The sequence below is a fragment of the Thermobia domestica genome, chromosome 3, assembly GCF_964235325.1.
Source record: "Thermobia domestica chromosome 3, izTheDome1.hap1.1, whole genome shotgun sequence".
NCBI classification, from domain to species: Eukaryota; Metazoa; Arthropoda; class Insecta; order Zygentoma; family Lepismatidae; genus Thermobia; species Thermobia domestica.
Window position 1 is genome coordinate 246,105,115 of NC_137456.1, and position 72,089 is coordinate 246,177,203.

A 72,089-nucleotide genomic window follows, 5' to 3' on the forward strand; every position below is an offset into this window, starting at 1 on the left:
CATTTTGAACATACGCGATATTTATATTTACATCTAAAATAGAAAAAAATAAAACTTTGCTTTATATAATACGATGTTTTTAATACTTTTTGGATAACATAAAGAAATTCATTTCTCAAAATATTATTTCCATTTTAACAAAAAAAAACTTTTCTTAACCTTTGCGTGTTTAGCAAACGTGTGAAAAATGACGCCATGGTAGTATAATAGAAAGGTTTCAAATTAAAATATAAACATTATATTAATGCGCATAGTCATAAATATCGATACTTTTAAACACTCATATCATATATATATGGCTAAAAATGAAAAAGACCGACAGTCGTAAAAATTACGAATAGCCTACTTAGTACCTACGTGATTCTCAAGAAACTTGAAATCAGTAGACATAACTACAAAACATAACTAGTCTCTTCTAATATTATTTCCTCAGATATTTGGCAGTTTACAGTTAAGAAAATCTCCCTTGCAGGCCGGTAGCCAGCGCAAAAATGTAGGGGGGAGGGGCCGGCTGAAGTCAGAGGGCGCTCGATCCAACCACACTGTAGTTTATTATCGTATTATAGTTCATTTGCAAGCCTACCGTGAAAAGTTTACGGGAAACAACGGAAATTTAGAGGAGACCGGCCCCCTAGACCCTCTGGATACGGGCCTGTTCTCTTGTACTGCAATTTCATCATGAAAGAATAATTTAAAATGTTTGGGTCTTTGTAGCATATTTTATTGTGTTTAGAATATCTGCAAAAGCAACATTTAAAAATGGAAGTATATATATACTCTAGAATTCCGCATTAATTCCTGCATTAATTGCTTAAATTTGGCATTTGTCCTTTCATTACAAAATTTCAATTTGTTTACATTTTAACATTTAATACCTCCATCAAACTAATTATCGCTTTATATATGAAAGTGGCAGAAGTCGAGTTATCAGCAAACGACGTATATTATTTCCATGTATTCCTTTCACCTTATCTATTTAAAAATTTTTGACAGTTCCACATGTTGTAGTTCTTCTTTATAAAATATCCCATCCACTGATTGCTTATTAAAATATTTTAACTTAGGAGGAGATGAATAGATACAACGTCATGTTTTACTATTATTTTTTATACAAATGTAAGATCCATATATTAATTATCAAATTTATGATTATTGAAATAAACAAAAAGAATTAATTGGTTTATTAAACTCAGTATTTTGGTTCTCTCTTATGAGAAAGATGCTGTATTATAACAGTCATATTAGAAAATGGCGGCCACAATAGTTACGTATACAAAGATCTACGTGGGTTTCTATTCATTGGAGACATTCTTTCATTCTGTTTGAATACATACAGAAAAAAGCTTTAAAATTCTGATATAAATTAGGGTATATGAATAAATGTGTGAAAAAGATCTGGAAGAAGAGTTCATTTTGGAGTGGCGGCTCTATTGGACTTCTAGTGAGAAATTCGGTTTGCTCATTTTCAATTTTGACTTGCATATGTATAGGTACTTCTATGCAAATGAATTTACTTGTTTCACTAAATGCAGTATTTTGATCATGTTGTACGGAAATGCCGCTGTACTAATGTGCACTGTCCTTCAATTGCTACAGTGTGAAAATGGTAGAGAAGTAAGACAGAACTTATAAATAAGAAAGAAGTAGGAGTAGGTGCTTCTTGGCCAAGTATAGAGAGAACTTTTTCGTGTAGTTTTTAAGGTTTCATTTGGTTCAACAAATTACGAAAAAGAAGACATTATACGTAAGAAAACTGTTTATTTCACCTTCTTTAATTTTGCGAGAGCATAATGTGTCATAACAAGGTCGGAGAATGCAAGAAGTCAGGGCAATGGAATGGACAGCTTCACGTTGCCATTGTCACGGCAACCATCACTCAAACAATCATCGGAAGGGCTGAGATGGCTTAGTGATAGAGCATTTACCTCTGGTGCATGGGGCACTTGGTTCGATCCCAGCTTCCGCCAAGTGAACTTTGTGGTGTACAAATAACATGTACGTGGTTTTTCTCGGGGTTCTTCCATTTCTTCCCACTTTCTTCATTCCACCATATCATTCGTTTCCCATCATCTTCGCCTCCTTTAGCCTAGCAGGCATAACTTTAGGACTTTAAACTTAAAGATTTCGTTTCATTTTATTTCAACCAGTTATCGGCTCCCAAGCGGGTTCTGTTCGAAAAATGAGTCGGACTCACTGCGATCGCCGCCATAGCTGGCATCATAAACTGTACGTGGCCATATGTAGAGACTCGCCGTCATCACCCGTACTTTTGCTCATGGGGTTCTTGACAAGATACTATCATATGTAGTATTCATAATTTCACTTATAAGCATTTGAGGTGAGGGTGGTTTATGTCCGGAGATAATGATCGGATATATTACATAAAAATTTTCCGGAATTTCTTACATGAAGACACTTTCAGATTCACGTAGGGGGCGGACGGGAAACCCCGAAAGTATATTTTTTAACTTCCAGTATTTATCGTTGGGAAATACAAATATGGTCTTTTCCCAACCGATCCAATCTGTGTGACAAGCCTAGTGAAGTCTAATAAATCAGTGGTACTTAAGAGTACTCAATAAGACATATTTCAATTGTGATACTTCTCTCCCTAGTTCCTGAAGATGGCCACCATAAGCCTCAAGGGAGCGAGGATATGATATATTTTGAACTAACAGCTGTAGGAAGGAGGATAAGCCGGTTCACTCTTTGAACTAAAAATGTATAAGTTAAAATTGTATCCTAGAAAATGAATATATAAATGGAAATCAAAATCAAAAACGACGAACGAACTCAAAAAAGTTTTTTGAAATTGCTTTTCTAAAGTTATGTACTGTATTATACATGTGATATTTGATTTGTTTGTATAACGTCACACGATTGTGCTAGGATGTCTAAAGGAGACGTAGACCTACACATTATGATGGAATCTGTACCACCTTTTTTGTTCAACTGTACCCCCACCGGGAATCGAACACGGGACAACGCGCATAAAAATCAACTGTGTTAACCAGTAGGTCAAGCAGGGGTCTATATTATATCCGAGATGAAAATAAAACAAGTTATAAGTACATTTTTTTCTATTGGTAATTTCGTTCAAGGATAAGAGTTTTTCAAAATTAAGTTTTAATTTGCATTTTTTCAAACATCTGATATTGCCAAACAGTATTACCAGTCGGTATATTAAAGGAAATATGGTTTCTGTGCAATAATGAACGGAAACATCACTTTGGTTTCACATTTCTTATCTTTGGTTCATTTTATTCACGCTTTGCGAATCTTTCACTGGATTTCATTTTTTGTAATTCTTAATGAATTATAATTGGTTATATTTGATTCTATATAATTTTAATTCGTGTAAAAATTTATGCACATTTCGTGCTGGACCTGCCAAAATTTCTGTTGACTTTATGTAACAGAAAGTTTGGTATTGATATTTTTGTTGTTACATTTTTTGCAGTATTTTATTGAATAAGTTGTGCATTTACCTTCGCAGTGACTAGTGACTTATATGGTTAAGGTGTACTGCTTTAAATTATATCTATATAGGATTTATATTCACAATTCATTTCTTTATATGTTACTGTTGTAGGTTATCTTCAAACTGTCCGCCGCTCTGGGTTCCTGTTAGTAGTACAGTACAATGTTTACATTCAGTGATGATTAGTATTATCCTTTAGAAAGTGTATTCATTTCATTCTTCTGTACAAGATGTATAATCTTGAGTGAGGAGCCAGTGTTTTTAAGGGAAAAATCACAACATTCTTGTTTCGGAGGAAAGCCACGAAATCCGTTTTCTGGCAATCACTACATCGGCGAATAACCACGTAGCCACTAAAACATCTTTAGATATCAGTTTCAATATTATATTTTTTCTTTTCAATTTTCAATTTGCTAAATTATATCCTCATATAAACAGAAATTAAAGCAATATTCTTTATGCATGTATACTTTTGATATCTGTTTTTGCATAGACCGAGCCTGTCTTTTCTTCAACCATTGTCCCGCAATTGCTACTCAAAATATAAATGATTAGAGCAAATTATACACTTTCTCATTAAGATGAACGCCATCGTCAATATAATATTTTCCTTTGTGCAAGTACTGTAGAAAACAGCGCATCTGGTATATCGCGGTGACTATGTGTGGAATGAATCGTGATACCACCACGGCTCTGAAACGAAATTGCGTATTAAATTTAAATGTAGACATCAGATTAACACTTCCCTGCAGTCCCAGGTTCAAATGCGTCCCAGTTCTGCAAATTAAAATTCAGGTTACCTTAAGTCTAAGTTTATCTTCCAGGAAACGAAACGCCTCCTTTCTCCCGTCAAACGATCCTTCTGGACCCACTAATGCATGAAGGTCTCTTTAATAAATAGCCTTTTTAAAACAATCTATAGTACCTTAAAATGTGCATTTTATATTCACTACGACGATCATCTGCGTCTTCTTTCTTATCTCCGTGATTGACTGTTCTGCTGAGGTAGCTGGCAGAAGTAGTTTAATTGTTTGTGTTTGGTCTGTGCGTGAAGGGACGTCAGCGTAGGCAACATACAGCCATGGACTTTGGCTCCACTGTTCTCCCACTTCTTTCCCGCTCGATGACTTAGTTCAAGAAACGTGCTTCACTAGCAGCAAATATTTTTTGTATAATTTGAATGGAACTATACCTGTATATAAGCCTAGTGTTTGATAGAGTTTTCCAACACTTTCCGTACTGCAAAATCATGAGAATTAAAATTAAAGTTTTTAGAATAACTCCACATAAAAAATCAAAATTTGTAGTTCATTTCGAGAGAGAGAGAGACAGAGACAGAGAGTGGAGAGGTTGTGTTGTTAATAAGCGTTGGTGTATTTTATTTTATCATGCATTGAAATAAAGGATGATAATTAATTATGGAGTAAGTTATATTTTACTGCCCATTTTATGCCTTTATTTTCTCCCGTAGTGCATGCAGGCCCTTCAAACTAACATTAAATGAGAGATCGTTTGTAAAACATTCAAATACTGCCAAGACAAATAGTGTAACATATGTAATACTTCACGAGGGATCAACTTCAGAGTTTCAGATGATAAATGATGCATAAACATGTATTTCTTTGGACACGACAAGAGTTACAAAAATATTAATGCCGAAAGAATTTAGAGTCCTTTGTTACACTTATATTACGCAGGAAAGGACTTACACTCTTAGTTCACGTAAGAAAGCATTTATTAATGTCATTTCAGTTTATCTACAGACAAAACGTATTATGTCCCAGCATAACTCTGGAACTCCTCGAGCAATTTCAACCAAATTCAATACACATATACATTACACCTCGCAAAAAGCCTATGGGGGCATCTGTACCAATAGTTTCGGGGGAGGAACATGTAAAATAATCGAAAACCGATATTGATGTCGAATTCATAGTTAATGGGAACACTGAGATCAATAGTGACTACCCGATGACATTTAATTTCAAAGTGAGCCTCATATGAATAAGAGTAAAGGCGGGGATGGAAGTGGATGGCATGTAATAATCGAAAGGATCAACATTGCCGCCAAATCGTGGTTAAATGTCGCTAAGATAAGTAGTGACCTTCCCGATGTTATGATTTAGGTCGTATCAGCATTGGAAGTAAGAGTAAAAAGAGAGTAACGAATAAAATGATCGAAAAGGACCGATATTACTTTTAAATTCATAGTTTTCGAGCTTACTAAGATCAATAGTGACACTCTCAATGCCACTTAAGTCCAGGTTCGACACGTCCACAATGATCGAATTAGTGTAGAATTCCGTAGTTTTCAACGAGGTTAATCTTATTAGTGTCAGTTCCATTGGCGTAAATATTCGAAGAAAAGACAACCAGCTAATGTAACCTTAACAATTAATTATCTCCAACACAAAGGGATCCATACAAAATCCTTTCTAAGATCGACAGTAAACAAATAGGGATGTCCACTTTTTAGGTTGTGGTTACATCTTTTGCACAGGCAGAACGTATTAGTAGAATGCATTATACAGCACTGCGTACTGGGTGATTGACTCATTCATTCTAATCAACATGTGGGAATGCAATGATTGAGAACTGCGTCTTTTGTATTTTAAATGAACATGGAATATAAAGAAGATGCTGGCAAATTTCTGGTCAAGGTTCCTTGAGGGTTAATTATTATTATTATTTTATGGAAATCGGGGACTGACATACACATGGGACATAAAAAACCCACTGCGAAAGTGTTCTTTCTGAGACAATGACCAAAAATAGGAACGAATGGTCAACTTACTACTACTACTTCATTGTATTATAATATTCCAAGACATTTCTGAGATAATGTGGAGTATCCACTTTTTAAGATGGGACCGCAAAGTAACCTTATGCTCAAAAAACATGAAAAAAGTCACTATAAGTCCAACATCGATATGAACCGAATTGTGTTTTAGTTTAGTTAAAACATTCCAAAAAATACCGAGATATATTGGAATATCCTTTGTTCAATATAGCAACCGGAAATATCGAGAATTCATGCAAAATATTTATTTATATTGATTTAAGTTAAATAAAGTTTATTTGTTTATAGGTTAAAAATTCATCTATGGAAAATACTGAACCCTATATCTCAGGAACGGCGACATTTAAGGAGGATTTAAATTGCTATGGATTTCTGGATTACCGTTGTCCTAAATTCATCTCTATATCTTTCTGAGACTAAATGCTTTCACGTACAGCAGTGCATTATAATGATACTGTATAATGTCTATTAAAACTTCTTTCACGACTTATAATCAGCTCAACTAGCCCAAATCTGATATAAAAATACCATTTTTGGCCATTGATTTATATCAGATCCTGGCGTCAGAGTGGATAACGGGGGGTCGTGTGTTAGAGAGGGTCACCCTCAATTAAGGGGATTTCAGAGTAGGTCTATTTGGGTTGGTGGGTTAGAATGGATCAAGGTGAATTGTGAGTGAGTGGGGTCAAGATGGGACGGTTGCCGTGGATCCGAGCCGTTGGTAGGTCAGATGATGGTGGGTCACGTTTTCCTTGGCTTACGTCATCTCTGGACCCGTCATTATGTTAAGGTGTGGATTCGGTACTAAATAATTATCCCAAAAATTGCAGTAGGATTTACTGGCAAAAATTCCGGGGGATGATGGACACATATTCCCAATCTTGAAACTAGGGGACTGTCACCCCAACAATCCGATTTTAATTCTTTGGGGGAGAAATGTGATGATTTGCGTCCGACTGCCACAAAGGAAAGTGAGATGAAATTGATGTGTCCCCAGAATGTTTTAAATCTGTCTGCCTCCTAATGTAGAAGAAAACTCTGCTCCCCTGATCCTCCACAGCATTGTTGTACACTTCATAAATATTTTGAACATCGGTTAGAAAAATGTTATAGGCAGAACGGTCTTACCTGTAACCCCTTCCAAAGTTAAAGACAGATTTTAGCCGTTGTTACTTAGCTACAACGACAAAATTGTACGCATTTCACACTCGCTAATTAGCATACTGTTGAGGAAAATATCGCTTAAAATTTCTGTAACCATAAAAATTAATGCAGGTAATAGCGACACTTCTCTCTGCATAATACTATGTACACACAAAACATATTTATTCTCATTCGCATTTCTTGTTTCAACTTTCTCAAATAATCTTCGTTGTCAAATTGAGTTTTCCTCATAGATCACCCAGTTGTTGTAGATCCCTGGTATTTGGAAAACACAGCTCTTGAAAAACAGTGGCGAATTGGAGAAGCGGAAATTAAATCGAATAATTCCCCCTGTAATGCGTAACTCTTCATATTGTTGGAACTGAGGCAACTGGGCCTCACAAATTAAACCCTTTATGCTTTATCCAAGGGCGATACCGTGATCTGCCCTAATCCCCGGGGCCTACTCGAAAGCCTAGTTTGGAGAATAGCTCTTTCTTTCAATCTTATACTGAGACTTGGCTTCATATTCCTATTCGTATTTAATTCGATTGTTTCTTTTATATTCCTTAACGTCTTCGTGGAACGTACGTGTGGAACCCGGAGCAGAGCAAATTGGGGGACTAGACGATGATTTTTAAGCGGGAACTACAACTACGACGTCCATCTGGTGGATCGGCAGCCTATTTCGAACCCGAAACCTTCTCTGGATGAGACTACTACCAATCCAGTGAAAAATTTCCTTCTGTGGTAGTCCATAATACCCATACGGTCCGGAGGAGAATAAGGAGTCTGGACTCACTCCATACTTCTGTGAGAGACTAAGGAGTGTGATGTTACTCCATACAGTCTGGAGGAAATCAGGTCAACTCAAAAGACCAAGAACTTTGCATATTCGTCCTTTTCATATCACCCTGTTCCAACTATTTTTCTTTAGCTTGTGAAAAGGGAAAGGAGGGAGAGAAATCGAAATCCGGGCATGTTCCAAACTTTCCTTCATTGCCTTCATCACTTCTCTTTTGCTTGTCTTCGCTTTGCACGAGTGTTGCTAACTTTATTTATACTTCATACAGATATACAAAAATGAATAAAAATCAAAAGAAAAAGAAAATCGATAGTACGGTAATGATTTTCTTAATCATTATAGTTTATTATAAGTCTCGGTACAGACGAGGTTGATACCGATCTCGTATCAGTTCAAGAATTTCAAATGTATCTTAAGCTTCATTCCCAGATTGTTTTCCGCTCTTCTCTTATTTATTTTTCAACTTAATCTCGGTTCATTGTTGAGCAAAGAATTAGAAACTCCGATTTTATGTACTCCAAAACTGTTTCAAAATCTGGTTCGATCTTTTCCCGCAACATTCAAAATAAGGAACATAAATAATTCGTGGAGTTCTTTAGTATTTGTAGCGGTTTTGTAAACGGTTTTCCCCGAATTTGTAGCTCATCAGCACGTTTATTAGTATGTGTGTAATAATAAGATTCACTTTTCAAAAGTTATAAAAAAAGTTTAGAATATTCTATAGCGCTATGAATGTCCTCATGATGTGCCAAACCACAAGCAACAAGAACAACGTATAGATCGAATTGTCTTTTAAGAACAGGAGTTATTAAGGATATTTTATCTACTGGATATTTCCGTTTCAACTAAAAACTGTTCTGACATCTTCCATTGCTTCAAGCTTCATTTTATCTGATTCGGACCTAACATCATCTCCCAGTTCGTCTGCATACTACGTTATCATCTGCTTCACTTACATTACAGTCATCATGACAATCCTCCTATGTGTTACTAAAAAATTGTGTATATGAATTCCTGTAGGTCACGAACTCAATGGTTGCACTCTTTGCCTGTAACTTATAAAAGTTTAGAAATTACTGTAATTTCTAGCCTTGGAAATACGAATCAATCATTTAATTTATTTAAATATAATTTGTCCTATCTTAATTCATGGTTAAGAAAACTGCCAATGATTCAGCATTGATTCTGCTAATTTAAAAAAGACATTTTCTGTAGACATGCGAATGAACGAACCAACGTTTTCGACCGTACATTTGGAAAATGTCTAATTTATAATTTTGCGCCCCTGACTACTAACTTTATACTCAAATTAGGCAAAAATAAATATTAGGTTCATAATTAGCGTCCTTTTAATCTATAAGAAAAGCTTAATTTCAGTTTCTTCAAGAATGTTCTGTAGAAAGGAAGTTTTAAACAATGGTAATTACAGTAATTTATCATTTTGTTTACCCCTTCCTCCGAAAAGTGAATTTATAGTCACGATACCGAAATTTCAGAATTGTAACAACGCTTTTAAATCTATAAGATCAGCTTGGTTTTAATTTCAATATACCCTTCCCCCGAAAAAAAAAATCTCTTTAGTCACGCTACTGAAAAATATAGATAGGTCATATTCGAGATCATCGCCTTTGAAACTATGAGACCTATTCGGTTTCATCCTCGCACTAAATGGTTTGTAGACAGAGGTGTTCTAAAATAATGAAAATTACTTTATTAATAACTTTGCCCCCATAAAACTTAACTTTCTAATCAGGCTACTCAAAACCAAAGGTTTAATTCCTGATGAGCGCCTGCGCATTGTTTCAATCTCTCCAAACTTTTGTAGACAGAGAGCTCTAAAACAATATTAGTTATCGTAAATTTCTCTGACCCGCCCTCCCAGAAAAAGTCACTTTCTAGACAAAGTTAAGGAAAACAACGTTCATACTTGTAATCAGAGCACTGCAAAACGAAACATAAGATAATTTACGTTCCAGTTGCTAGAAAATTGTTTCATCGACTTAAAATTTATCATAACTTTCCACTTCCCCTCTCTCAAAATTGTGTTTCTGGTGACTCCAATGAAACATAAAATGTTATATTTCTGATCAGCACCTGAACTCGTTCGTGGATAAGATGATGGTTACGCGCCTTTGACGTAGGAGACCTGGTTCGGTTCCCGGCAGGAGCTCATATGGTTCGGTTTCCACGTTAATCACTAGGTCCTGTCTCATATAGCCTCTCTGTTGAAAGTGACGTTAAACTCAAACTCAACTCAGCTCGTGATCAGCACATTCAATACTGTAACACCTTTCTAGCTTCATGTTTTCTAGTTTCATGATTCATGTTCTGTAGATAGGGAGCTCTAAAACAATGGCAATTACAAAAATTTACCACTTTGTCCCCTCGAAAAGAGTTTTCTACAGGGTGTCCGAGAAGTCCTTCCCTGATTACAGAAATTGATAACTCAGGCTAGAAATAAGATAGAAATATGAAACTGGTGTTGAATTGTTTACAAACTATAAAAGTTTTTGTCTGTGTTAGGTTTGTTATGTTTTACCAAGTCTCAATTTTGTTTGTTTTAGGTTTGTAGTACGTAAGTAAGAAGCCCAAGAAGCCATGCCAACCAACCAGGAGAAGGCACAGTGTGTCCTGTGGTACCATGAGACACGATCACCAACCACGGTGCAGAGACAGTTCCAGACAAGGATGAGGTCTACCGAACACGTGTACCAGATCGTGAAACCCTGCAGCAACGAATAACCACAGTCATTGCATCGATCCCTCCAGTGATGTTGGCTAATGTGTGGATGGAAATTGAATATCGCCTAGTTGTGCTACGTGCTACCAAGGGTGCTCATGTGGAAGTGTACTGATGTGACCAAAACTTTTATAGTTTGTAAACAATTCAACACCAGTTTCATATTTCTATCTTATTTCTAGCCTGAGTTATCAATTTCTGTAATCAGGGTAGGACTTCTCGGACACCCTGTATTATGACACTGAACAATACAGGTCATATTCATAACCAACGACTCTGAATCTATAAAATCAGCTATTTTCGTTCTCCCCGAAAGTTATTTGTGTACAGGAGAGCTCTAAAACTCTGTTAGTTATCATGTATTTCCGCTTTGGTCCCCCCAAAAGCGACTTTTCCTAATATGAAAAATAAATTTCATATTTGTAACCAGAGCTCTCGTAAATTTAATATAAATTGCATTTACGTTGGTAGAAATGTGTTTTGTGGACTACGTTATTTTGTCGCTACGTCCCACCCAATAATGACTTTCTTTAGACACCACTGAAAAATAAAGACCAGATTCGTGTTCAGCACTTTCAAAATTAGAAGATCCATCCGGTTTCATCCTCCCCAAAAATAATTTCTTGACACCCAGCCAAACGCAATAACTTGTCCCTTTACAAGGAGGGCTAATAAAGTGTATCTTCGCTGTATCCTATTGCAAACATAAAATTTTCTATTCCAGAAACTGGATTTCAATCGTTTCGGTATTAAATTTAAGCTCGCATTCCATAAAGAACCAGCGCACGAACATAGTGTATAGCAGAAGACAGAAAATCAGAAAATACAGCAAACTTTACTGGCTTACAGTTAGCATGATCGGAAAACCTACCTTTCTATTTCGAGCTCGAAACCAAGGCAGTGTTCAGCCCAACTGTCCTGTAAGACCAGAGACTGCCACGCAGCTATTTAAGAGGTGCTATTCCCGTTGTTACCTGTGCATTATTTTGCCTTCTAGATAGGAATTAGTCTCACGGATGCCCAAAGGGACAAAACTACTTACTTTTAGAATCTGTCAATATCTGAGAGATACTTGCATAAGCTAAAATTTTCTTCTACACCCACCGGGTATTTTACCCGGGTCGCTCAATTAGAAATCAGTCCGTCAGCGCACTGGATTTCATGTCCAACACTTATGTATAGTCCAAATAGATGGTTGAGCAACCTTTCTGAGAGTTCGTGCCAAGATTTACCAAATCTCTGATACAAATTTGTCCCGCCCCTGAAAGAGATTTTCTCTTTTACTTGGATGTTTCGAACCAATTTTTGCATTCATTTTGTGTCAAGGTCTACTAAGTAGATTTCATATTGACATTACCGAACCAAAAAAATGAATATATGTTACTAATTTCAAAATATTTGTGTTTAAGTTTTAGTGGAGCCTGTGCGTTTGATGTAATGGATAGTTGTTAATTTCGATTTAAATAACGCTAAAACAAACAACATTACCTTCTATTGAATTTTGTTTGCTTCCGGTTTTGAAGGGACAAAGCAACTTTCAGCAAACTATATTTTTTTATCTTTTCTAATAGTATGTATGTATCTATCTATGTATGTGTATGTCATGTTTGATCTTCAATACTAATGATTTCCTTGGATTTTTTACCGACAACAATCTAGAAATCTAGGTACAGCTTATTTGTCAAATCTACCCACAATAACCAGGTCATGAAACTCTCCTTGTTTCTTCTAAGTTAAAATTTTGGACTGAGTTATATTCAAAAATTGTAAATAATTTGATCAAGAACTTCTTTGTGATCCAATATTTACAATGCGTATCAAGAGTTCTTCACCTCTGCCCTATGGAAATAAAAAGTGCAAAATTTTAGATGTGCAAAGTTTGCTTGGGGTCTTTTTGACTAACTCTCAAATGGTTCGGGTTGACCCTACGCAACCCGAACAACTCGGGTACTGAGATATCAATCCGTAGTAGAAGTTTGCATTATATCTGACATACTCTCTGATAAATTAAACTTTGTGGAATAGAGAAAGGGGAGAATAAGAAGGAATACCAACAAAAGACCAGAAAAGAATTAAAAATAAACAAAAATATTTGTTCCTCTTTTTTGATTGCTCTGTGTCGTTTTACATAACTAAAATATTTGGCAAGGAATATTTAAATTCAAAGGTTGGTACTCCTGTGCATCTTAACTTCGTCAGACACAGTAAAATCCAAGAGTAGACTCTTAATATAATGAAATCGCTGAGATTGCATTCAACGTTGATTTGCTAATCAGAATGAACTGGCGCAATCAGTGTTTGAGTTGAAAAACTAAAAACTATTACCTACGAAACCCATCTCTTCCTCTGATTCGATAGGCTCTTGCTTGGTAATAAATGCAGTATATTTCAAACATGCTGCGGAGAACTCAATTTAGCAAATTCTATTGAGCCACTGATTCCAGAAACATGTAAAACAAAATATTGTGTCGTAGTCCTCAATAGTTCGTATGTGAAGGGTTCCATATATTTTAACAAAGATTAACAAACTATTGTAAATAAATAAATTAAATTTATCTAGAATTTAAGATCTGTCCAATAGCTAAAACTATTTTAGAACTACTTTAATATTAAGTCAATGAAACAACAATTTAGAAATTTTATTAAGAATAAATCACATAGTAAATTATTACATTCCACTCAACTCTAATTAAACCAAAGAATTGTGAATTTTAATGTTGGATGGAAACAAGTACAAATCCTACAATGTTAAACTGTATTCGTAAGCCCATTACCCTAATATTTACTGACATAAATATATAAAACTATTGTTGTATAATATAAGTTTGAATGTATAATTTTCAGACAAGACGGTAATAGAATGTCGAAGGCTACAGCAATGAATATAAGGAACATATTCTCCCTAGCTATCAGACAATGTTTAGCAGATTCTACATTGCATGGATTGAAATACATACTTACAGTTCCACATGCTGCAATAAAGTAAGTAACACATACTCTGCATTAACATGTAAACACAAAGAGCACAAATCGAAAGAAAATAGTGAACAAATAGATACCATTTAATACGGGTTATTCCATATCAACTCAACACACCGTTTTATAATGACCGTCTCAGATTTTGATAATTTTAATGCCACATGAAGATATTATAGCAAGATTGAAAAATGCCAAGACCGAAGCTTTTAGGTTGATTAGTTTTCGAAACGTTATGGTTTCGAAATTTCCAATTTGGTCAAAAAATGGACGTAATAGCTTTTTAATTTGATATATCTCGACACCTAATTACCGTACCGAACTACGACTTACGTCATTGTAGAGCCATTGTATTAAGCACTTCTACATATATAAGTCAATGGGGTGTACAGACAAAAATTTTCAAAAATCCGAAATCGAATTTTCAAATTCGAATTTCTCGGAAGTGACTATTTAAATTTGTAGAAACAATCTTATATGTAGGTTAGGTCATTATAAAGATACGGACAAAATATAATTTTGGAATCGGTATAGGTCGAGGAATACAGACCTCGAAGAAAATTGTGTGAATAAAGCAAAATGTCTTACCTAATTTTCATAGCCTACACTGAATTTTCCTTGTGTTGTAACATTTGGTAATCATACAAACTACTCAGCTGTAGCACATCTATATGCAGAGAGTAACATCTACGTAATGACTTTTGAACAAATATATTTCTGGAAAGCTCTGCCGGTTCTTTTGACGTCATCTTTAGTAATACGGTAAACATGTCCAGTAGGCGCCACTGGGCTAACTCTGCATAGAATATGTCGTGGCTTAACCCAAAATACGTCCAACGTACTTGGATAAGATGCGGAGGTGATGATCTAGTAGGGTGTAAAAGTGTTATTTACACTTAGCCATCTTCTTGATTAGTAATGAAAACGTGTCCGAGCCACCAGTTTTCTTCGTAAACTGTAGTCACGTATCAATTAATTTCACTTAACGGAAGCGTCCTGGATATCAGTAGCTGGTTTATCCTGAATGTTAAAAGATCGGTAGAAGGATTTAGCCAATATATGCGTTCTATCACGGGGAACAAAGGCATGTAATCTTACTGTCCCTTTTATGTCGTGAATATATTCGAAACGTTCTTAAGGAGTTCATAAGTCATAGCATATTCCGAGTGAGTAACGAATATGAAATCGATCCTTGAGATACTCCTTTTTACCCAATCAAGTTGTAATGGTTCCAATGTTTGATCTGCGAATGGGGATTGGAGGCTTTCTTTCCTTCCCAGCCTCTTCACAGTGCCTCGTATACCATCGCATAGCCCTTTATCATAGAGTGTAGAGATGCAAAAAGCCAGCTTTTTTGAATCGATAATTTTTTCACATAAAAAGCCGGCTTTTTTGGGGGAAAAAACGAAAACTTTGCAAATTTTGGCTTTTTTTTTCATTTTCATGATTTTTCTATCTAAATAGCTTTATTATAGTATATTCCACAATTAGATAAGCATTTCATGACCTAAATGCCACATTTCGCTCTGAAATTCACCATCGAGATGGATGGAGCACATGTTTTACGAATTAAAGCTAACATGAAGAATGTAGTATTTGAGAGTAATTTTGCATGCTATTTAACTTTATTTTAACTTTTGAGTTATCGATATTTTTTTCTTCTCTAGATCATTTTTGTTTGTCATCCGTGTATCATTTCTAAGAGGTTAGTAGTCTAGCTTCTAGCACAAAAGCTAACTTACGTTTTTCTACATACCCGTCAAAGTGTACGTTTTTCAATATGTCCGTCAAACCGTATTTCCACATTTCTGTTATATTGTAGTACTGCAATGATTTAGCAATAATATTCCTGATACAACCTTGAATACCAATTTATACAAATAATCAGTAGCGGATTTAGAAAAGTACTTTGGGATGGTTTTCTCTGATTGTTTTGTTTTCAAAAAAGTCCTAATTTTATTTGGGAGGTGCTTGAAGTTTATGAGTGCAGGCGTAACTAATATTTCGTTTAGTTTATATGTTTAGCAATAATCTTCTGGATATAACCTTCAAGATCATTTTACGCTGACAAGGAACCCTAGGTATCTATCAGAGCCCGATTTTTATGAAAATTTGTATATAAATAGAGTACCTCGGGAAACACACACAGCCAAAATTGTAGCTGCAGAGTCCAAGACGTTGGGACACTAGGGCTCGAGAAAGATCAAATGCGGAACGTCAGTACATTAAGGACATGGTGAGAAAATGCAAGTTTTTCTTTAAAACTCGTCATTGTAACCACATGAAATGAGCACACATGGATACTACGTGGTAGATATGATCTGTTAAAAGTAATGAAAAGAATATACGCCATCTTGAAAGAGGCCATGTTGAAACTGGTGCGATTGGTATAAATGAGAAGAGGGTCATGCGATGCGTCAATTTGAACATAAATAATGGGTGAAGTTTGTTGTGGGATTACATTATTTCTGTGTTTCTGGCAGAGTGGTTTATGTACAAAATGAGCAAAGGTATCTCATGACACTCGAGCAGATGCAGGTTGTGGTGCGCTATGAGTGGGATCAGTGCAACTAGAAAAACAGAGCGAAATATAATTTTAGCACTACATGATTTGTGTCAGAGTCAACATATAATTGGTGTGGATGTGCTGATACAACGGGTTCTTTATAATAATGCCATGGTTAGCATTAATTTGTAACTGTTTATTATATTTCCATTAATTCGAACAGAAATCGTAACGCATATCAGTTCACTCATAGCGCTCCATACTCTCCATCTGTTCGAGTGTCATGAGATACCTTTGCTCATTTTGTACATAAACCACTCTACCAGAAGCACAGAAATAATGTAATCCCACAACAGACTTCACCAACGGGTTTTTGCGTCCATTTACGTTCAAATTGATGCATCGCATGACCCTCTTCTCACTTACAGCAATCGCACCAGTTTCAACATAGCCTCTTTCAAGATGGCAGATATTCTTTTCATCACTTTTAACAGATCATATGTACATATGTACCATCTCGTATCCATGTATGTTCATTTCGTGTGGACACAATGACGAGTTTTAAAGAAAAACTTGCATTTTCTCACCATGTCCTTAATGTACTGACGTTCCACTTTTGATCTTTCTCGAGCCCTAGTGATCCAACGTCTTGGACTCTGCAGCTACAATTTTGGCTGTGAGTGTCTCCCGAGGTACTTTATTTATATACAAAGTTTCATGAAAATCGGGCTCTGATAGATACCTAGGGTTCCTTGTGAGAATCAGTGGCGAGTTTAAAAAACTATTTTGGGAGGGGTTTTTCTTGCTAATGTTTAGTTTTCTAAACATTCGTACTTTTTATTTGGCGGGAGCTTAAAGTTTATGAGTAAAGGCATAACTAATAAATATTTCGTTTGTTTTAGACATTCCCCAACTTTGGGTAACAGGTTTCAGTCCGAAAGGCCGACCCCCTAACCTTCGCAAAACCGTCACTGCTGGTAATTAGTAATAACAACTATTTAAAAACAAATAAGAAAGGAAGTAGGCCAACTAACAGTACACGCACTATTTCTACATTCACAGATGAAATGAAGGAAGGCTTTGTCAGAATGGTCGAATGCTGGGTTGAATCCCGGACTTCCCGATAGAAGCGCAAAAGCTAAGCACTCAGTCATGTTTGTTGTGCAGTTGTATTTAGCTTAACTTAAATATATTCCGTTGTCCTTTTTTGGGGAAGGAGGGCGTGATGATATGTTGAATCCCTCTTGTTAAAAATTCAGAAAACTTGAGGATTGGGTAAACCGTGATTTATAAAAAACTTTACTGTAGAATTTCAAGAATATACATAACCAAAAGTTCTAGATGACTGTGCAGCCTTTAAGTGTATCATATAAATCTAAGTATTTCTCTTACGTTTATTTTAATTTTATTTTGTTTCGAAACGAGGGAATGGAATATTTTGAAGTAAAATACTGCATACAATTTTGCTAGTTATATATATATATATATATATATATATATATATATATATATATATATATATAAAAGAAGTGTTTACTTTTAGGGTTAGATCGTTTACACCAGCTTTTTTTCTAAAAAAAAATTACTGGTTTAAACCAAAAAATTAAAAAGAACGAAAAATGTGTATCGTGTGAACTTCATGGTGACGTTTCCACATATCAGACCATCTGAATTAGTTTTATTTCCTTTCCACCTTTTAATCAAAGTGTCCCATGTACAATTTTCGGTCGAACCACAACCCTTCTTTCATGTGCAAACAAGTAGCGGTTTGGATGTCACTTTAATCGAGTCTTCTCCTTGATAACCTCGGTATTAAGTAAGGATGTTCAGCCTAAACATACGAAACTAAACCAAATTGTATATTTCTGCATGCCTGAATGCCTGTTGTTTTATAAAGAAGCCAAGGTTGCTTAAATATATTGATAGAAATTGGCAAAATTTATCGATTGCCTACGTAGCTTCCAACGTCAGCTTGGATTGGACTTTCAATATCTACATACTAAATTTGTAATTTAATACCTCAGTTTTAGCGTACTGATTATGATACGTTGACCTTTAAATTTTACATGCAAAGCAATAACAGGATTTTCCCGTTATTGTTTTACATTTAAAGTAATGACGGGATTTTCCCGATGGCTAGGGCTGGAGTATCTCAATTTAAGAAATTTACTGACAGGACTTCTTTAAGTTTATGGGACCTATTCCAGCATAACTCCGTTGTTGCATAGTAACACCAACGCAAAACAAACTTATTTCTGTGAATATGTAATATAAATACATAAAGCAAAATATCTAAGTCAAAAAAAACTGGTTTAAACTTCCCCCCCAAAAAAACGGGTTTTAGGCATTTTCAAAAACAACCATGTTTCTTGCCAAATTCTGCATACTTTTGTATATATTAGGTTAAAAAATTGTGTTATATACATTGGTTAATCCTTTGGAATGCATAATGTAAATATGTTGAAATAAAATTGTTTGAAATATCTTCTCGAAATTCATGGTTTATTTTCGAGGCTTTATATTATTATCGGCATCAACCACTAATTAAATGACTTTTTGTGTTATAGAGAAGCGAAACAAAGTCTGCTTTATCAACTTAAAGCAGAATTTTGAAAAAAGCTCAAAATTTCCCAAGCAAAAAAGCGAAGCTGAAAAAAACGTTTTTTTTTTTTAAAAAAAAAGCCTTCTTTTTCGAGCCCTTGCATCTCTAATAAACTGTGAAGAAAAAGTGCCACTCAGTTTGTATTCCGAAGTCTTGTTTGTGAAAACATAAGGTTAGAAAGCTTTTATGATCTTTATACTGTGCAGTTGCACCATCCGAGAAGTAGTAATTTTCTCAGTGCAGTACTACATTTGCTTCGAACGAATTCCACAAGCTTCTTCTTAAAAGAGTATAATGCCACAGTATTGTGCTTGAGGCATTTATAATTATGACCAAATTATAGCTGTCATTTTTTTTACTTTTTTTTTTGACAAATGAAAGAGTGGACTGTAGATTGGTTGGTATTCCAGTTAAATTATTGTTTCTCATCTTGTAGAACCGAGTCATAATTTACCGCGATATCGCAAACAACAACAAATTCACTTTCAGAACTTTTTCCTTTAACATAGTTGAAAAATAAACTTTGCTGCTTTGGTATGGAGTCATAATAAAGATTATGTAATTGTTGAAAAAATAGCCCAACAAATTTTGAGGACGGCTCCTGGAGTTTGAAATGTACAGAGCGCGAGATATAGCATGAGCTATGAGAAGCGGGAGGTAGGAAGAACACTAATCGCTGCGAGGGTGACAGAGGAGAGAGAGGGAAGGTTTTTTTGTTGTGTTTCTAACCCATGCCGATATTAACTTCCAACATAAGTAACAACAATGGATAATAAGTACTTTATGCAACTTATATATATTATGATAGGCTTACCTGTAGCTTCAGGTATTTATAAAGACTCAATACGTCCATGCAATCCATCTCATCATCATCGTCTTCTTGTCTCGTCGTCACTTTCTTCAGAAGAGCCACTATTACTGTCACTGTCCTCGGCTAAGTTTATTGTAACGTTTTCAGTAAGAACGTCTAACTGAGGTTCCATTTGCAAATATGCTTGTTCACATCTTCGTACTTTATCACACCTAGCCTTCCCCTCTTCCGCTGTTATCATTGTAAATTTCTCTTCGGCGAGTTTCATCGCATCGATAATGGAAAAGTGGTATTTCTTGCTGCTACATATCCTTTGACTGCAGCCCAAATCAACACTATCGGGCTTAGATCAAAATGATACGAGGGCAAAGGAAGAACTGTATGTCCATATTCAGCAAGGAGCGAATCTACTTTAAGTGTCTGAAAACGAGCTTTATTGGCTTCGATTAAATTATAAAGTTCTGGTTTGGACATATTTTTCCTTAAAGGAATATTGTGTCTTACAAGCCCATCGATCATTACAGCTTTACGAGATGATGATGTCGGTGAAGGATCTAAACAGACATTGTGATATGGTGCATTGTCTATCACAAGAACTGAATTACTTGGCAAGTTAGGAATTAGCCGGGACTTCAAACACTTTTCATAGTTTCCATAATTCATGTCGTGATGAACGTCAGATTTCGTTCCATATTTGAACATGACTAACGCGTGTGGATTGAAACCTTTTTCTCCGCCAGCATGCATGATTATTACGCGTTGTTCTTTAGAAATTGGTGTGAGTAAACCTGTATTCTTCTTATCGCTCCATGCGTGCTGTTTTGTTTGCGATGAATGCAAGTACGTCTCATCCATGTAAATTATGGGGCAGTTCTGGGTTCTATAGTGATCTATAGCTCGCAAATAATCCAACTTCTTTGACCGAAATTCATCTAAAAATAAAAACATACGGGACATGTATAAGGGAATCAACGAATTTAAGAAAGACTATCAACCTCGTGCTTATATATTGAAGAAATCTGACGGTACAGTTCTCACTGACACGGATAGCATCTTAAATAGATGGAAAGATTTCTTTGACGATTTGCTTAACACGCAACCAAAAACTAGTGTTCGTGGAGAAAAGGAGATACACACCGCAGAACCGTATATTCCAGAACCCAACCGAATAGAAGTAGAAACCGCTATAAAGAAATTAAAGAAACACAAATCTCCGGGTGTAGATAAAATTCCGGCTGAGTTAATTTTAGCTGGAGGCGAAAAATTGTGGAACAAGATACACAAACTCATTCTCCTTATCTGGAACAAGGAAGAATTGCCACAAGAGTGGAAAGAATCAATCATTGTTCCAATCCACAAGAAAGGCGACAAAACTGACTGTAATAATTATCGAGGCATTTCTCTTCTGTCAACATCCTATAAAATCCTTTCAAATATTCTGTTAGCAAGACTGACCCCATATGCAGATGAAATTATTGGAGATTATCAGTGCGGATTTAGACGAAATCGATCAACTATCGACCAAATATTTACCATTCGCCAAATACTCGAAAAAAAGTGGGAATACAATACCCCGGTACATCAACTATTTATTGATTTTAGAAAGGCGTACGACTCGATTAGGAGAGAAACATTATACAACGTTCTTGCAGAACTTGGAATACCGAGAAAGCTAATTAGATTAATTAAGATATGTTTAAATGAATCCCAAAGTAAAGTCCGGCTAGGAAATTTTTTGTCCACGAGGTTTCACGTCGAAAATGGCCTGAAACAAGGAGATGCGTTGTCGCCATTATTATTTAACTTCGTTTCGGAATACGCTATAAGGAAAATCAAAGATAGCAACCAGGGCTTACAGTTGAACGGTATTCACCAGGTTATGGCATATGCTGATGATGTAAATTTAATAGGAGATGATAGGAGAACAATAGAAAGAAATGCAGAGATCTTATTAAACGCTTGCAGGGACATTGTTTAGAAGTAAATGCAGAGAAAACTAAATACATGGAAGTGCGTCGGGACCGGAATACAGCAAATTATGGATGCGTTAAAATACTAAATAATACTTTTGATAAAGTGGATACTTTCAAATATCTAGGATCAATATTAACAGAGGAAAATCATATTCACGGAGAAATTAAATGTCGAATAAAAGCAGGGAATTCGTGTTACTATTCGGTTCAAAATCTCTTGTCGTCGCGAATTCTGTCGAGGAATTTGAAACTTAAAATATACAAAACGATAATCATGCCTGTTGTTCTGTATGGCTGCGAAACATGGTCACTTACTCTGAGGGAAGAACATAGACTGAAAGTATTTGAGAACAAGATCCTGAGACGAATATTCGGACCCAAGAGGAACGGGAATGGGCAAGTGCGGAAACTTCATAACGAGGAACTACATAATTTATATGGTTTACCCAACATTGTTAGGATCGTCAAGTCTAGGAGGCTTAGATGGGCGGGTCATGTAGCTAGAATGGAAGAAAGTAGAGACGCTTTCAAAGTTTTGATTGGAAGACCAGTCGGAAAACGACCATTAGGAAGACCTAGGCGCAGATGGGAGGACAATATTAAGATGGATCTCGCAGAGATTGGAATACAGAGTAGAAACTGGATGCAGTTAGCTAAGGATAGAAGTCAGTGGAGAGCTTTTGTGAACGCGGCATTGAACCTCCGGGTTAAATAGGCCATAGAGTTAGTTAGTTAGTTAGTTAGTTAGTCGTCTATTGTTTTCAGCCTTAATCCATCTAAGTCCTAAGGAACGGATTATTTTCCGTAAAGACCAAGTGCTTCCATTAAAATTAATATTTTCTCGAAGAACTTTCAACAGTGATTTTACTTAAGGTCATTGACCGTGAACAATATGAAAGTCATTAATTGTTCGACGAATAACGCATTTGCCAAAACCATCCACTGAGATTTTTGTTTTTCGTTGTGCTCGCTTCTTATTCGGAGTAGAAAAGCTCGTTCCCGTGATTTTGTTTTTTCTCCCGCTCACTCAAAGCACGTTTTAGTGTACTTACTGAAACACCAGTAGCTTCAGATACTCGTTTTTGCACTTGTTTTACATTACTTGGGTTTACACTGTCAGCCTCTCTCTTCATAAATCATAAACATTATCCTAAATCTCTCAGCTTTGGCTGTGAATTACTTTTTCCGCTCTTCTTACCCTCCATTATGATCTTTTTTAAAATAAGTAACAAACCAGCACACAACACAAACTAAAACAACACAGAACTATGCACAAAGAATCATTCTTCACTGAACACAAGAACACTGTGTCCAGTTCGGCTTCTGCATGTGTCTCATAAGACGCCCCCATCTGTGTCATAAATAACCAGCCCGAGAGGAAGAGTACCGATAGGACCAATTTGTTTTACCAGAGAAAATGACAAACTTCCCTGTATGAGAGGGGAAAGAGTTGACAGGTCTGTAGCCACGATTTCCCTAAGGGTAGGACATGAGTCGTGGTCCGCAGAATGAATGGATTGCAAATATAGACGGTGTTATGTGATATAATGTTTAGTTATTTTAGCTTACTTTACGATCATCATGTATTAAAAAAATAAACAAGTAAGGAAACCTTTAACGAAACGAGTGCACTTTTACATAATATTAAATTAATATGCTACTTTATTGTTCAGATTTTTCTAAATGAACACGAGAAATGAAGGCTGCAGATTGATTCAAAATGTCTTTGTCATCATTTCCCAGAAATGCTTCAAATCGCCAGATTCTAGTTCACCGCTGTGGCAGTTAGCCACACTATTACGATTACCTGATTCTTTCAAGTGTGTTGGTGGAGGATTTAAGGTCATAGCTCATGCTATCCCTCGCGCCCTGTGCATCTATCAACAAACAAAAATTGACAGAAGGTCACAGTTTTAATTAAGTTTTACTGTAAGGTGTCTTCAAGCAGAGTTTTAGTGTCTTCAGTTTCTTGGCAAGAAAAGCAAGTTCCTATACAACAGTTCTCGGGCACAGGTTCACACGTACTGAGGTTTAGGCAGTCCTTGTAGGTTGTTACGGAACCATTGATGACAATTTGTGACTTGGCGTTATCTATCATTAATGTCACGTTTAAGTGTGTCGTACGAACGCAAACAATATGCGTTTCAGTCGTTTCAGCTAACAACGTTTTTGGACGGAGTTCTAGAATTTGGAAAACACTATGTTCATGTAAGCAAACTCCCTTTAAGCAACTAATATATATCTTGCAAATTCCACAAAAGAAGACGTGTAGGAATTTTAACTTTCTTCCCACTTCTGTCTCGTACTGTAAGGCAGTCTTCTATGTCTGGTATACTTCTAGAAATGTCATCACTTTGCTAGACTTTCTTGGCCCCCTGGGGCGTTTTCCAGTCGAAGAACTTTACCGGTTCTTTTCATATATTTGTATCTCGCGATCCCATCATGATCCCAACATTATACGTAGTTTGATAGTATTTTACAAAGACCTAACTCGCATGTGAGTTTAAATAATTATTTTTCTGTTCAGGGTATACATTTCTTTATAAAAAATAAATTACTTCGTAAGTGTTTCCATAAAATAACGTTATTTTCCTCATACATTAATATGTATCTTTAAAATAAATTATTTCATAACAGTTTCCATACCGTAATGTTATATTCCGCATACGTAAATATGTATCTTAAAAATAAATTATTTTATAACAGTTTCCATAATTATTTAAATGATAATTCCAGTGAACGTGGAGGAAGTTACACGTTAGATGTTTTCACAATTTAAAATGTGTCTTTTTCGAGAGATTCAAATTTGAAATTTCAAATTCGAATTTTCGAAAAAAGTAATACACCTACAATGATTTATATATCTAAAAAGTTTAAAAAAACTTTACAATGAAGAATATAAATTCAGTAGATTAATCGTGATATATCGATTAAAAGATGCTAATATGTGCAACTTTTTGACAAGAAGTAGACATTTCAAATCGCAAACGTTCGAATAACAATCCACGTAGAACGTTGCAATTTGGTATTTCTCAATCTTGCTATGATATATTTGTGACGTAAAAAATGAAATTTCAAAAATGAGAGAAAAATGTGCTTTTTTGCGTTAATTTCTTGTGGAATGACCCATTCAAAAAGTATGAAGAAATCTTTTCATCATAGCCATAGTCGTCTCATTCTTGATTGGTTAAGATGAAATAGTTTTAAACTACAGGACCTTCAGAAAAAAATATTTTTCTGTTTTTCTTTAATTTTACATCTAGCAGTACAAGTGAAGGGTCATTATTTTAGTTTATAGAAGAATTTATTTATATCCGAATTTAGTAAAATTACGTCATTTTCCTTCAAATATTGTGTACATGCTTTAATTGATGATTGTGGAAAAGAGTGTATCCGCGTCGCACATATAGATTATAAAATCTCAATTTATAGCAGCGAAGAGATTATTGGATGCGTTTTTTTCATATTTTTTATTTCTGTTGATAATTAGAAACTACATCTTTGTAATTAAGAATCATATTTGTAGGATCATTTCATATGATTTCTGAAAAGGAAAGGATTTAATATTGGCTTCGTTCTTAACTGAGTTCAGCTAATCATAGTAAAATCTATCAGCGACATATCGTTTTGTTTTTGAACTTTTGCCTTTGTATTTAATAAACTCTATACCCCTCGATACGACAAGGTAATTTTATAGCAAACCATGACAAAGCGAACTCATGAGACTCATACGTTTTTCCTTTTACTATACACACTGATGCTTACAGGTAAATGTTTCAGTTTTATTATTATTTTGCATACATTCTTGCCAATAACATCATTCCTTATTAATACTGTTATAAAATAATGTGTGCACGTCTCTTTGACTAAAATTTACTTTTAATTTTAAATTATAAAAGTTATCAATATATCACATATAATAATGGATAATGTTTTATATAGACTGAGTATTTTTTTATAAATGGTTTAGATGAACCTAAACATAAACACTCACATACAACGTTTATCTTTGTTTAACAACCTACAGAAATTCTATTCATCTTGCTATGCTGATTGCAGACATTTTTTGTACGTATCGCATATTTCTTTCTGAATTCCTTATTTATATAGATTAAACACATGACCCTGTCTACGCTTTTCTGACCTCCTCTTGATTATCACATATATCTGGGCACTCCTGTGAACCACGGCAAAGCTCCATAGCCAGTTTTGTATTCTTATGTAAGCTAGTAATGCTACGTCGATTGATTTGATGTTTGTTGAATGCTTCTGCTACTGAAATTAAGAAAACAGACGGCTTTGGTCGGTGGTAGTTACACTCTATGATGGTCCAAATCATGTACGCAGCTATTCCACAAATATCATAAAATATGTAAAATGTCATCTATTTGATCTTCTCTTGCATGTATACTTGTGAACAATCTGATATATATAATCAATCCCCAGGAAAGTAAGGGAACGAAAGCAACATTTCGGAGTATGTAAGGAGAATGTGTGTAATGAATATTCTGTCGTAAGTCGTCTGCATGTTTGGTATAAGTAAAATATTCAGTGGTGTGATTTTCTCCGTAACCTAAACATCATACGAGATCTTAATTCTTAGGTTTAAAATGAAACAAAACATTGTAAAGCGCGAAAATTCTGTAACCAAGCTCTTTATAATAAGTAAATATCATGTATTGATAAGTGTAGGTTCCAGAACCAAACTCGGACATTTGTGTATGTAAAATGAAATATTGCTTCTACGGCTAACACAACTACTTTAAATAGACCAACATTATAATTACAGTTATGGCTGTTGTGTTATTCATAAATAAATTAACAAACCTAATGTAACACTTTAAGTACATTGCATAGAATACACTTTGTAAAGAAAAAATAGCGACAGTTGCTCAGGTATGGTTTTTGCGACATACTTTAATCTATATGATTTTTTACATGAATTTCTGATAATATTACAATGCATATTCCTAATGAGCAGTTCATTCTTAATACTTGGCGCCAGAGTTTCAGGCTTTTGACATGAATTTAATGAATTTATATGCATATACACCTATATGTAGCTATGTGTGTTTTGAGCAAAATCGTTTATATTAAGAGTTATACATAAAACTGAAAAAGATCAACAACAATAGCAGAAAATAAGAAATTGGTAAGACATATTGTGTGCAAACATCTGGTAGTGCCATACACCAAACTTGTATTTTGTATGTGCACCATGGGCTTTCTGCAGTCAGCCCTTTGGTGACAAGGCTATTGCAAAATGCAACCTCGATTTCACGGAATAACACCCGGATAATCTGTTCCTTGAATTTCATTCTATTTGAGATAGTTGTCTATTGAATCTTCTGCTCATATTGATCCATAAAGTTTCAACTGGATTCATGTCAGGTGAGTTTGTAGGCCACATGAATCTCTAAATAGTCATATTCTTGAACCACGGATTAACGATTTTCGCTCGGTGACATGAAGCATTATCGTTCTGAAGAAGGAAGTAGTCCAAATTTTCTTCAGAAAAGTCATCTTTAGTTGTTGTAAGAACTTTACGTACCAGAATTTGAAGATATTTTCGTGCATCAAACGATCCTTCACGTATGTCCGTCGTTCTGACGTCTTTAATGGTGAACCAATCCCATACTATCACTAAGTAACTGAATATTTGCATCTCGTTGTCAAGTTCCTGGCTTGTTCGTATCAACAACTTCATACCATCATCGTTTCCCACTATTTTAAACTTCTTTTCAAAGAAGAAAACGACGTGCTTGCAGTTGTCGTAAGTCCAAGTTGTATATCGTCTCACAAAACTACATGTTGAAGTCCTGTGTGTTTTGTCAGTTTCGACTTTCTACGCGGTTTCTTCTTTGTAATATCCTCTTCATACAGTCAAGACAATACAGTTGTACGAGTAACTCCAGTTCCAAGATCATGTCAAACTACAGAAGCTATTTTTGGGCAAAATCACTCCTTAAATCTGCAGTGTAATTGATGTCATTTAGCACTCTGCTCTGGGTGATGCTTTCTTTTTTCTTTCACACTGTTGACGATTTGTTATGCTGTTTCCACTTGTGAATTACTCTTCCTGCCGTAGAATGATGGATTTTCAGTATTCCATCTATTCCTTTAGAGATTTGCCTTAGCTGAGTAAAGGAAGAATTATTTCTTGTTCACATAACAACAAGTCACATTTCTTACCCATCTTATTTGTTTACAGTGCACATGTAGCAACAATATCACACACAAACAACGCTGCACAACAACAATTTTGCCACTTGACACTGTCCAAACAATGCGAAAGCAAAGAACAATCATAAAATACTATTTAACTCAGCCTACACATCACAAATGCAATGCAGAATTCTCACTACAATAATTTACGATATCCACTCAATGCCATCTAGCGACAATATTACTGATACACAAACAATTGGCAAGCGATGTCGTACACCACAGGTTTCAGAGATAACGCAAATGAACTATCCCACACTTCATTTCCTTCTATTCCTCTTCTAACGGGCTGGAACTATGATTTTCTGTGTAAGTTAGCTTGAGAATTGAGGTGTCGCTATTTTTTCTTTACAGAGTGTAATAAAGAATATCAAAGTACTAACATTGTTGAATGGTAGAGTTTCTTCGTTGTTGGTTTTAATGGGTACCTGCCTATATTTTTTTTTAAAAAGAAATATTCGCATCTGTTGTAAAGACAACCACCACATTCCTTAGTCGACTAATTCCATTTTCCTTCTCATATGCATCAGCCTCACGGAAAAAGCTCTCAAGAAAATTTTTGTTACTTTTGTGAGAATTGCTAGCCAGCCACTCCTCTCGTAAAATTCATTGGAGTGTAATTGTTTATCTTGTGCATGCCTGATCATAGTTCTCCATTTCAGGTCGCTTTTTCCGCATCGTTGACAACGTTTCCTATAGTCATTTTTCCAATCCAATCTGTAGCTCATGCTTCCGCAGACCCATGATTTTCTTCATATAATTTAAATACTACACAGGTATCAACTCGAAAAAAAAATAATTGTTGATTTCTCCTGACATTTTTGTTTCGGGTATACGAAATATTTTGCATTTCTTTTTGTACTACCCTTCGGAAGCCTCTGCTTCCAATTTTTTTCCACAATGATGAAGTATCAGGTGTAAGTAATTCGAATTGATTTGGACGGATTTTAGTACATTTTCTTCTCGAATTATGATAATTATTTTCCATTGACAGATATTTTCTGTAGTTTCTATCTACAAATGGACACACTTTCAGTCATATGTACCTTTGTAAACTTCATTCTTTTCTTATCGTCTACCATCACTAAATTTGCCCCAGGTCAAGAGAAAATCATATAAATACGTTAAACATTTGGGGTTGTCTTGTCTTTTTGAAAATAAATGTTTGATGCCTATACTAAGTACGAGGTACGATCAAAAAGGACGGAAATACTTTTTATTGTGAGAAAAAATATAAAGTTCCTCTTTGGTTTGCGATGCACTTATTCCAAAGTTGATATTACGATAGGAATTACACCCAACAGTCTTTTTTCCTCAGAATCTTCAATTGCACTTCCCTCACTCTCCTAATGTATGAAATAGCATCAAATGCTTTCATTTTGGCAGGGTTTTAATTTTAGGAGATCGTCCCTATCGTGTTCGACCGATTCATTCCTGCCTTTGAATCACACATACCACTTGTAAACTATGTTTAATTTCGATCTTTAATAGTAGTACAGTGGTGTCTATATTTTGTTTGCTTCTTTGGCAGTTTTTTTGAAGTGAAACAAAACTCAATGTTGACGAAATTCATGTTATGTGACACATACCTTATCATGTCTTCATTACTCTGCCTCATGAAACAATGTGACTTGTCACCACATTTTCGAACTCGACACTGAGGTTAGAAAAGCGGAGGTTATTGAGACAGAAAGAGACAAATGGATAGATAGAGAAAAAACTACGAGTAGAAAGCTAGGCACAAAAAAAAAAAAAGAGAGAGAGAGAGAGAGAGAGAGAGAGAGAAGGTGAGTGAGTATAATTTAAATGTAAAAATAACAATTATTTTAGTTTTTAATACTTTAGTGGAGGCAGCAGCAGCAAGAGAACTCTCTGACAGTTTGCAGCGATGTGCGACTACTCACGTTCAAGGCTTTTCTCAGTGCATCCATAATGAGAATTTAATTAACGAAGTAAGACAGAGTGACCGTAGTTGGAAACACTAGCAACAAAGTAGGAGCTGCATTTTCCCTCCGCATGTGGTAAGAAACTTCAGAGACCATCTCTTGCTGACTGAGTTAGACGGCTAAATATAGCAATAACTTCTAATGGGTATATGTTGTCCATGTCCTTCCTAATGCGGTCGTTAAGTAAGTACTTATATACTACTTACTATTGCATGAACGGGAATCGTTTTTACAGAAACAACTATATTAGAAACTGCGGAGTAACGGATTCCATGTTAAGTGTAATAATTTTTTTTGAATATTTCTTAAATTTATGATGCGGTCAAACAAGTTAATTGCTAAGAATTTGTTGAGACAACTTGCATACGTTATTTCTTCATAACATAAAGTTCTTCTTACAAGTTGTGTATTTAGTTTTTCTTTTATTTCTTTTAACATAATAAAACAAATACGGAATATGTATATAACGATATTTTACTAACGTTTTGATGTGTATACATTTTAGTTTGCATTTCTTACTTATATGTTAGGCTTTAAGGAAGAGTATGCTGAAAACAATAATATTTAGGATTAAGAAATTCAACCCACGCAGTACGTTTTTGAGCTTATAGAAAAAATTATGGATATAACAGGTGTGATCTCTAAATACTAGGTTATATGTCTTACATACATCTGTTTTTTTTTTAAATAAACATTTTCTTTGCAGGGTTATATTTTCAGTCATTTGGATCGCGTTCATGGCATGTGCTTTTCTTGCTTCGATTAAGTTGTGGAACACATACCTGTATGATTCAATAGCGTATGACATCAAACAGGAACCAGCCATATCTGCAAATATATCACTACCAGTTACTGTAGAAATAGATTTGCTTAAATACGAGAACGAATCCACGTAAGTCACTTCCATATATTAAATTAGCAAGGAAAAGATTAAGTCGTATATATGTGACACTATTTCAACTTACACCCATGGATAAATTAACCCATAGTTATTTGTTTATATGTGCAACTTGATCTAACAGTGCTGTTTGATTACCATGAAACAACTGCGATGCAAATATTTGTGTTACTATATCGTACAACTAGATGTATTCATCACTGATACGAAATAAACAAGCTTTTCTTAAGGGCATATATTTTGTACTTTTCTATGAAGTTATCTGTGTTTAAAATAATCTTTAAAAAGCGTGCAAACAGCATGAATATTTCATAGCATCTACTACTATTAGAAATATTATTAATAGTAATTAAAATGGGAAGTACGATGTTCTAGAGTTTATGTCGATAGTAACTCTGAAGTGTAGTAATTTTATTTGTAATTCGGATGGAATTCTTGGTAATTCTCAAACACAAATGTCATAGGCTGTGTCCTCATATATGTCATAATAGTAAATATGACTTTCCGGAATAAAATTAACTGCTAAAATGAATACAAGTACAAGAAATATAATTAAAGTGAGACTGTTCTTGCTATAAAAGAAAAATGAAACAATGCGTAATTTAATCAAGTGAAAGTACGATACTGTCCTGGATAAAACTTGGATCTATTTCTCCGGCTTTGAAAAACTTCGCAAAGTAACTTACTCTTACATCGATCAAAAATGTAGTCGAATAAGTGATACGATATTACATTTTAACATCCCTAAAGAACTTCTGCCGTGATACTGTCATAAAGGACAAATCTCCAGGTCTGTAAAATATTGAATATAGCTCTGAATCTTATCGTCGAAAGATACTGCCACTATTTTGTACTGAGAAATTAAGTTTTCTGAATTAATATTCCAAATATAAAGTTCATTAGCGCTAAGACAAAATCTTAACACCTAAACTGATCTATTTACTTTAGTACGCCGTTGTAACTTTTAACAAATATATAATCAATCTGTAATTCTCTATCATGAAAATATTGTTTTGCATACTCTGTAATTCTTCGGGATAACAGCGCTGTAGTCAAAATATACATTTATTTTTTTCTTTAAATGACGTTACATCAAAATATTACACATTTAAAATCCAAATAATAAATGGCAATTTTGAAAATCATATTTGCTGTTCATTTTTTCATACTAAGAATGCAAGCATCACAAGTGTCCAGGTCTTAGAGGCCTCTATATTAGTATTAACAAAATTTAAAAAAGGTGGAGCAATGTACATCCAGCGTACTTTAGTAACTAATAATATGACCATAATATGGCTATTTAGAAGTAGAACAATGTAGCCTAAAATTGGTAGTTTGACTTTTTTCAAAAGGTTTTATGTCCCAAAGGGGAAACTGCTTACATAAATAATCCTTTCAATTGTATCGATGCCTTTTAATAGATGTAAGGTCATAATGTCGCTTGCATGTACTTAATATATCAAGTCTGCAGATATCGTAAATGACACAGGTATTTAATTTAGCAATACATTTTGATATCATGAATACCGGGTACTTGGTGTCTTTGCATGTAGTAAAATTATTGATGTATTGCATATAAACAAAGTAACAGATGGTGATCAGAAAAATGGAAACACCTGAACGAAATTGCAATTACCAGATTAATATGGTATCGGGCCACCTTTCGCCTTCAGAACAGCCTTGATGCGAGTGGGATGGAGGCATAGAGGTCGTAAATGGTAGCAAGTGGAATTTTACACCATTCCTCGTGCAGGGCATCGGCCAGTTCTGTGAGAGAGGATGGAGAAGGAAATAGTCGCAGGAGTCGTGTTTCCAAGACGGATCACAGATGTTTAATTATGTCGAGATCTGGGGATTGGGCGGGCCAGGGGAGGTGTTGAACTTCATCTCGATGTTCCTCAAACCACGCTACAACAACACCAGCTGTGTGAATGGGTGCATTATCATCCTGGAAGAGGGCCTCATTACCAGGGAACAACATCCGGACCATAGGATGCAAGTGGTCTCCTAAAATTGCGACATAATCGTTGGCAGTGATTCGTCCGCTAAGTGTGACCACAGGACCCAATGAATACCATGGTTTGGCGGCCAACAGCATACGCCGCCATGTTTCACAGTTTGGCGGAGACCCTGCAGATCATAAGCTTCTTTGGGCGATCTCCACAGATAAACACGGCCCGTGGTTGGGAATAGGGTGAAGGATGACACGTTTCCAGTCCTCAACGGTCCAAGTTGCATGGTCGCGACACCATTTAGGCGTGCGACAGCGTTATGGTTCCTGATGAGCGGTTTGGCCCGTGCAACACGACCCTGTAAGTTCATGTCATGTAATTCGCGGCGGACTTTGATTGTCGAAACAGGGTGGGGGAGGTGCTGATTGAGTTCCTCCGTCACTTGCTCCGCAGTGGCACGACGGTTCTGCGTGACAATGCGCTTCAACACCCGGCGTGACCTATCACTCATGATTTTCTTCCGCCCACAGTTCCGCTTCCCCGATATGGTTTTCCCGCGTCTTGTGTAGGCCATCATCACCTTCGACACTGCCCCACGCGACACACCTAACACAGTAGCCACTGCCGTAACACTCACTCCACATAACCGCGCACCAACAATTTGCCCTCTTTGAAAATCTGAGAGGTCTCCTATTTTACACTACCTCCGTCTGCTGCATCCACTGGACACTGCTGTTCCACTGCACCTGACGTAGTAGGGAGACCGACCTAACACACCACCACCAGCGGTCCGGCCCTGCGGGTGCCACGACACCACTGCCAACCCATACATCTGACGTGTTGCCAACCACAGGTGTTTCCATTTTTCTGATCACCATCTGTAATTTAAATAATTTCTTTCAGACCACTGACATCAATTGAAATAACTCTTCACTAAAACGGGATTATCATACTTAAGGCTATTGAAAAATATCTATTTTATTTCATGTGAAACTTACCTTAGTTTTTTTTCGAAGTATGCGTCTTCGGGAAAAGTCCCATTTTCCTCATTGTAGCATTGTATTACTTACTTAAAATACGTCTTATGATACCAATATTATTCACCACTAAGTTTATTTTAATTTGAATAAAGTTGTCCTATCATGTCTGTAATTACTTCCATAGAAACCTCCAAAATTAAGTTATTTTTCAATGTTTGCGATATCACAGCGTCCTCTGTTTGAAATAGTGAACTATACGTTTGAAATCGTGAGTTTTCTTTTCAAACTTAATTTGCAAATTGTGATAACTTACCGTAGTGACTTTTGAAGTATAACTTTTTGTTTGTTTAGGAACAATGTTAGCTGCTTGGTATAGAAAAGTATGTGACAATGCTCCACTGTGGATGTTTCTAATTCTAGAAGCATATATATTCAGTTAATATAGAGTTGATATGAAACATATGATGTCATAAAATTCAAGTGTGTTTTTTTCTGTTTTTCCCGTCTTCTGTAATAGCTTCTTTATTTATGAAACACTTACGACTAGTGCAAAACAAGTAATAGTGCATATCTGCCTATCTCCTGTCTCTTTAATGAGAAAGGTTTCTAGAATGAAAGTGGCTTGTGTCTATTAGTATTACAGTTTCCATAAAACCACTTTAGTTTAACGCTGTCTTTTTCGTATCTTAATTTTCTTGTAGAGTGTTTGCTGCATATACACTACACAAACTTTATCTAGGTATTATATTGCTTTACGAACAATACTAAACTATTATTTATCAAAAAGAATATATATATATATATATATATATATATATATATATATATATATATATATATATATTTGTTAAGAGCAAACAGAATAATAACACCAAGGTTATTACAAAATCATTTATTCATGAAAAATATGTAATTGAAGGGCAACTTTTCTTACAAATAATCAATTTTAAAAAAAATGACACTTAAAATAATAGTCAAACTAAACTGTCCTGTATAAAAGGTAGTCTAAGACATTTTAGGTATATAACTTTGTTCTTTTTATATTTTCAAAGAAACATTCCACCTTACATTATGTACTCCTGTATTCTGCAAAGAAAGCATCCTATGTTTAACAGAAGTTCTAATTAACGTATCGACAAATGTTCCTAGGTATTAATAGGTAATCATAGTTCGTGCTAATCCACTTCAGCATATTATTCATTTAAGCTGCAGCACGAAGGCGTAGTGACCAATATCAGGACTGCAAGTATATTGTTTTAACACTTACATCCCAGTATGTTACAACTAATCGGCTCAAGGTTTTAAATAGCACGTTGAAACCGTTATTAGAATAAAGGTCCTTCCTAGCATCATTATATTTAACTACTTTTTATCGCCAGTCACTTATAGTGTAGGAAAATTACACTTTGAAATAGAAAAAATCTACCAAGCTGGAAATTGTGTCATTCGATTCTTTGTAAAGTGCAGAATAATACAGTAAAACCCCACCGAAACTTCTATAAGGTGTCTCAAAAGTCACCGATAATGACAAATCTGTTTTACACGGACGCTAAATGAAAATATTTTTACTGTCTATAGACGCATCATATAAAGCTGGAAATAGTGTTTAGTCATAGTGTCCTAGTCATAGTCATAGTGGCATAGTGTCATAAAGCTGGATATAGTGTCATTTTGTAATAGTGAATAATATAGTAAGACCCCAGCGAAATCCATCTTGGGGAAACATCTACAGAGCGGTTCAAAAATCACTAATATTAGAAAAATAACGTCAAACGAAGGAAGAATTCCAAAATCTTTAATCGTCAATTCACCAATTAGCTTATCACCGTTCCTTCATTTTGAACACACAGCAGATTACGATGCCTCATATATTAGCTTCCATTTCTTCATCACTGTGCTCACTGTCTCTAAGACACTCACTATTTTTGAAGGTACAATCTTGATTATGAAAGTTTCAGTTGCTGCAGTATCCACACGATGTAGTACATGGCAAGCCATGTTTTCCGTAGCTACACATCATTGTTGAGCATAGATTCTTTGATGTTGATTTACATTTGCATCGAACAATCTTTAGAAATTCATCGGGAACTGGATCAAGACCAGTTTGTATATGAACAGAAGTATCGTTATCCATCTGCCATCCAAATTCTTCTAGACTGAGGACATCGTACTAGAGAGTTTTCCACTGAATTAAGATCTGAGAAATGTGGAAACGTGCATCATTCTCGGTTGGAGGGAGTCTTTCCGGAGTCACAGTAGTTGATGATGAAGCTACCATTCTCATATACATTAGAAACCGCAGAGTAGTCAAGTAGACACTCCATACATTACAGATAGAAGACGCAACTCTGTTTCGATCACTTACTCATTGCTGATGTCAACTTGTTAGAATCTGGAGGATAAGTCTTTTGTTAATTTGGAATGGGTTATTTTTCGTAACGTACCAGACTTTCCAATACCAATTGGAGCGGGTGATCACAGGTACTGAGTGCATGAATTGTAAGCAAGTGAGCTTATACATCCTCAGTTAAAGACTCTCGAATATTGGTGCACACTAAAAAGTGAATGAATGTTATAATGAGCAGGATTTGCTTCTCTCATGATATATATATATATATATATATATATCAGACATACCGGGCTGATAATGCTAAAAAAAGTTACACTTAAATATCTGTACCCTCAGCAACTACCGTAACAAGAAATTATGTACCTAAAAAGCGTACTCGATAGTACGACATACTATAGTATAATCAGCCTCACTTTCATACTGATAAATATCATGTCCGTATTCTTTAAGATATTAGGACAAAATGGCAATAAATGCATGTTTATTCTTAGAAAGGAAAATGTCATGCTTCATTTTGATGCAGTTTTTAACATCGATTACGAGGTCTTTAGTGGATGCCTTAATGTACCCATCGAAGACAATCGAAATAGTTGCAGGATAGTAAGACAGTCTTGACAGTGTTAGTAAGACTGGTAGTGGTGGCTCACTTCTATGAATGTAGATTCTGTTTTCCATCCACTTTTGTGCATAAAGGTGCCTCCATCTAGAATGTAAACATTATCATTGTCAAGCATTTCGTTCATCGAGGTACGCCTTTAGCAATTGTTACTGCTAAGCTTGTGTTATTTGCCTTCCTCATGAAAGTATCTTTGAACAAGGATGTCGGAAAGGACGATAACGCATAGGAGAAGTAACGCCCAATGTTTTCCGCTCTTTCTATAACGGTTATCAGCCTACCGAAAAGAACAGTTGGGTTGAAGTGAATCGTTTTCGTAACAACTCTCACTGCATTTTGAGTATGTGCTAATGTGTTAGTGTTAATAATTTTGGACTTTAATATATTCTTTCAATGATACAAGTTTTTGAAAGACACTTGAGGCAAGGGAACGTTATGTAATTGTTGCTGTATCACGAGCCCAACTGATTCAGCATCATCAGAGTTCTTACATGACTCCTTATATTCTGATAATCCGAAGGCGATGCTTCTTAATTTTTGATTGTCCTCATCAAAGTAATCGTGACTTTCAAACCAGCTTATTACTTGTTTCATAACGTTATGATCACATTGCAAATGAGAGAGAACCATTTCCACATGCTGTTCAGACGACACATTATGTGCTAGGCTTATTAGTCATTTCGTCATACACAGCTCCGCACTTGTGCTTGCTGTGAGCACATGTACTACGTGTTCACTCCGTCATATCACGATCATGTGTTAGCCCACATCTTCCTTTCATGACCCTCATTAGGCATTGCTCAATGATGAGATCTGTCCATAGACCACCCCAAAACCGGTCAGATCGGCGAACTGCATGGTACGCATTGATTGTGAACTGATTATGAAGCCATGGATGTTCCTCCTGTAGCTGCATCATTGTTTGTAAATGCAGTCGACAGCATTTAGCATAGTTATTACGACCAGTGTCAGCGGAAAAATTTTGCATTGGCGATATCGCATAAAAAATGGAGGTTACGATCACTACTTCGTTCAACTCTGATAATCACATTCATGATTTGAACACAGTGAATATACTGGTGCCCAGTGGTGTATTTAATGGGCTACGGAGCCTACCGGAAGTATCTCTACAATATTACAAAATAAATTTATTATAATATAAATTAAATTTAAAAAATCAATTTTGCACTTTAATATCTTCTTTCAATGATACAAGTTTCTGAAAACTGTAAGCATTTAGAAACGCGGGGCCTTATGCAGAGTTGCTTTGACATACGATTAGCGTTATACTTAAGGCCTGACTACTGCAGGAAACATATGTTAGTCCAGCTCTTTAGTATGGCATTAATAACGCGTCAGAACGAGTCTGCTTAAGGCCCCCGGAGTATGTCTGCATGCAGTCTCGCTAACGTACGAGGTCTTTGAAACCACTCTATAGCTACTACAGCAAGAATCGTATCAGCTCATTCCCCTTCGCTCCACCTCTGCACACAACATACGAATAGACTGCCAGGTAACACTAGTTTCCTCTACAGAAGTCAGTACCTTTTGCGTAAGTGAAGAGTAAATGGGACTTATACGAGTAATGACGGTGCATTTTGTGGGATGTCTGGGAATTGTCTCCGACATCTTGAATCTTATTATGTAGCACTTTGCGTCAACACAGCGAAAATGTCGTTTTATACAGTATTTTCCGACAGTTGGCATACCTGTTATTACTATTTGATTATTTGCATTTCGTTGCGAAGGCTCTTACAGACTGATCCTCCGTTGCCAACCGCCTATTTCAGCGTTCTTTATTACTGAGACAACTTCCATTAACTCTAGTGAGTAGGGTTACCAGCCACGCAAAACAAAATGTAGGGATACTTCATGCAAAATAGAATTGTACGATCGTTTTTCCGTAATACTAATAAGATAATATGTCTTGCTAGTGAAGAGAAGATCATATTTATCTCTTAATAAAAGGAAAGTGTGTTATAAGATTTTTCTTAGACTGTATAGTTACATGGAAACAAAACTCCAATAAAATAATAATAATAATAATAATAATAATAATAATAATAATAATAATAATAATAATAATAAGAAGAAGAAGAAGAAGAAGAAGAAGAAGACGTAAAAGAAAAATGTATAGGTATTATAAAGGTTAGTGTTAGCCCAAGCCATCAAACCAGTATACGGTACTGCTGGAGCCAGAGCTTAGCAGTCCTCAATGCAACTGAGAAATGTGACATAAGCACATTCAATGCCTCATTTCCTTTTTTTAAAGGAGAGACTTTGGTGTGCATATTCAATGTTCACTTTCTTGGATTCGATTAAGGCACGCAATGAAGAAAGGCCGTCCAAATCTTCATCTGTTAGGCACAGTAAATAGTCCGACTTGGATGTGAATGGTGAGACAGAGTTGGGGACAGCCGTGAGCTGGGAGACTGGCAAGGATGTTTTTGTGATATTGGTATAGACATGGATTCGGGAAATAATGTTTCTGTTGGAGGTGGTTCGCTTTGAAATATTTCTATCAGGTTTCTTTGAGAGCTGCCAATTGAGTCACTTTATCTTGTTCGTTTATATCAGTAATCTAAAGTGATGGAGGCATTATATTATAAATCACTATGTTCATCACCACGCCTTCTGTCGGAAAATGTTCTTTCAACGCGCGGGGAAAAGATTTAATATTACGTAGTATATTTTTCTGTATTACAAACAGAAATTTTAAAATGAAAATTTAAGTTGAATATCGTTAAAAATAACACTATTGTGGTGTCAGTAGCCCATGAATAAATACGGAATGTTCCCATTTCCTCAATTTCAGTTGTTTTCGTACCACCCTATTCAATCTTCACCATGATGGGTTCGGTTAATATAAGTATCAATATGGTATTCTCCACAAAAGAAATCCTAAAATCATATCATCTCTAGCCTTTAACGATTTATCTCTAAATTATTCAATCCATCTTGTCAGCGCGAGTGTAAATAATATTTTCTAGATTTCACAAATTTTGAATCACCCTGTACATTTTTTGCCAAGATGGATTTTGGTGGAATTTTAAAATGTTATTTAGAGAAAAATATAATACGAATGGCTCTATTTCCAGGATTTGAGGATTTGTTTCTGTTTTTTTCGGAGTACTTTTTTTTTTTTTTTTTTTGCTCAGCGACTATGTAGTCACATTTGATAATATCAACAATTTTTAGACCACCCTGTAGAAGTTTCCCCAAGATAGATTTCGGTGGAGTTTTGGTATGTTATTTAGCCCATTACATAGCGTCGAATAACATCATTTCCTGCTTAGTAGAATTTTTTTCTAGGTTGGTCCTCTTTCTCTCGTTAAATGGCTACACTATATTAAGGAAGACGTCGTCCGTATACAACGTTTTTGTGACTATCTGGTGGGTATCAAATAGATCTCCGCGTAAATTACGATTTTCACAGACAATATATCTACTCACTCTCTTTCTTTTCGTTGAAATTTAATTTTGAAAATATTTGAAGCCCTTTTCAACTTTAGAGTAAACATCTTCTTGAAAGTCTGATTTCAGAGAGTCGCGATATATATTTTCCAAATATTATCTCAACTCGCATACTACAAATTTTATATCTCATTATTTAATGAAGAAAATGATCAGGAAATATCAAAGATTCATTTTAAACATTCTCTGACGCGATCACAAACATCAGGCACTGTGTGCTCTAAGCCGGAAAAAAAGGACACAAATTCCATATTCAACAATAGACCTGAATTTCGTAATATGTGTGTCATATGTCCGTTTATGTGTAATTATTAATTTATGTACAGATTGACATCTTCAAAACTTGAGGGGAACGTAGTATTCGCGTGTCTTTCGCACTAGTTTTCAAACGAGATTCTTAATTAACATTCGTTCTTTACTTAAAAGAAATATTGATAAAAAAACTAGCTAGATATAAATACTAAGTATTTTCCTAACTTCATTTCAAAGTTTCGAACTACTAGAGCAGGTCAGAAAGAAAAGCTATATGTTTTCTTACAAAAAGTTTAATACGTACCAAGTAAAAAAAATACCTACATCGTTGACCTACTTTCTACTTCGTCACCAAGTTTCCGAACACATTTTCTTCAGCGTGGTACTAGTTCAAGATCTCCGTGTTCGTACAAGTGCGTTTGGTTTTCGTATAATTCTCTGCAAGCCGCTGATATCACTTCCGCATCTGTCTCAAAGTGTTGGCCGGCCAGGAGTTTCTTCATGGGACCAAAGAGATGGAAGTGTCACCGTGGCCGTTCCCGGACTATACCGAGGATGACTTAGCACCTCCCACCCAAATTTATTGACTTTCTTACGGACAGGGGCAACAATGTGTGAACGGTTATTGTCATGAAGAAGTTTGACACCATCTGCATTAATGTTTAGGTATTTGTCACGAATAGCACGAGTCAATTTAACCAAAGTTTTAATTTATTCTGCATCATTTATACTGGTCCCTTGTTCAACAAAGTCCACCTATAACACACCGAACATGTCCCAGAACATTGTTACAAGCATTGTCCTCGCAGATTGAGTCACATTACATTTTTTCTTACTGTGGAAACAGCATATTTCGACTCCATAGTGGCCTGCTTGGTTTCGAGCTTGTAGTGGTACGCACACGTCTCATCACCAGTGACGATTACTTTCAGAACATTATGCCCTTCCGTGGCGTAATGCGTTAGATGACCCAAGCGTGTCATAATTCGTTGCTCTTGTGTTTGTCTGTCAGAATCTTAGGCACTCAGAAAGCACTAATTTGCAACGTGTCGTGAACAATGTCGTACACCACAACATAGGAAATGTTCACCTTCTGCGATGAGGTTCACTGGTGCACACGCCGGTCCTTCAAAATTGTTTCCTCGATAGCGGTGCTGAATCTGTTACCGGGCGTAAGGAGCGTGGCGCATCACTAACGTTCCCACAGCCCTCTTCAAAGAATGCACACCATTTGAAGACATTGCCACGGTCCATATAATCGTTCCCATACACGAGAAGGATGTCAATGTGAATATTACTTTTAGTATCCCTTTTGACGCACAAAATCTAACCACTTCTCACTGCTCTTCACACGCGGACGACAATAACATGAACGCAATATTTGTTTCCTAGTTCAGGCTTATCGCGCTAGGGCTGCACAGGTGAAAAATACCCTCTGTAGCGCAAACTTAAAACTCTCTCATCATGCAGTTTCACCATTCCAGACCTGGGAGAAAATATTGTAGTTAACTCTCCAATCTGCCCTCTTATTTACCTATAATGTCATCAGAAACAACAAAATCGTCACTTTGAATTCCAAAGGAAAAAATCCTCACTCTTCTTAAAACGGGAAATGTTACATACGACGAGACATATGCCCGCTTATTCTTTATAAGGAGTTTAGTTTCATGCTGAGTTTCATCTCCTAAGTTCAGGGATTTATGCATTAATCTAATCTGAGCAAAATAATTTAAGTCTCTTTACCTCCCTTAGCATGGATGATTTTTAAAAGATTACTTTCGTATTGATTATTCATGTAACAAAAGTTTCTTTCGTTAAAATTTGACGTATCCAGATATATTAGGGCGACCTGAATTTTAAGTGAATCAATGTCAGTTTTCCATATAATACTACATATTTCGCTACTTCCAGGAGTGTAATTTAAGGAAACGCGAGAATATGGATTTCCCTTAACGTAATGAAGAACTTATGTAAGGAATTGCACATCTGTAAATTAAGATAATCCTTAAATTAAGGATTTTCTGAGAGAACAAAGCAAAATTTTAATAATATTGAAATTGTAACTTGCATCCCTTTTAGAAGCGAATTTTCACCAATGATGAAGTCGTGTATGATTAATGTTAAGAGTTTATAAAACGATTATAACATCTTCAGCTTCAGCAAATAATCACTATAATCACTTTCTCAATAAAGAAAACGACACGTGATTATTACCAAAAATAATCTTCCTTCCCGTTAGAAACAGATTTTTTGAGAGCGCTAAAAATACATATTCCAAAACTTTTACTTAAGGATTTATACACCGAGGATTACGGCCTTAACTTACAAGAATGGCCACATTCGAAACTTCGTTGGTGAATAAAGAGAATATATATATATATATATATATATATATATATATATATATATATATATATATATATATTACTAAAATGCTCGGTTTTTCCTTTTGGTAGGAATAACAAAAGAATGTAATCGGTAATTGCTTATTTTCTTATTAATATAAAGGTAACCAAGAAAATTCTATCGCTTTATGTTGAAAATCTCCGTTCATTTCACCCTCACATCGTTAGTTGAATGCAAACCGAGATAAATCGAAGGTCGGTTCTTAGTGTGGATATGTCCAACATACTAACTGGTTATGGCAGTTACAGCGTGAACTTGCGTAAGGACAGAGGGGATATGGGACCTGCACAGAGCGTCACAAGGGCGAGTGTGCTGTACGAGTTCAACCTGGGATTAAACGCGCTGCAGCGGGATGAAAGATTCCATGTCTTTGATGAGGGTGTCGTGACTACGCGGACAGTGCAGCGGTTCTTATCAATTTTAAGGATGGTGACGAAACACTTGACGCGCAACATTCCGGGGAACCAACACATGTAAAAAATAAAGATCCTTAAGAAGTAATTGAGGCGAACAGTGGCCACACATGTGAGGAACAGCGACTACAAGTCAGTGTTAATGGAGAAACCTTTCGCCAATACCTGCATCAACTTGAAAAGCAGTACAAGTTGACACGATATATCCCTTATGATGTGACTTCGGGCCAGAAGGCAACGCGAGCAGGCTGCTGTGTTTCTTTGCTGTCTTGCCTGAGGAAGGAGCCATTTCTGGACAGGGTGTTGACATGTTCTGAAAAGTGTGTCCTCTAGGAAGCTCCACAGCACCGTCATTATTGGGTAACGTCCCATGAACCAGTTCCAAAGGACCCGAAACCAACAGTGCAACAGAATATAATCCTCCAATGTGTTTTGTAGACCGCTCGCCCTGTGCGTATGTGTGCTCAATCGTGCATTAGAACTGCTACCAGGTGCTCAGAGCATCAATGCAACCGTGTACTGTTACCAGTTGAGCCGTCTTAAAGAAGAGCTCAAATCTCTGAAGCAAATACCCCTGAATCGCAAAGAGGTTCTACTGTTACTGGACAACGCTAAGGATGACCCGGGACATTATTTTACGCCTTGAATCGTAACCAATCTTGCATCTGCCTACTCCACAGACATTGAGCTGTTCTATTATTACCTTTTAAGTTCCTTGGACAATCAATCACCTTAGAGAACTGTACTTCAGAACTCTAGTAGACGTACAAACTGCACTTACTTGATGCTTTCGTCACTTTAATTCCCACCAAGTTCTACAGAGATTGAATTCGTGGCCTTCCAGAACATTCGTTGAAGGTCACAAATGCTGATGGGGACTGACTATTTTTCAACTTCCAGTTACGAGTTAGATTACATATGGATGTTCTAAGGTGGTGAGTGATAAAGCGGCAGACTTTCTTGTTTACCTCATAGCTTTTCCGGTATAGAAAAATGTTTCTGCGTATTATGGATGTATCAACTTGCGAAAAATATCAGTTAGATTGTGTTTTACTGTACATGGAAAACGCAAAAAATTTTGTACTAATCTAGCATCTAATGTTTACGTTATGTGCTAAACAAAACAAAGAATGGTGCACTCGCAACAAAAGTAATGCTTGCAAAATGTTGTAATGTTTGTAATGTTTGTAATGTAATGTTGTAATTACATAGATTGCTGTTTACAAGTTCAATAATATCACATTCATTATCTACTGATTTCGATTAAAACGCTACAGTTAAACGAACATACAGAATCAGCCGAACTTTCAATCCCATAGAACACTAACATTACTAGTGAAAAGGGTTGGACATTCTATATTCGATTACCATAGTTTGGAATACTTTGTTCATTATATTACGTACTTCGGGTAAGTAGAAACAAAGTTAAGAGGAATATTTTTCTCTCGCCAAAATAACTTGTTCCGAAAATGTATATAAACATTTACCACATTCAATTAAATAGATGCATATAATTATATATATTAATCATAATGCTGTTTAGACCAATACAACACTTCTCAATGTTGCGTATAATTGCTGAAAGTTGCTGTATTTATTTGGTTACTTATTTTTGATTTTCTAAAACATTTGTTACTCACATTTTTCTCACAACAAAACAATAGTAGTGTCTGCTAGACATAATTGCAATAGAAGTGCAAGTATTTGCAAAGCAATCAAAATTCGTACGTCAAAGTCAAAATTCAGAATACACTTCTTCTGAATTGAAAATTATACTATGAAAACATATATGTATCATTTTGATGAAAAAGCTTCAGCCAGTTTTGTCGCGATACAATAATTCTGTTGGTATGTAACTGCTGTGGTTTGAGGTCAAACTATTCTGTTACGTAGTTTATACATGTCTCTTTTGATGTCAAAAGCACTGAGCGATTTCTGCAACAAGTGAAACAAATAAGAATCTGACGGTACAAAATCAGGATTGTGCTAAAACGTTCTTTCAATTACTGACTGGTTTCTAAACATGTGTTTGGTTTGCCCTTGACAGCGTCGTATACGACACCGTTTCTGTTGACTCCGTCGTTTCTTTCCAATATATAGGTGCACTCGTTTAATCTTTCGTTATCATAGGCAGCAAAATAATACAAGATACCTTCTGATACGATGAGACACAGTGTGAAATTGTTGAACGTCAGTATACATTTTGTTTCAGACCACTGCATTTCTGCTCATTTCTTTTTTTTAAAAAAAAAAAAAAAAAACTTTTTTAACGAATTTAGCATCGTAGATGATCAGTTTTTCATACTTTATTCAGAAATTTTGGGAGTTCGTTGTGTTTCAGTAGAAATTTGCAAATGGAAAACTGCTGGAGCAATTTCTTAACTGAGATCACATGGCACTTATACTCAAGCTTTTAATTTGACACAGTGTTTGTTGAAACTGTTTCATAACGTTTGGTAATTGATGTTTGGATCATTGGTGATGCGGTTTCTAACATGCCCGTCTTGCTTTTTATTTCTTAGAACTTCATTCATTTCTTCCGTGATTTCCACTTTATCCGTCACACACACAGACACACACACACAACCGCATCACCAATGATCCAAACATCAATTACCAAACGTTATGAAACATATATATATGGTGTGTGTGTGTGTGTGTGTGTTCTATTCCCGGTGAGAGCTAATGTGGTTCGGATTCCACGCTAATCAGTAGGTCCCGTCTCACATAGACTCGCTGCTGAAAGGGACGTTAAACTCAAAATCAACTCAACTCAAAATTATGGTGCTTTTTTGTGGAGTTCTCTGTTCATTGACATTATACTATGAGATAAAATCAAGATCAGTCGATGGTTTTGGTATATCCAATATACTACCTGGTTATGGCAGTTACACCGTGAAATTACGTAAGGACAGATTGAACATTGGACATCCACAGAGCGTTTTAAAAATGTGTATGCTGTACGAGTTCAAGCTTGGGTCAAACACCCCTGCAGTGGGGCAGAAGATATTCCAGGCCTTTGACGAGTGTCTCGTACACTGAGAAAAAATCGTACGCATCGTACGTAAAAGCATTACATTTGTAAATCATGTAGATTTGGAATTAACGTACAGCACACGTATAACTGAAAACGCATGTTTTGTAATATTTTTTCATATCAGTGTTTCTTCTATACGTGCTTTCCGTATGAAAGAATATAGGCGGTCATGATCTCTATACCAATGGACGTATATAACATATAGTTGACGGATGTTACAAACGTATATGTACGCAATATAAGGAAGACCGTTACATGTCAGAAATACTCCAACGAGATTATGTAATATCTAAAGGTAGTGCGTATGTAGAATATGGATAACGTAAGTTCTGTAAGGATTTCTGTAGTAAGCAAGAGGATTACGTATATTTGTAAATATACTGTTTTTCGGGTAATTGATTTTTCTCAGTGTGAATACGTGGACAATGCAGCAGTGCTTTAGCAAGGTTAAGGATGGTGACGAAAGACTAGAAGACACGCCACGTTCCGGAGCACTAACACATGTACAAAATGAAGATCTTCAGAGAGCAACTGATGCGAACAGTTGGCGGAAATATGGAGCTCTTTAACTACAATTCTGCATGAGTGGAGAAACAATTCGGCAACACCTCCATCAAATTTGGAAGCACTACAAGTTTTGTTCCCACATAATTTGACTCCGGGCCAGAAGGCAAAGTGAGCAGACTCCTGTGTTTCTTTATTGTCTTGTCTGGGAAAGGAGCGATTTCTGGACAGTTGTAGACGTGATGAGAAGTGGATCTAGTACGAAGCTCCAAGGCGAGGTCATCATTGCTTAGCATCTCATGAGCGGGTTCCAAAATGCCGAAATCTTTACTGCATCAGAAGAAGGTCCTCCTGTGTGTTTGCTGGTGTGCTCACGCCAGGGTATATCGGTAACAACTACCATCTGCACAGAGCATCAATGCAAATGTGTACTGTCAGGAGTTAAATCATCTTAAAGAAAAAGTGAAAACTCTGTAGCCAGCGGTACTGAATCGCAAAGGACTCCTCCTCTTACAAGACAACACTAAGCTCCACGTCTCTAGGATAACCCGGGATACCATTCAGCTCCTTGGATGGAAAATACTATTGAATGTGTCATACTTCTGGACATTGCACCGTCCGATTATTATCTGTTTCATTGCTTGGAACATCACAATAGAAAATACCAGTTCAAATCCCCAGTAGAGGCTCAAGCTGCACTTGATAACATTTCATTTCACCGTCTACCAAGTTTTAGAGCGATAGGGTCTTTGGCGTTCCAGAACATTGGCAGAATTTTGTCGATGCTCTGGGGACTGTGCGTACTCTTGATTTTCCAGATGTCGTTGCTGACATATCGATGTTCGAAGATGGTGGGTGAAAAAGCATCAGAACAATCTTGGTTCCTGGCCTTTAATTCTCGTCGTTAAACGCACACCCTCAAATATTAGAGAATTTTGAATAATCTTATATAGTGTGCAACGACTTAATATTTTCTTATTTATTTACACTATCTAGCTATTTAATTAATATATAGCAACTATCCGAGATACTCCATTGCATTTTAGATAAAGCTGAAGTAAATAACAGCAAATATTGAATAAGGTTGTGCAGGTAGAATTACATCTCATTTTCTGTAGCAAGATTATGAGAGAGATATTGAAATCTGTGTATGAGATTCCGCTTCACAATTTCAAATTGGAATGTCATGTTATAAAACTTTGACATAGCGTTTCCTCACACATATAAACATTTGAATATTTTGTAAGGCTCTGCAAATTTTGTTTTTATTATATACATAGCGCAATGAAAATCGTGAACAGGTCTTCTCGGGATAGCAGCCAGGTAAATATTGTTATATCTTGAGACGTTTAGAGGGCTGACATCGTCCTCATGTTCAGGCGAATATGATGAAGCAATAGAGCGAATGGAATATATACTTCATGTATGGGTGATTGGACTGTTCTGGTTGGTGGTTGAAAAGGCGACTTCTGATCGGTGTCTTAAATGGCGGGATATAATTCGTGTCGAAGTTTGACCCAGTTGGAATACTGTGCCTCTGTTAAGGTTCGTTTTGCTTGTGTGATTGCAACATCTTTTAGTCTTATGTCCCAAAATCTTGAGCATTTTGCTATTATTTTGATATCTGTGGTATCTCGTGGAATCAACATATTTCTATAGATATGTTGATGTGACCTTAACTACATGCCCATATGGACGCAACTCCTTGCAGGAATTCCTACAGCATCTCAACAACCAGCCCTTGAATATTAAATTCACGATGGAAGTTGAACAAAAAGGCCATCTACCGTTACTTGACAGCATGGTATACAGAAGACCGGATGGCAGCCTAAGCCATAGTGCATACATGAACCCAAAACATACAAATATCGAGAAGAGTTGGTAACTCATCCTTTCAGATATGTTAGAAACAAATGAACATTTCACAGAGTTGCCTCATAGGCTATAGGAGGTGGATAATTTAAAGAAATATTAAAAGAGTTGAGGAAAAAGAATATGCTGTACAATGGGAGAACAACTTGGAAACCTATGTACACTTTCAGAAATACACTCATTCCGCTGACCAACATGCAAAGCTGTTTGTCCATGTAGGTCACGTTGTACTTATTACTTGGAAATATGAGACATGGTATTGCCTGGTAAGAACAATGGTGAGAGTGTCGTTGACGGATCATGAGCAGAGGAATATGTCTGGGAGCTGTAGCGCAAACTACTCTCAAATTAATCCTCCGTCCTTCACCTCCTCGTTCCCCCTTTGATATATGAATGTACCAGATTGTACAGACAGCTAAAACAAATTTCAACTAAATTGAAAACTCGTTGTCTAGGGGTGCAAACATTAGCCATAACGAATGAATAATATCATTCGCCGCCTTGTAATCAAGAGATCTCTGGTTCGATTCCAAGGAGCTACAAAAGTTTCAAAGCTAAAGGTAGGCAAATTATTTGTATTGGTCTTGGTGCTAAGAAATGTCTTACAAGTTCAAGATAACCAGTCCAGCCAAAAAACCTATCCCAAGGCTGGCCCTAAAAAGGTAAAAATAAAAAATGAAACAAGTTTTATTTTGAACACGAGAGAGTATGTGTGTTAATGAGAACTCAATCTAGAAGCCAGATGGGGTCATTTGTCATCTGTGTTTAATTGTATAACTATAAAACAATAAATAACAACAGCAATGACATTATGATGTCATTAGACATGCAAAAAAAAGTGATTTATACCCATCTCTAGGGAAACTGCCTGAAACGCAATAAACGTAGTAAAAGTATTGTAAATTCAACGCAGTGAATGTTTAATACGTGTTTATATATGTAGTGCCTCCTTCATGCGATGGCGAGCGATACCCGTCTTTGTAACTTGCTCTTGCTCAGACATTGCAGGTGTTTCGTAAACCAGAGTTTTCATATGTCTCCACAGAAAAAAGTTTCATGTCTTTTTTTCTGTGAGGGTAAAAGTAAGTCTCACGGGGAACGAACAGTTCTACTCTCGGGACCACCACATTCTACCCATTACTCCGGATACACATGATCCATGTATTATCTCTCGTCATGTGAGAAATGGGACGAGGCTCCGTTATGTTGGAAGCAAATGCTCTGATGAAGTTAGGGAAAATGACTTGGAATAGTATTGGTGAAACGTTGCCATAAAATAAGAATAAGATTGTCCATATAATCAATCTGGTGAAATACATTCATTAATGATGTAATATCTCAAAACACACTTCAGATTTTTACTGTTAACGTATATTTTTGAACGATATGGGTAGTGACTTGTGGATTTTCCACATCCAATACTTGACTGTTCCCGATATTCAACACAGTATCTTCTGTAATACACCTTCATCATTAAAGTTAATATGTGTGGGAAATACAGGATTGTGCTCACATTTGATGAAACCACTCACAGAAATTCATACGTGGCCGTAATCATTGTCCAACATTGGTTGCACTTATAGTAAATGATATGCACTTAATTGCATTTCTAATAATATTATAACGCATAGTCACATGATTTACCCGACGCACTCGCTGGGTTCCACCTTAGATATACGACCAAAAGTTTGTGATGAATAACATTGTACCTAGTGTTCTTATTTTCAATTTTCTTGAGGTGGATACTTTCATTCTCTTGGAAATCCTCATTTTATTAATACTTTTAAAATCATTACGTTTTATTAATGTATATCTGCTTTATCTTAGAGCTCATTACTGTGGATAATGAGATGGAGATGCAATGATTTTACTTGATTTTCTTTTGTCCACTATATTCAGCTCCAAATATTCTTATGTAATCACGCACAAAACACTAAAAATTCTTCCCCATCTTGAATTTGTTTAAACTATTGATGGTCTTTTAATGACTTTTTGTTACTTGGTTGTTCTATTTGTCATGAATCGGGCCCATTTGTTTAATGACTTCCACTTCGTGTGGGTTACTTCCCTATGCCGCCAGTGAACGATTTACTATCATGCATTTTTGGATAGAAAAGGTTACAAGTATAGGACAATAACATGCCATCTCTTCTCAATAGCTAATAATTTTAGAAATATTCACCTCAAACGTTCACTCTGAAACTATGCAAATTCTAGCACGGTCTCAGTGTAAATTTTTCCTTCTTTCCTTAGGTGGAATATGAGACGCATGTATCAGCGTTCTCGGGTTTCACCCGGAAACCTCTCAGTTATGAAGTAATTTCGCATTTTTTATATTAGTTAATGGGACTTACAAACATTACCAATTCATATTTTGGTATCAAAATGTGAAAAACTAAATCGCATCTATCTATCTATCTATCTATCTATCTATCTATCTATCTATCTATCTATCTATCTATCTATCTATCTATCTATCTATCTATCTACCTGTCTGTCTGTCTGTCTGTCTATCTATCTATCTATATATATATATAGACATTGTGTTAATGAATTATACCGACAAATTGTAAGAGGTGATTCCTTACATCAAAATAAGAAAAAAAGTCCATATAGACATACGGCGAAAAGTGCATCGTTTCAGAGTAGTGGTAATCCAAACTCTACAAAAAAAGCCAAATTTCAAGAGGCCCTATTTCCAATTCGAGAGACAGTGGATAGTGGTCCTTACCAATCTGAAGGAAATCACGCATACGCAATTCAAAATGCATATTTCATTAATGTTCAATGCGTGTATAGAGTATTCCATACAGAGTAAAATTCTCAGACATGCCATCAACAGTATTTTGTGAAATGCTCTGATTTTATTATTGGTCCAAAGGTAGTCAAACGATAAGCCTTGAAGTAGTGAACACGGAAACCTTTGGCGCGATGTCGGAAGTGTTTACGACCATTAGTATCACTGTCTTTCGTACTCGGGACAGCGCACGCTGCGATGTTCTCTTTCACGCTTATAAGTTGAAGAAAACCTGAAATATATCTTGTTGAAATACTTCTCATGACACGTTATTCCGAACACACACACACATGCAAAAAGAAAACATGAACCTGCCGGTTCCCAAAACTTCCAACTTTTCTCCGAATCATTGGATGTCCATTTTTCAAGGGTTACCTCCTGCCTACTCTGAACTCTTCTTTAAATCAGGTAATATCTGAAAACTCTATCGAGAGCATATCTGAGAATATTATACGCTATAGGGAATACCCACCACACCTATTGACAATTGAAATATGCGCATTTGGTATGTGTATGCATGGGTTCCTTTACGCTGATAAGAACCACTATCCACAATTTCTGGTATTCGAAATAGGCCCTATTGAAATTTAGCTTTTTTTTGCGATTTTGGGCAGCCCTAGCTGTGAAACTTTTTCTCTTATTTTGATCTGAGGAATCACCTCTTACAGTTTGTCGGTGTCTTTTCAAGGTTCTAACTTTGAAGGTACTAACTAAGGATTATATAAATGTTTTATATTGTAAGAGAGAGCCACAAGAAAATTAGGGAACTTAGTGACCACTTCTCATATATATATATATATATATATATATATATATATATATATATATATATAGAGTTTCTGAGAAAATAGTGAAAAAAGTCACTAACAAGAATGAAATACCCTTTGTGGATCTTTCCGGAACAACTGAGTTATTCAATGTTCTTAGTGTTATCATAAGACATATATTTATGAAATACGAGAAAAAAACTCCTTAGTCGTTTTCGAGATCATCGGGCATAACTCAATCCCGAAAGTAAACTATTCCCTGTGTATTTTTTGACGATAAACGATTTATGCCATACCGTAAATTATTTATTAAACATATATATATAACTAAAGTCGTTTTATGCAAATCGTCTGAAAAATTTCACTCTCAAAGTAAACTACTTCGTATAGATTTTAATGGGTTTTGCTAGTTCTGCCATATGATTAATAATTAAATATCAACATATTGATTTCAGTTATTTCTTCGAAAATTGTCAAATCCATGACCCTTTGGGAAAAATACTCATTCTGGATTTTTCGGGAAAATGAGCTGTAAAGTGTGGCCCGGAAGAGGGCGTAACCCCTTTACTTTAAACAGTATAATGTTAGTTATGGTAGAATATCTGTACAAAGCTACCTTGAAGTCCTAAGAGTCTTAAGAGTCACAAACATCGGTATGATCACCATCAATGACGCAATACAGCTAAATTCTGCGGCAGGTTCTCGCAGATGTTTTGCGTAGATACTCTGGAGTCATGAAGATGTGTTCTACAGCTTCTCGTAATTCCTGCCTTGTGTGATATCAAGTGTTTCTTACTTCTTGCTATATGAAACCCCACAGAGCATTCTTTGGTGTCGTTAGATCGGGACTTTTTGGAGGCCAGTCAAAGGGATGTTGCGGAAAATTCACAACCTCTTGCAACCAAGAGACCAGGAACAAAACCAAAGCAAGCCAAGCAGAATACAAAAGAAAACAAATAAAAGTAGATAGCTTTGTTGCAAGACAATGCCAAGCAATGTTAATAGACAATGCCAAGCTTTGGTAGCAAAACAAATGGATGTAAAACATAAAGCCGCAAGAAAGCACCAATTCCTTACGACGCTGTACAGTGTTGTTAATTCATTTATGGAAAATTTATTTACGAAATAAGGACAACATTCCCTCTGGCATTAATGGGATAATCGTCGTGAAAAAAACTTCAACCTATGGGTGAACCTTTATCCTTCAGTCACCCTCCAGTATGTTTACATGACAAACAATTTATGCCATACTCTTAGGTTATTAATAAAATATTTTTTATGAAATCTGATTGAGAAAATTGTGCGAAAAGAATTCATCCTATACAGTAGATAACATATATTGTATTTTTTCACAGCAATACTTCATACAACTTTGTAGGGTTGATAAATAATGTTTATTTTTAAAAACTAAACAGACTCGTTAGAGTTGATTTTGCGAAAATTGAATTATTTTATTTTTTTAACCAAGAATAAACAACCCTTTCTTCTAGTGTCGGTGGAACATTTGAAACGATACAATATTATTAAAAGAACTTACATCTAGAATTTGGTTTAGATGCGTTAAAGAGCATAGCCTCTAGTTGAGTCCATATGAAAGCGTAAGAAAGAGACAGACGAACAGATGGACATACATCTGAAACCCATTTTTCCGTTATGGAGTGACCATGAAACTTAAACTCATTAAAATCTTGAATTCGATTTTCATCACTCTTTCCACACTTCTACCTTTCGTCGCTTGACTGTGAAAATTTAATATGTTATGTGTTGTCATGCTGGAACCAAAGTACCTTTACCTGTTTATCGTATCCTTTAAATGTCACTTTTTCACGTTACTGTATATGTTAGGCAAATGGTATGATAATTGTTCATCGTGCTCCTTTGTAAGTATCGTGTTCCACGCTACAAGGCCTATATAATTTATTTGTTCAAAGAATGTATTCGTTATTCCTTGCACGGACTTACGAGTATGATTGCATTTCTTACACTTGTTTGTATGACTCTTACTGTAATAAGCGGAAAACAACAAGAACAATAATTTAATTTCAGTTTTCCAATTTCTCATGACAACAAGCTTTTCTATTTCATTCACCATAGCAGTTCATGTTGGGTACTTAGATTGGGAATGAGGCCGCGGTGGGTCAGCGGTAGAGCGTTCACCTCTGTTGCTTGGGGTCCCGGGTTCAATCCCAGCCGCCGCAAAGTGAGCTTTGTGGTGGACAAACACCGCGTGTGTGTGTTTCCTCGGGGTCTCCCATTTCCTCCCACTTTCTTCATTCCACCATTTCATTCATTACTCATCATCACCGTCTTCTTTAGCCTTATCGGCATAAACGTGGGACGTAAAACTCAAAGATTTCATTTCATTTTTTCGATTGGAAACGCTTCATGTTAGTTATGTTTATTGCTGCACATGACGCACATAAACGCGATGTGAGTTGACGTTGGTTATCGTTGCAAAGCGGGGAGGGAAGGAGTAAGCATGCAACACTATTACCTGAAAAAAATCGCTGTTAACAATAGTAATCTAATCGTAACTAAATACGTTGATTGAAAGAACATATCAATCAGTTATTTCCATATATTTTTTGGTTTTTATTAACATGAAAATTATACCATTGCTATATTGTTTTGTAAATAAGAGATGGGGTGACATGGAATTCGAGCTGGTATACAAACGGTAGAAGAACATCTAATCCGCCACTCTACACACCTAACTTCGGAGACTCCTCTAGGTTTGCTCTCTGTTTCAGGTTTCTGGTTTCGTTTGTAACCATGGCGCGTGTAACTTCCAATGTCAAGATATGAGTTTTCGTGATTCCTTCTATATTTGCGTACGAAATCTTAGTTACGAATGCTAATTTGCAATTGGCAGAAGAATAGACATTAGATTTAAACCAACAATGCCATATTTTACTTTTTTTGTGGTTTCTTGATGCAGCTCCTTTACTGGAAATTGTTGATTTCCCTTCGAATTCGTAATTTGCTACTGCAAAAATCTCTCCAAAGCACATTTACTAGGTCGCACAAAATAAATAATGTTGTTTTGGTTTATATTTGTATTATGTTATTAAATATTTTGAAAATATCTCCATAAGCGCATTGCCTTCTATTGTATCCAATAACTCATAACACAAAATTTACCCATAAACGCAAGAAAAATGGAATAAATGAAAAAATCGTTAATTATAGTATACGCGCCATTTTTCTGGATACCGTTGTACATTCAAACATTACGGTCTGAAATTTGAAGTGTAGAACAAACTACCAGAAACAATCATTCTCTATAAGTGTTAGATACTTAAATTTCGTGAACAAATTCAAAAGGGTTAAGCTTCTATGAAACGAGAATTGAAAATTATTATTAAGAAATAGATCTCCCCAAGAAAGCCCTCTCTCCACTTACGTATTCCGTTTACAGAAATCAGACAACAGTTGATAATAGCAATGCAACCGTTATCTAAGCATGTATAGCAAAGTTAAAAATGAATAGTAATGTGTTCTTCAGAAATTACGGGAATATTACAAACTGTGTAATATGCTTGGAAAAAAGCAGAAAACTGCTTTGCAAACTTAAGTGTAATAAAACCTTCTGTAACATGAGATCATATGGAATTAAATAAGTTTGAACTTTATATCCTACACTGATACAAAGGACTGCTCTTCGATAAAGGAATAATCTTGCTACTCTAATATAATGAGTGATTCAGAAGCATATTGCATCTCATAAACCAATTATATACTGTATTCAACGTTTACGTAAACATAATAACTGGAAAGATATTAACGAGAAGTGGTCAATCCATAGAAGCATAAGGTTATTTTGTAATTATGGGAATTCGTTTAAGATGTTTACATAAACAGAAAATCAAACTATGCTATTAGCAGAAGGTAGTACTTCCATGCTTTTTGGATGACGTGTACCTGAAACCTGACAACCTTAGTTCTTTTAACGTAACTACTTAAAGAATGAAGTTATTTCATTTACGTTTGCTGTTCTTCTGACGTGAAGTACTTGTGCTGAAAAATGAAAATATTGATCTTTAGTACAACATTTATTACACTAGAGAGAGAAAGAATAATGATATATTCTTTTAATGTGCTATTATTTCCCATCGTACAATATACAAAAATTTATATTTTTCGGAAATTCGTTTTCCACAAGGATAAAAGAAATTAAAGAAGGGAGAAAAAAATTATTTAGTTTTCTCAATATTTATTCAGGTTGAATATCTTTTGATGATTTTCGAAGGACTACATTCCTAAAAGTAACATACATTACATAATATAGTAAGTGTTATAGTATTTTAATTAAGTAACACTTTTCTCTGTATTAATGCAGGGTCTGCAAGAGATTTGTAAATTGCTACTACAATTCCCAAGAATTTGACTGCTGTTCCAAGGTACATCAAATGCCATTCACTCCAACTACAACCTATGCAGTCAATTCAAAAGTTACAAGGTAACTTATGCCTGTCATATCGTAATATAATGTTCAGTTACGAGGGCGGGGTTAAAAGTTCTCGACCTGACAATGAAAGGCTGCGAATTTGAGTTCAAAAACTGTTTTGTTTTTCGACATAATCTCCACTAACTTCAGTACACTTCGTTTAGAGTTTCTCCTACTTCAGTAATCCTTCCTTGGAAGTGAGAGTCTGAAAAGTTGTGAAAGTAGTAATCCACGACCCTCTCAACTTCCTCATACGATGTGAAGCGCTTCCCGAAGAGAACTTTCTTCATATTTGAGTGCAGATAGAAGCCTGATAGTGCCAAATGAGTAGAATATGGGGGATGGCCGAGCAAGTCGTACCTGAAATCCCCAAATTTCCCATCGCCAACGCTCTCTTGTACACAGGTGCGTTGTCGCGGTGAAAAATCATTTTCTTCTTCTTCAAGCTAGGCCTCTTCTCGCGAATTTTGGAATCCAGCTGGTCAAGAAGGTTGAAATAATATTCGCCTGTAATTGTTCTCCCCTTTGCAAGATAATCAAATTAACAGGATCCCTTTCGCATCCCAAAACACACTGACCATTACCTTTCCGGCCGATGCCATCGTCCTCGCTTTCTTTGGCGCTGCACCACCGACTTTCACCCATTGCTTGGACTGCTGTTTCATTTCTAGCGTATAGTGGTGAACCCATGTGTCATCGATTGTCAAAAATCGCCGCACAAAATCAGTCGGATCCGTTTTGAATTGGTCCAAAGATTGCTGCGAAAATCTTTTTTACATTTGCTTTTGGTCGGCACTCAGAAAATGCGTCATCCATCAATGGCAGAGGTTTCTCATCCCTAGTGTTTTGTGCAAGATATTCGCGCCCGTTCCTCCGATATCCCCACCCTCTCAGCGATCTCACCCACTTTCACTCGCCTGTCGTCCAACACGATATCATGCACTTTTTCGATTGTTTCCGGTCTGGTTGCGGTTTCCGGTTTTCCTTCATGTGAGTCATCTTTGAGGGATGTGTAACCACATTTAAATTCAGCTGTCCACGTTTCTACGGTTGATTTAAAGGAGCAGAGTCCACCGTAAACTTTTGTCAACTTTGGATGAACTTCCATAGGCGTTAATCCATCCAAAACGAAGAATTTTATTACCGCACCCCACGAAGTTTATCCATTTTCACGACTAACGCGCAAGATGTCTAACTGCAACAATGCCTGCACACAAACTACTTGAGGGAACAAGTTGACATTGTCATAAAAACAACTGAAAGGCGTTCCCATGCGAGAATAAAACTTTGCTGATTGGAGCCATCTATGGGTCAGGCCGAGAACTTTTAACTTTGTTTACGTACTATGTGGCGTAATGAAATTCACATTAAAGACAATTTGACATTTATTGTTTGATTATTACCATCTGTTCGAAATTGAACCTCCGACTTCCATAGGCCATAGAGTTAGTTTGTACCGAAATAACATATCCTAACTTTGTCTTATAAACCCATAAATTATGTACGATTATTAGTATGTATAATTTATTGTAATTGTTTCAAAGACACATGCATATATTATACTTCACTTTCATTCACTTTAAATAATAATGGAAGATATCTGTTTTTTTTCCTGTAACGACGTATTCACCGTCTATTGCTTAAATGTGGAGTTTGTTGTATTTTGAACAAATTAAAGTTCAATACCATACGAGGTAACTCATAAGAAGTGCATCTAAATATATTTAATTATACATATATGTGCCCTTAGACCATTAAAATGTAATACTCAATACTAAATTAAAATTAAAGAAATATTTGGGTAAATTACATATTTCAAACCCCGGTTTCCAATTTGAGTCACAAACTGTACTGCCCTGTAAAGTAATTACTAACATATTCATTTATGATACGGGAGCAGGCATGTAATAAATGCTTGAAAAAAGGTAACGGGAACCAAATGCATACAATCCGTATCAATTCAATCTATCTACGGTAAATTTAAATGTTCTGTTATCTTCATCAACTTGGCAAACAAAATCACTGCAATATGACATGCACATACTCTAGTTTGTCTTATATATATTTACATCTTAGAACATAATAATGAAAAGGAAATCTTGCTTCATATTTTTCATCGTTGACCCTTTGGGTTGAACGAAGGTATTCCACCACTTTGGATATGCATGCATACCGTACCACCTTAAGAGAATTCTTTTGGCCGAAATTGTAGCCACTCATGCATCACACATTTCTCCTACTCATCACATCCCATCGCTTCTTTGAATGGTCGAAACACATGAAATCACTGTGGTGCTGCTTCGTGCTGTTGGTTGAGTGTGGATTTCTGTTTTGTTTCGGCGAAGAGACGTGCCGACATTCCGTGTCTTTTGGGGGGAGTTTCTGCTTGATGATAGTGAACCCAGCTCCCTTCCAATGTAACAATCCTGCCCAGAATTGCATCGCCCTGGCCATTTAAAGGACACAAATTTCCTTCACAGGCATCAACACGACGATCTTTCAATTCAGTAGTCACCTGACTTGAGAGCCACCTTACAAACACATTATTGGAATGTAGAACAGTATGCGCAATATGTCGAGCTGCTCGGAAGTTAATATTCATGATTGTGGCGATTTCTTTCAGCATAATGAGCATGTCTTTCTTTGCAAGCGGTTCTGGTAACGGAACGTCGATCACTAAGAAGCGAGCCTGTTCCGAGCGACGAGCATCCTCCCCATATGTTCTGCAAATTTTAAAATTTCTTCACCATTTTAATACTCGCTGTAGATGCAAACACGAACGGCCGCACTTTACTGATATCCTACGCTTAATTTCAATTTGTTTCATTATTTCAATACTGAAAAATAGATCACCGAACGCTGCTATAAGTGGACAGTATGGCGGCCATTTTGATAATGACGCTTCCATGTTCGTCGTTCTTATAGAAATCTCTGTGACCTGTCTGTAATTAAGTGCAACTCAAGGCAGATTACTGCTACTTACTGTATCGATGCAATCGTTACATTTTACGGATTATGATTGCATTTTTAGGCTTTCATTTCATTCTCGCTCATATATATATATATATATATATATATATATATATATATATATATATATATATATGGAAGAAATGAACGTCCACTTGAAATTGTGGCCAAACTACGAGTAATAGAACTGCAGCGACAGGGGGTTCATAAAGACACAGTAAGAAGTAAATCCATAGGTACACTAATCGGCTGTGTACACTGAGGGCGCACGGATTCCCCAAAGGAAGAGAAAGAGATTCCCAGCAATGTTCTAAAGGATACATCGATCAAAATAGACAAAACGTAAACTTTTGCTGCAGTGCAGACAATATGCTTTCAGGGATGTCGGTAGAGTAAGTACATTCAAATGGAGGACGTTATGAGGTGTGAGAGTTGCATACCAACTAGCAAAGAAATACAGGCGCACTACATAACAGCGAGTGGTATCACTTCATACCAAATAAGGGCAGCATTAACGTACACAGAGGTATCAATGTGGATGATGATCTCAAGAAGTGGACATACATATGGCACATAATGCTACGCAGTAAGAAAATAGTGTACATTTTAGACGGTCTTCAAACTGTCCACCATTCATCTCTAAACATGTCATAACGACGAAGCTAGTTTTCTCTTGTGAGATCAAATCCGCTTGGTGTGTCGGAAATAAGCTGTGCAGCTGAGACAGCTCGGGAAATAAGATCCTCGGTTGTTGGGATAGTTTTTTCGTACACAAGTTGTTTCATCTCTACCCACATAAAGAAGTAAATCGTTCTGATGTCAGACGAGCGAGGTGGCAATAACACACGATCACCCCTCCAATCCACAACTCGTAACAAGTTTCGTTTAGGAAGGATCTGACATGACGGTCAAATGCGTAGTAGAGGCACTGTCATACTAAAGCACATTCCCCGTCTAAGTGTTCTAAAAGTTCCGGTAAGACTTCTCGGGAAAATGTGCGGTATGCGTCACTAAGAAGGCTGTTTGGCAACACGTAACATCCAATTAGATGGTGGTTTAAAATTTCACATGACACATTGAGTGCAAATTTGTGTTTATTGTCGTGCACAAATTGGCATTTGGATTTTCCCCATCTCATACAAAACTGCTATGACTGTTGAATACAATCATCTTGGTAAATATTGCTTCGTTGGTCAAGAAACCTACAGTTGTAAAGATCGGAATGGCGTTAGTTTGACGTACAAGACATTGGCCAAATTCAGAGGGCGGTGTTTGTCTTCTTGCAATAGCAGATGTACTATCTGCGACATGAAGGGCGCACACGCAGCTTCACCCTTCTCGTATGGTGTCCACAGCTTCGTAATGGAGGACGCGCTACACACTTACATCACTGGCGTGTAGTGCCTAGGCTACACCGCGTGTGCTGAATTGAAGCCAGACCTGAATTGCTGCAACAGCTTTCTCTTCAAACTTAACAGTTTGTACATCTCGAATTATTCCAATATCCATTTGCCGTCTCAGAGATGCTGTTTCTGAAAGACAAAAAGCGAGCCGTTTAAACATATCGTGTGACGATACTCGTCGATTAGAGAACCTATCACTATACAATTGCCTCACTCTCGGTTATTACCCTTTGCTTCTCTCAAAAGGAGTTGCATATCAGCCTGCCAGAATAGTGAGAAATGGGTCGTCCTAGCCACAACGTGCCATAGCATATTAACAACTATCTCAGTTAACACCAGAGCACTCTCTTCCAGTTGCTGTATTCTTTCAAATCATACGCTGGACAACTGCCCCCTTTAACCAAGGGACATAATTAGATGTAAATTGTAACTTCCTGTATAAACACTGTCGCCACACAAAACCAGACCAACAAACTTTCTGTATCTGTTCTGTGCTTGATACAACTTAGAAACAAAGAACTACTCTCTGCCGGTTTGTTTCTTTTTGTTCGGTGATTGTCTACAGGAGATATATATGTGGGTTGATAGCACTCCTTTGCATTCGTCCACCTGAAATGTATGTACATACTTGCAATGAAAATGTTGGTATTCCTTCAAGTAGCACATCTGATAACTTATGAAGTTAGCTGACATCATGCATATTAGGGTGGGTGATTTCTTTTTGAATTTCGATTTGCCGGGTTGCCGAAAAGTTGTCTTAGAGTAGTGGTAGTATACATACAAAATTAAGACTTCTTGGTTAGACCCTTCCTTTGCCTCATGTGACTTGAATAAGTTTGTAGCTGCGGCTATGCAACCAGCACGTACTTTAATACAAAAATAAAAATGTGAGACTCTTATATTGATGGAGAGATGGAAATCTATAGAGTTAGGATAGTACATTCCCAGAGACCTTACATTTGGTTTCAAGTGTCGAAAGTTTGATCCTAAACCATGTGTTTTTATAGTGGACGACATTGAAAGAGAGAGAGAAAGATTCAAATATGGACAGAGAGAGGAATGATTTATATCAGCATGCTTAGAAATGGTGAATAAAAATCAGACAGGAAACATATTTCATAAAAATCGTGATTTTGTGAAACTGTTTTTAAGGCATCAATTGATAAAGATGGGAGGGAAAAATCTTAAAATCTGGGAATAAAAATTTGAAAAAATTGAGCTTCCAAGAAAGATTTCGAATCACGAACCTACTAGCTAGCGAACCATGACATTAAGGTCAGAGTGGGAAAGTGACAGGCAAATCGTATCGAAGATATGTTTTATTTGTGTCGAATGTATAGTTTTCGGGGTCACCGACATAAATTGTGATATTCCAGATTTGGCATATGTCCAATGTCTTCTACATTGGAGAACAGAGAGGAGAATCACTAAATGTATCAGAACAGTTCTTTGGGGTGTGTTTCACTACATTCAATATGCAAAATTGTAATGCACAAATACTGGTATCACGCCTGCAACTATCAGAGATATTATCTGGGAAATTGCCGTTCCTCCAGAGATTCATTACCCCCTGATCACTCCCTGAAATCGTCACTGCTTTGCATGGCGTAGGCTCGAATTTATTTTAGAGATCAAAAGTTTTTACAGGAGTTTAAATTCAATATGAAGGCATACTATAGTAAAATGTCTAATATCATATCTAAAATTAGGTATATTTTACAGAAAAGTAGAAATCTCTGGTGGGAATGGGACTCTGGATCGCTAGGGCCTACATTTTGAATATGTCGTTGCTGCTCTTAATTGCCACAGTCTTATCTTAATAATACATGTGTAACCTAGAATAAAATATAAATAGAAAATATATGTAATTACAACCAAGAAGAAAATAATACCATGACATTATCCATTCAACCACAGGGAACTATGCACAGTTATTCATATACGTCCCCGTTAGTGATGTTAAGAATCGAATAGTATTGAATATTCCAAAAATTCGGTAGATGGGCTTTTTACACTTCTTGTACATTAGTTACAGTGCACATATTGCTCTTCCACTTGTAAAGGAATACTCGCTAAGGCAGAAAAAGTTTGTTACTACTGTGTTAATTGAGTTATATTATAGAGAACTATCTGTTAAAATAGTGCCAAATAATCAGACGTAAACCTAAATCTCCTTTTGCGAATCTCTAGTGGAACATGAAACAAATAATTATAAACACATTACACGTTTGAATAAAAGTGTTTAAATAAAAGAAGAAAGCAAAGGAAATGCATTAGACACTTGAATGTGAACCTTTAAATTTAAAATGTTGCGTGTTTTGTGGTTATGTGTTAGGTGAATGGTTAGTGTAAGATAATTCTACGTGTATGTCCTTAGATATAAACCACTGACGTGTACCTTTTCTAGATACACTAATATTATGCATTCCAAACGTTCGTTTCTGAAGTAAATCTGGTCGCAAAAAGTTTAAGCAGTAAGTATTTTTAATATGAGAATTTATTACATGCTTTTCTTTAAATTTTGATATTAACTCTTAGAACCTTAATTAACTCATCTTTACATTATGTCAGCATGAGGGTTTGCACAACGAAACCTTTCAAACGGTAAAATAGTGTTCCATTGTTACTGAAATATACTTTTTTATCTTTAGACTCAAAAAAATATGTAGTTGATCGTACTTTGCAATATGAACTGGAGGAATTTTAAACTAATTTTTATACGTGCAATTTACCATCTGAAGAATATTAGTGCCGAGTTCAAAGCTTTCGGACTCGCAAAGATGAATAATGACACTGTCGACGCGGCTTTAATCGAAGTGGAAGCTTGGTTGGCATTAATGTCAGAGTGGGAAAGTGACAGGCAAATCGTATCGAAGGTATTTTTTATTTGTGTCGAATGCATAGTTTTCGGGGTCTACGACATAAATAGTGATATTCCAGATTTGGTATATGTGCAAGGTCCGCTACATTGGAGAACAGAGAGGAGAATCACTAAATGTATCAGAACAGTTATTTGGGGTGTGTTTCACTACACTGAATATGAAAAATGGGAATTCACAAATACTGGTATCACATCTGCAACTATCAGAGATATTATCTGGGAAATTGCCGTTCCTCCAGAGAGGCATTACCCCCTGATCACTCCTTGAAATCGTCACTGCTTTGTAGGGCGTAGGCTCGAATTTATTTTAGAGATCGAAAGCTTTTACAGGAATTTAAATTGAATATGAGGGCATACTCCAGTAAATTGTCTAATATCATCTCTAAATTTAGGTATAATTTACAGAAAAGTAGAGATCTCTGGTGGGAAGGGGACTCTGGATCGCTAGTACCAAAATTTTGTGTATGTCGTTGCTGCTCTGAATTTCCACAATCTTCTCTTCAAATCTATCAGACATTAAATGTAAATAATACATGTGTAACATAGAATAAAATATAAATAGAAAATATGTAATTAGAACCAAGAAGAAGAAAACAATACAAAGTGGAAGATCATTTTTTTTACAAATTAAACTTGAAAAGAAAACAATAATTTTGAAACCATTTTCGATTTATGCGTAGCTAAAAACAAGGTAGGAGCGCTCATCTGGTGTTCCATTATTCATCTCTTTCAACCCAAAAACTATGAATTCTACAAGAATAGCTTTCCTCTTCTATCACTTATACAGGGTGCGGCACGTAAAACCGGCCCGTAAAGTGAACACATAAAATGAAATGTAATGTATTGAATATGATTAACTACAACACATAAATGAAATGTAATGTATTGAATATGACTACTCACCTTCACAGCAGCCTTCACAGCAGGTGCTGAAAGTGTCCTCCGCCCACTTCAACACACATGTGAGCACGATTGAGGAGATTCATATATACCCTTGTCAGTTCTGCAGGTCAGGCTCCTTCAGTTCTTGCACAACACTTATCCAATACGGTTTTAACTTCAGTCCCCTTAAAACACGTCTGCAACTTCTCTCACTCGCATGAACCTGTTGACTCAATCTCCTGGTTGACTTTCGAGGACTTCTTGTCATTATCTCCTCCACCTGCATCTTTAATTCAGGTGTGCAGACAGATGGTCGTCTGTTCCTGGGAGCATTTTGAACCGATCCTGTACGCCGCCATTTTTCAATCAATTCCTGAATGGTGCTTTTTGCTGGCACAGAACGTTCTGGAAATTTCTCCCGAAACAAATTCTTTGTTTTCACAAAAGCTCCAGTGAGAATGAACCCTTCAACAATGGCAACACGCTCGGGTATCGAATACGGCATTATCACACACTAACACTCAGCCGGCTTAACACAACGAGGCCTTTTTCTCAACTGGTTTCGACAAGTTTCACTGGCTGCGGCTGCACGTGACTGCTGCAGGTCACTTAAGTCGACCCGACCTCGACACGCCATCTCTTGGTAGGAAAGTAGATTATTTAAGTGTTGCCAAAAACACAATATACCAGAATATTACGACGGGCCGGTTTTACGTGCCGCACCCTGTATATGTCATCCCTTCCCCTCTTAGGAATTGTTTCAGTGTCTTACCCCCAAAAATAGAAATTTTTTTCAGGTGGTAATTTATCCATGTAGAATCATTCGTTGATTCCTAAGTCAAAAAGTTTTAAAGATATAAAAATATATTACAGTAACAACGGAATATTGTATTATCGCCCAATAGTGGTTAACGTGCAAGACTTCATGATATGACGTAGGAAAATGAGTTAAATTAAGGTTTTAAGATTTAATATCAAAGTTGAAACATTGCAAGTAAAAGAGTAAATGAAATTTTTGAGTTTGACGTCCCATGGTTATGTCAGCTAGGATAAAGGAGCAGTAATGAAGAGAAATGAATAAAATGTTGGAATGAAGAAAGTAAGAGGAAACGGGAAAATCCCGAGGAAACCCACGCACATGGTGTTCGTTCACGAAAAAGGTCCGCGAGTAGAAGAAAAACATGTAATAACAAATCTCATATTAAAAATAATTTCTGCTGGAGCTAAGTGCGTATACATTTAATTCAAATCCGAAATTTTGGAATACACAGTATGATCGTAGCTAAAATTCAAGAAATCAATGAGACGGATCGGCATTCAAACTTAATGAAATCAACATAAAATTCTTTTACACTAACCATTTTTAAGTAATAAGTTCACATTCGTGTGACTCTTACACATTTATATTGCTTTTTGTTCTTTCTTTAGAAAACTTTTCCTTCTGAAAGGTCTAGTATTCCAATTAAGCTACGCAACACAAGATTTAGGCCTGCGTCCGATTATTTGACACCATTTTAACAAACATTTCTTTACATATAGCTCAATTAATAAAGTAGTAAAAATCTTTTACTGCCCTATAAAGGGATTCTGAACAAGGGTATGTTCATTTTGGACCCTGTAACTTAGCTACAAGAGATGTAAACGGAGCATCTACTGAGTCAACTTTTGCAATATTCCATTCTATTCCCTTCTCAACGTCACTAAATGAAACGTATATGAATAACTGCGTAGTGGTCCCCCTTGGCTAAATCGATAAAACCATGGTCCGCTAGCTGGTAGGTTCGTGGTTCGATAGCCATCTCGGAAGCTTTTTTTTTAAATCTTAATTCTCCGGAGTTTAAGACAATGCTCTCAATTCGTAATAATTTTATGCTCTAGGTAGAGTTCTCAACATTAATTCGAGAACTGAATTATGTGATGCTCTCACATAGAAAATTTTCCTTCTTCTGTTTCACAAAATCACAATTTTCATCATAATATGAATCCTGTCAGATCATGTTTACTCCAATTCTAAACTTTTCTATGTAAATTATCCCTCTCTCTCTCTGAATGTCATCCAATATCAAAACACATGCCTTGGACTCAAACTTTCGACTCTTGGGAAATTTTTGTTTTAGAAACGAGAAGAGAAATTTCTATTCTCGTAAGAAACACTAAACAAAACCGCAACATTCTTCCCAAATGTCACATTTCTTATTGTAATAGTATGACCTGAGCAATGATGAGCTCCTAACTGCTTATCTTTGAGAAGATAATAATAATAATACTAATACTAATAATAATAATAATAATAATAATAATAATAATAATAATAATAATAATAAATAGTAGTTATAGTAGTAGTAGTGGTACTGAAGATTTCATAATTCAAGTATTGAAACACCAAAATATCTTAAGATAAAAAACGTGTGTCATCGTAGAAAAACCCTCTCAAAAATTATATATATATATATATATATATATATATATATATATATATATATATATATATATATATATTTACATGAGCTAATGCTTGTGGCAACAAATACTATTCGAAGCTTTCTTGCACCCACTGGAAAACGTGAAGTATATTAATATTTATTTGCATATATTGTTATTGTAGAATGTTCCCATAATGCCCACCGACTTCGATTTTACAAAATTTGAGAAATAAATTTCACTTTTTATTTAGTGGTCAATTTGAAGGCATTTTGTTATACTACCATTAAGAAACCCATATACATCATATTACGAATCAATCATTATGGAACAATCTCATGTGTGACACGCAGCAGTGGTACCAATCTTTGAAAGTTTCATTTACAACTTTTTTCTTTTTCCTTTTGAACTGATTTTGTGAGTAATGGTGCATTCAGTATAAAGGTACAACAAGCTATTCTCTCTCTCTTTCTCTCTCCCTGTGTGTGTGTGTGTGTGTGTGTGTGTGTGTGTGTGTTTGTTTGTTCATCACCGGCTACGATCTCTTAGCGCCTTCCCAAATAGCGTAGACAAGCGAACGGGGCCTAGTTCCTTTAGGAGCCGCTGTGGCGCTAGTTACGTGCACCAATTTTTTCTGTCGCTGTGTAGCAGGCAAATGAAATAACTATAATAGGAAAAGAATTCTGAAGTCCCCTTCCCCTTATTTCTAGGTAAACATATCTATAGTATCACAAAAACTAAACTGTTTTTAAAATTGAATACAATTATTATCGGTTAATTAAAAATAATAAAAAAAAACAAGCACACTTACCAGGAAAATAATCCTTGACAAATTACAAACGCAGCACTTTCCGAGATAATGGTTTGGTATTTAAAAATTTGACATGTTCAAAACGTTCCGTTTCAGCATCTGCAATGTTCTTCAGCAACACTGGAACTATTATATCACAAATTTTGACACTTAATCTGAATGAATGATTGTCCGAAATGGGGCACTGTAAATACGAAGTGTGTTGCAGAAAAGAAACAATGTAAGCGGAAAGAGTTTCCGAAATTCGGGTTTTCACAAACCGATGGGCCCTATCAACAAACTTTTCAACAATGTGAATCACCCATACTAGTTCTTTTGTGGGGTAGCACATTATGCTTCTACTGTCTTGTTTATATATCAAGCTCATAAGCGTAGAATTACACTTGTCCTGACTGATAAGTTTGTGGCATGAGGCACACTCTATACTTTGAGTAATTTTCCGAACTACAAAACCTCCTAAGAAAGCAGTAGACGCTAATTTCACTGTACCTGATTCAATGTCTGAAAAGAAAACCATAAATGGAACTATTGAAATATTATACAAATTGTGACAATAGTAGTGAACAATAGGCTAAAATGTTATGAAGTGACTACTTTCTTTAAAATGTTATGAAGTGATTAATTTCTTTGTGCTTAAATATTGCATAAAGTCAGAATTGTATTTCGTTTGCGTTATAATTTAATAGCTGAATTTCACTTTTAGTTTACACTTTAATGAATGTGTCTAGTTTTCTACCATATTAGTGCAAAATGGTTATTTTTTTCCTGGCATTATCGTATTAGTAGGTTTCAAATATTAGATTGTCAGAACTACATAAATATCTTTCTAAAACATGGGATTTTTGTAAATCATTATTATCTGTCCTAATAAGATGTAAATAGGAGTCTACTAATATATTACTACAATATTGCATTTTACAAAAGTAAATAAAATTGTTTTATCTAGATAATTAGGGAAATTTGGGGTTACCACTGGCACACTAAGTGATATTGGGATAGTACCTGAAATAAGGGCTCTGCTTTCTTCTATCCCATTAGCAAGGGCACCGATCCCGGGGAGCTTTGGTGGCCCGGGCCCTAAAGTTGAAATGGGCTCTCCTAATGAGTTCTCCAATTTCTACAATACATGCCAATTCGTTTTTCTGTTCTACCAATGCGTATCTGCTATGGGGCTCCCCTAAAGCTACACAGAAATCGCCGCCCTTCCCCATAAGCTAAAGGTTTTAGGTCTATTTTTTTCTTTAGAAAAGAACCAACCTACGCATATATCTCATTACTACTCAGAAACATAAATAAAATTAATTACACAAGCAAAAACAACACTTACTAGGATCGGCATGAAGACCAGTCAATAATTCTGTAACTGTATCTGGTATGGGGATATATGCTTCAGAACCAGGAAAGTGATTGGGAATATTTTCCTGTGAAATAGTGGTAGGATTTGCGATGGAAGACAGCGATAGTAATCCAGTCTTCAGAATTCGATTCATTGTACATACAATGGCCCTGCTATCCAACATATCATTGCTCCCAGACATTTGTCTTAAACCGCTGAAGAATAATTCGATGGGGTCACTATTAAAGGATCGAGTGAGCACAAAGTGGTAGCCTGATCGAAGAAGGTACCGAACGCATTGAGCTGTAGACTCTGACGTAAGTAAAATTGCCTCATACGTCTCCTTACTGAGGAATGTGCATCCATGTTCCTCACTTGAATCTTTTACCTCACGCAAGTATTTGGGGAAATCATTTTCCAACCACTTCAACCTCTCATCATCGATACTAAAGAAATGCGTCCTATCTGGATTTCCTTGGTTGTATTTTGGACTGCACACATCATGAATATCAAACCACTTTTTTATGTTTCTCATGAATTTTAAAGTTGCACCAGCACTTGAGAAAGTGTGCGCCTTAGAATGAACGGAGTTATCTTTGAGGAATTCCACTGCGGCAATTACTTCGTTTGAAAATATTTGCTTAGCCCTTTTAACATTCATTTTCTCTAAATTTGTTGGTGAAACATGTTTTCGAGACAGAAATCGGACAAGTTTCACATTATCTTTGGACTGAAACTCGTACAAATTTTTCACGTGAGTGCCACTAATTTGTTCCTCTCCATCATACATTGTTCTCTCTAAAAACATTGTTCGAACATTTTTAAGTATGTGGCATTGATCGAAATCTATGTATAGTGGTCTGCTTGAATCTTCGGGATGGTCAACGAATGGTTTAAGATTTTTTGCTTGACTGAGTCTTTTCATCATATTTACATTAGTTTTATGGTTGTCGGTGACAAGCCTTAACACTCGAAACCCGCATGCCTCAACTTTATTAATAACAATTAATGTCAGTCTATGCAATTCTGCACCTGACAACTTTTTAGAGAAAAAGTACGCCGCTGGTAGCTTGTACTTCGTAGAGATACCACACAAAAGAAAGCAAAGTAAATTATTGGCAAGTACAGTCTTTTTTTCTAAAACTTTTGGTGGTTCAGAACTTGAATTAAATTCATTGACAGATTGATTGTCATTCTCAGCTACGTAAGAAGTATTTTTCTCGCCGAAGAACACATCGAGTTTCTTGTCGTAAGTTAAACGTTGTTTTATTGACATTTCGTCTATCATTAGGGAGCACAGTCTTTCCGTTTCTTTCATTTCATTGCACTCTAATAATAAACGCTGCTCGATTAGAGGTGTGACCCCCGCATCACATGATATATCTCCAACATAGCGTGACAAGGTTGATCGGCTAGGTAGTTGAAGAACATTTTGTGCATATTTGTAGCCTTTTGGAGAAACATGTTGCCAAACAATGTAATTCTTTATTACGTCAGCAGACCACCGAGGACGTGATTTATTGAAATAAAGCACTTGCTCCAAGAGAAACCCAGCTTTTTGATTATTTGGATCGCATTTATATGCAGCAAGTATATCATTTAATGAGGAATTATATTTATTTTCGAAAGAATTTAATTTATCTTTCAAAGTGTTTATTTGTTGCTCTTGGTCGCGTATTTTCTTTTGTGCTCGCCACAACTTAATCCGTAATTTGTTTTTTTCTATCCAAGCTGTTTTCAACTTACTGTCAGGTGTTTGATTATCTGTTTGTAGCCCAATAGAACACACCGATTTGTTTTCATTAGGTAAATCGTTGCAATTAACAACAGCAGCTTCGTTGTGTTCACTACTGAACTGCGGACTCACATATGATTTTATTTCTCTTTTCTTTATGTCGATGTTCTTTCTGAGAATTGTTCTACGGGGTTGAACAAGTTTCGGAATTTTGTGGGAGGGGTAGTCACTAAACACACTTGGAACACTTCCTCTCTTCAGAATTCTTTTTTTCGTGTCTGAGCGGTAATCATTTTCACTAAAATGTAAACTACACACTACGGATGACCTAGATTTACAATTTGGGGTGAAATTTTCCCTAGATATAGCCTTCAACCACGCATCGGATTGTTGAGAATCCAAGGGAAATTCATGGAAAGATACAGAGTTCCCTTTCCCGCTTTTACTTTTACAAAATGGTACACAACAATATACCATATTTAAAACAATAAAAGAACACTTTCTGTGCTGTTAATTTCAGCACATAAAGATACTGCAAATACCTATTATTAAACTATAGTGTCTACAAACACCACGCGACTTTTTTTTTTAGCAAAAAGAAAAAAAATCACGTAAAACACCACACTACACTTGTCAAAATTCACTCAGACTTATGTGACAATAGACAACCTGTCCTGTTTGGTGCACGTCAGTAGCGCCACAACGGCCAAAAGGTCAACTACCCCGTGTACGCTAAATCTCATGTTACGAGAGGAAAATGGTAAGGCGCTAAAGGATCGTAGCCGGCGATGGTTTGTTTCTAGTTCCGGCGTAAGCGTGTGGATACTACCAGGTATACTTTCGTGTGTACAAATGCTAGTGTGTGTGTGTGGCGCGG

The 72,089-nt window shown here is 36.1% G+C and overlaps 1 protein-coding gene across 1 annotated transcript; it reads left to right on the top strand.

The window, feature by feature from the left end:
* The first annotated feature begins 13,820 nt into the window (after window positions 1-13,820).
* Window positions 13,821-31,134, top strand: LOC145681605 (uncharacterized). Its single transcript, XM_081753228.1, has 2 exons — window positions 13,821-13,951; window positions 30,715-31,134. Exons 1-2 carry the CDS (start codon window positions 13,830-13,832, stop codon window positions 30,902-30,904), a joined length of 312 nt encoding a protein of 103 aa, XP_081609354.1. The 5' UTR covers window positions 13,821-13,829; the 3' UTR covers window positions 30,905-31,134.
* The last annotated feature ends 40,955 nt before the right edge of the window (window positions 31,135-72,089 follow it).

Excerpts from the sequence above, each read along its gene's own strand:
- LOC145681605 (XM_081753228.1), top strand. The coding sequence starts at position 13,830 with ATGTCGAAGGCTACAGCAATGAATATAAGGAACATATTCTCCCTAGCT. Across the intron at positions 13,952-30,714 it reads GTTCCACATGCTGCAATAAA|GGTTATATTTTCAGTCATTT; the intron begins GTAAGTAACACA and ends TTTTCTTTGCAG.